The sequence below is a fragment of the Gobio gobio genome, assembly GCF_949357685.1.
Source record: "Gobio gobio genome assembly, chromosome: 15".
Lineage (NCBI taxonomy): Eukaryota > Metazoa > Chordata > Actinopteri > Cypriniformes > Gobionidae > Gobio > Gobio gobio.
The window spans coordinates 47815642-47877292 of NC_137108.1; the positions used below are offsets into that span (position 1 = coordinate 47815642).

At 37.5% G+C, this 61651-nt stretch overlaps 1 protein-coding gene across 1 annotated transcript; it reads left to right on the forward strand.

Annotated features, from left to right (window-relative positions):
- Positions 1-30254: 30254 nt before the first annotated feature.
- Positions 30255-60511, forward strand: fam110d (family with sequence similarity 110 member D). The gene is made up of 2 exons (XM_079837791.1): positions 30255-30362; positions 54745-60511. The coding sequence occupies exon 2, from the start codon at positions 55390-55392 to the stop codon at positions 56665-56667; it is 1278 nt and encodes a 425-aa protein (XP_079693917.1). The 5' UTR covers positions 30255-30362; positions 54745-55389; the 3' UTR covers positions 56668-60511.
- Positions 60512-61651: the final 1140 nt, after the last annotated feature.

Genomic DNA, 61651 nt, shown 5'->3' on the forward strand with positions numbered 1-61651 from the left:
CACATAGAAAACACTTATTTTAAAATGTAAAAATATTTCACAATATTACTAATTTTACTGTATTTTTTATCAAATAAATGCAGTCTTGGTGAGCAGAAGAGACTTCTTTCAAAAACAATCAAAATAGTACAGTTTGCAAACATCTGACTGGTAGTGTATATACACAGTGTTTATAGTAGCAGTCAAAAGTTTGGAAACATCACTATTTTTTTTATGTTCTTGAAAGAAGTCTCTAGACCAAGACTGCATTTATTTGATCAAAAATACAGTAAAAGCAGTAATATTGTGAAATATTGTTACAATTTAAAATAATGGTTTTCTATTTTAATATACTTTAAAATGTAATGTATTCCTGTGATCAAAGCTGAATCGTCATCATTACTCTAGTCTTCAGTGTCACAAGATCCTTCAGAAATCATTCTAATATGATGATTTATAATCAATGTTGGAAACAGTTGTGTTGCTTAATATATTTTTTATAACCTATGATAGTTTTTTTCAGGATTCTTTGATGAATAAAAAGTTTGAAAGTACAGCATTTATTCAAAATAGAAATCTTTTCTAACAATATAAATTGTTACTATCAGTTTTTATCAATTTAAATCATCCTTGCTGAATAAAAGCATTAATTTCTTAAAAATAAAATATATATATATTACTGACCTCAAATTTCAAAAAGATTTCTATTCAGATTTCTTTTTATTCATCAAAGAATCCTGAAAAAAGTATCATAGGTTATAAAAACTATTAAGCAGCACAACGGTTTCCAACATTATGATTTATTTTAACATAATAAATCCTAATGATTTCTGAAGGATCATGTGACACTGAAGACTGGAGTAATGATGCTGAAAATTCAGCTTTGATCACAGGAATAAATTACATTTTAAAGTATATTAAAACAGAAAACCATTATTTTATATTGCAATAATATTTCAAAATGTTCTGTATTTTTGATCAAATAAATGTAGCCTTGATGAGCATAAAAGACTTATTTCAAAAACATTGAAAATAGTAATGCTTCCAAACTTTTGACCGTTACTGTATCTATATCAATTCAATGAAATAAAATATATATAAAAATTACATTAAAAATATTTTCACTCAAAAATTGCACACATGAAATGCAAGTAACATATTGAGTCCTTTTGAAGTAGAAAGATATAATATTATTAATATTATTTTCTTGTCAAACCCCCCAGCCAGCACAGTCATGTGGGGCCCATATGGGCGTCACCTGGGCTGTCTAACTGGGGCCCAGCCAGTTTTGTCCTCAGTTTCCATGTAGGCCCCACATGGGCTAGCCCAGATGAACTGAACACTGCTCAGTGTGCACACTACAGGCTGTTAAATGTAACTGAATCAGTGTTGGAGTTAATGAGATAATTAAGTGATTAATGAGTAATGAGTGAATATTACTGAAGACTCCTGATGATAACAAGCAGAATCACTGAAGGACAGAGAAAAACACAAAAGACTTCAGACACAACTTCACAAACAGCATTATCAGCTTCCCTTTTTACCTATTAGATTGACTTTCTGTTATCTTAGTTTTTATTGATAATTCCCACTGAGCAAAGGTGTACGTTGAAAAGACGTCCACTGAGGAGCCAGAATGAAAGTTTTTATGACGTCTGTTTTTGACGTGTTCTGCACGTCCGATATAGACATTCATGGAACCTCAAGGTTAAAAACTAGTTTGAATGTGCTCATTGTGGACATATTTCCCATTTGTAATTGCAAAGCAACTCACAGACAGTGTGTGTTTGTCCAGAAATCATGAAAATAAAAGAAACTTAGCTCACACCTTTGGACACTTTAGACAATTTAGCATCTGTAATTCACACATCTTTGGATCGTGAGAGAATCGTGGGATTCAATCCAGATCTTCTTGCTGTGATGAGACAGTGTTTCCCACTGAGACACTGGAGCTGCCCTTAATCACAGACATAAAACACACTTTGACTATTACTGTCAGACGTCTACAGAAGCTCTTACTGAGAATTAACAGAGGTTTAGATGTTGATATTTATGGTGAATTTGAAGTCACCATTGTGGGGGGAAGCATTTGCTTTAGTTGGGCTCTTGGTCCCTGTACTTGAGTTAGCTTTTCTTTGGATGTTGTAACTGTGTGTGTGAAACACAATACTTATGGCTGAGAAAGCAAAGATAAAGTGACTTCAGGTGTTGTCAGCGCCTTGTTGATGACTGAATCATCAGAAGTCTAGAATCTGATGTTGTGCTTTTGAGTTTTAGGTTCTTGTTCGGCAAATAATAATTTGTTTATATACTATAACCTTGTGAATCTGCTGTATTGACACCAATAGCAATAAACAAATCACTCATCCTGAAAGATGATAAAACAGCAGGTGCACATTGTTTTGAGAAAATATTTCACATAGTCACACGCAGACATCAAGATTTTGCATATGATTCACAACAACGGTGACAATCAAGCATGAGTTTTGTACTTTGAAGCTACCCATCATGCATTGCAGCATGAAGTTTTTTTGTTATGATTGTCACCGTTGTTGTGAATCATAAGCAAAATCTTGATGTCTGCGTGTGACTATGTGAAATATTTTCTCAAAACAATGTGCACATGCTGTTTTACAGTGGATTCACAAGGTTATAGTATGTAAACACATTATTATTTGCCAAACAAGAACACAAAACTCAAAAGCATAACATCAGATTCTAGACTTCTGATGATTTAGTCATCAACAAGGAGCTGACAACACCTGACGTCACTTTATCTTTGCTTTCTCAGCCACAACTATTGTGTTTCTCACACACACAGTTACAGCAGCCAAAGAAAAGCTAACTCAAGTACAGGGACCAAGAGCCCAACTAAAGCAAATGCTTCCCCCCACAATGGTGACTTCAAATGAAACATAAACATCAACATCTAAACCTCTGTTAATTCTCAGTAAGAGCTTCTGTAGACGTCTGACAGAAATAGTCAAAGTGTGTTTTATGTCTGTGATTAAGGGCAGCTCCAGTGTCTCAGTGGGAAACACTGTCTCATCACAGCAAGAAGATCTGGATTGAATCCCACGATTCTCTCACGATCCAAAGATGTGTGAATTACAGATGATACGTTTTCTAAAGTGTCTAAAGGTGTGAGCTAAGTTTCTTTTATTTTCCAGATTTCTGGACAAACACACACTCTCTATGAGTTGCTTTGCAATTACAAATGGAAAATATGTCCACAATTTGAACTAGTTTTTAACCTTGAGGTTCCATGAATGTCTATATCGGACGTGCAGAACACGTCAAAAACAGACGTCATAAAAACTTTCATTCTGGCTCCTCAGTGGACGTCTTTTCAACGTACACCTTTGCTCAGTGGGAATTATCAATAAAAACTAAGATAACAGAAAGTCAATCTAATAGGTAAAAAGGGAAGCTGATAATGCTTTTGTGAAGTTGTGTCTGAAGTCTTTTGTGTTTCTTTGTCCTTCAGTGATTCTGCTTGTTATCATCAGGAGTCTTCAGTAATATTCAGTCTTTACTCTATTAATCACTTAATTATCTCATTAACTCCAACACTGATTCAGTTACATTTAACAGCCTGTAGTGTGCACACTGAGCAGTGTTCAGTTCATCTGGGCTAGCCCATGTGGGGCCTACATGGAAACTGAGGACAAAACTAGCTGGGCCCGAGTTAGACAGCCCAGGTGACGCCCATATGGGCCCCACATGACTGTGCTGGCTGGGCCCCCCCCCCCAAAAAAAATCATTATATACATTCTTATTATTATTTTATGTATTTATTTTTAATGATTAACTAATCGGTTTGATGTAACACTGAAAAAGTCAAATGTAAAAAGCATTGCCTCTATACAAATCATTTGTTTTTGCAAATAAAAATATTATATATAAAACAAATGAGCATTGGTCTTGAGACAACCAATCTGGCATACTTTAATTCAAAGCTATGGCAGAGTTTTCGGTCAAAAAGGTGCACGAGTCATAACTATTTTATGGTGGTTCTTGTCCTTTTTGCAGCAAGCACCTCAAAACACAAGCTCAGAGTCTGCAGTGGAGTCAGTGCCTCAGTGGGAGTCGTCGCTCCAGACCTATAAAAGCTAACAGGAGGTAAAACTCCTCACTCAGCAGCCCACAGCTCCGTGTCTGAGGCTCCGACTCCTTCCTGCTCCAGGAGGAACCACCGGAGACCCTCACGCCAGCGCATTAGAGGCAAAGCCCTCAGGGACTGGAGCAGAGAGAGGAGAGGAAGGGACAGTCCAACACAAACAAACTCTTAGCATTTCCTTTCCCCTCCACCTTATCTTCCCTTCATCCCTGGTTTATTGTTCCTCCCCTATTATTCTGCTTGTGCTGATGCAGCTGTGAATCCAGGCCTGGACTCTAACACACTCCATGTGTGAGGGCGACAGGCTCAATCCGCTCAGCCAAGCACTTTTTCTCCAGCTAGTCTGCACATTTTTTGTGTTACAAGAACATGAAAACTCACAGATGGGATTATCATGTCATTGTTCTTAAAGGAATAGTTACGAATAGACGAAAAGGCTAAAATAGATACAGATAGATGATATTAAATGCTGTATGCTATTTCTTTTATAATTATTATCCATGACCACATTAATTAGGTGATTAAATGGAATGTTTGTATGATAATATATACAACTATATATATATTATTTTTTAATTTGAAAAGTAATTTAAATAATAATAATATTTAAATATCCATATTTATTATTACCATATTTTCTGGAAAATAAGTTGAACATGACTGTCACACAGAGGGAAAATTGCATTGTTGAGAGAAAATAAAAAACAGCAACAAAAAGTTGCATTGGCGTCACAAAGTCACATTTTACTATTACATTTAAATATAATGTAAATTGAAGATTTTTGCGCGCGTTTATCGTCAACGTTTAACGCTTCGTGACTAAACAAAGAGCGCCAATGTGAGTGTGCACACCGATGCGAAAAACGGCAGACGAAAAAGCATCATTTTAAACGCCTTGGGTTCGTTTATTTGTTTTGACGCGTAAAAAAATGGTCGACCAATGAGATCGGCGCTTTTGTTCACGTGCCTGGAGGTGCTGAAGGCACTCAAGCACAAAACGAGCACACATTGATAGGACGGAGAAGAAGTAGGTAGACAAAGAAGATGCTTGCCAGTTAGCAAAAAAGTGTGGCAGAATCCGAAATCGCCCCCATAATTGAGGCACTATTTGAGGGGACAGCCATTTGTAGTGGAGTCCGAAACCGTAGTGGACATTTATTGAGTGCACTCATTCAATCTCACATTGCACCGCAATAACGAGTGTACAGCCGATGTACACAACAGCTGTCCGACTTCACGCACTCGTTTTCATTCACTCCTTCAAGCGAACTATATTAGTGGACTAATGTAGGGAATAGTGAATTTCGGGTTCAGCCGGTGTTAATGGTTTTGGCAAGCACGTAAATACTGTCTCTCTTCTTCTTCTTCTGTGTGACAAGCGAGTGTCAGAAGCCTAAAGTGCCGCAGCACCACCTTGTGTACCGGGATCGCCATCTACTGAATTTGCACGTTTGAAAATCGTCTCGAAAAACGCTGGCGATAAGCGCGCGCGATATTCGTCCCGGTGTGCACAGGCCTTAAAGCTGCAAGCAGTGATGAAAGGGCCCTCGCACCCGTGCCAACGCCACCCGGTGGCTTTAGGAAAACAGAGCACGGTGGACAATATGCATTTAAGTATAGAAAAATAGGAGGACTACGTCAATCATTTGTATTTGCCACACTTCCTGCTACCATGCTGGAGGCGCTAACAACATTTTGGTGTGTAGATGTTTTTAGGTCAGGACTCTTATCAAACATGTGAAGTTTGGGGCAGATCGGACATTGTATGCCTGACTTACAACAGCTTCCAGTTTCATGTCGAAACATTGAATTTTGTGAGGCCGCCACAGACTCAGCAAAAACTCAAGATCTTCACAATTTAAAGGGGGGGGGGGGGGGGGGGACACTCAGTTTCTGTCAGTCTCATGTCAATCTTGAGTACCTATAGAGTGGCATTGCATCCTGCATATCTCCGAAAAGTCTTTATTTTTATTATAATTATAAAAGGAAGATGCGCTGTTCCGAGTCTTTCCGAAAAAAGCCGTGCGGCTGGGGGCGTATCGTGTGGGCGGAGCTAAAGAATGTCGAGCGCGCGCCGCTGTTACTGTGTTGAGTGCGTCTGAAAGCTTCGTCATCCCTAAAAGCGGGGAAAAACTTTATTCAACATAAAAAATGGCTTTTAATCAGATACAGCCATACATCTATGATCCGGAATCAGACCCAGAGGCTGAAGTTGAACAGGAGCAGCAGCAAAAACGACTAGAGCAGGACATCTCTATGTGGTATAAGTTACACTAACTATATAATATGTTTAGCGGCTTGTGTTATTTAGAACACCATGTCAAGCGCGAGTGTTACAATGTGTGTGTGTGTGTGTGTGTGTGTATTTACGCGTGGTTTGTGTAGACATGATTTGTAGTAAGCGGACTGGTTTTGCGCGTCAGGCTAGTGTTTACATAGAAAGACATGGAATAGTAGCGCATTTGAATGAAGAAGCGCGCTTATTTAGTTCAACATATTTCCCCAGTCTTTGTGTATTGTTGTTTGGAGTGCTTTTACAATACACAAACATACACATATAGTGGCCAGCTAAACAAATGTACACACTATACATCGCATGCTCCATTGATCAATACGTGGTCATGTTTGGGCTACTTGATGGGCATAGGCAAAAACAGACATTTGAAGCAGTCAAACCTGCGGTTCCAACGTTGGGACCTTTATCGTTGGGACCGCTCCATCCTTCAGTATTAGGCGATCTGAAAATCCGTCGTCGAACTGGGCCTTGTTTATAAAACAATCGGCACCGAAATGCAGGGAACAGACATAAATATTTGCGCAACTCAGTTGCTGATCCGGAAAAGCTAATTCCATCTGTACGAGCCAGCGCTTTGATGGGCGTAGCCTATTGCTTTCACGCTCTCTCTCTCTCTCACGCGCGCTCTTCCGGTAGAATTGTCCGTACGGCCCATACAAGGAAATTCCGCCCTGTTGACGTCAAGCGGACCCACGATCGAAAAAAACGTTCCGAAACTTATGACTAACAGGAAGTACTAATTTTGGCAAAGAAATACTCCCATCAAACGTCCACCTTAGCTTTTGAAACTGTGTCCATGTTTAGCATGGGAATCCAAGTCTTTAACAGTGCAAAAAGATCAGTATGCATGAAACAGCATTTCACCCCCCCTTTAACATCGCAAAGGCCTTAAGATTAGACTGTGCAAATATGATGCTGATATGATTAAATCGCTAGGAGTTTGTAAAAGTACAAGGTAAAGTACAAAACAATTTTCACAGAAAATTTTAAATATCTGACTTCCTGTTGGTTTTCAGATTTCATACCAGGAGAATTTTTTTTGTTATTGGGCTGTTACATGTGTGTACTGAATTTCATACTCGTACGTGAAACGTAGCTCGAACGGCGCTTAATTGAAATTTTGTAGGTGGCGCTATTGAGTCATTTTGCCACGCCTAATTCTGAAACCCATATCAGACGTAAATCTTCACCACTTCTGACCTGTGTGCAAAGTTTCATGAGTTTTCGAGCATGTTTAGGCCCTCAAAAATGCGATTTTACTTCGGAGAAGAAGAATGATCGACTGAGAAATTACAATAGGGTCCTCACACCATCGGTGCTCCCTATATATCAGTAAATGACACATTACAAACACTATAGCCATGTGTTTTAGTTCCCTCACTCAACAACAAATCCGTTAAATTCAATGGTATTCAAAAATATAAAGGATAAAACACAATTATAGTGGCAATCATTATAAACAACATTTATTATAAACCAGCATAAACAGATTTAAAGCAAAACTGAAACTACAGACGTGTGGCAAATGCACTACACAAATAAACATACCTCTCTCATTCAGATCAAATCCAAATGTGGATCGGCACAGCAGGACCAAGTGAACCGGCAAATTTACATCTGGGGTCCACAAAAGGAGAATGAATAGAGACAGGTGATGTTGAGAATCGAAAATGATACAATAACACAACAAAAGTATCATAAAAACAGTCCATGTGACGTGTGCACTATATATTCAGGGCTTGACATTCACCTTTTTGCTCACTAGCCGCTGTGGCTACTGGTTTTCCAAAGTTACAAGCCACTAGTGTTGTAGACAAGACCACCTGATCCAAGACCAGCACTCCTTAAATTCATAGAGATCCACATTACCACCTGAGAAATGACTTATAACTTATAATAAATTACTTATAATAAATATAATTAGAATAAGACACTATATAGAGAGCTTTTACCAATCAAATGAAATCATGAACAACTAAATTCATCTTTGCGCTACAGAGGTGATAAAGAAGATGCATCTGAATTGGTAAATTACAAATGCACAAATAATGTTGAGGATAATGTTTTAAAAGAAATATTGAATGTTTGTTAAAGCAATATCATGTTTGCAGTCAAGCTCAAGTTTGTGTAAACAGTTCTCTTGCTCTTGTGATATTGCTTAATTATATCATGTTAAAAATCAAGATTTCATTCAAGAACTTTTAGCAACAATATCAATTTTGTGAGCATTTGTATACATTTTTTGGTGACATTTGACACAATCCCTTATTCATTTCTGAATCGGCACAATAAATAAGTAGAAATAAGTTATTGATTGCATCTGAAGCGGTAATTTTTACATCCGATCACATTAATGATGTCAATTAATAAATCAGGCAATGCACTGGCAATTTAGTAATATCCCAATATGATCAGTCTTGAAACAAAATCCAGAGTCCTCTTAGTCTGAGACCAAGACAAGGCCGAGTACAAATGTGGTCGAGACCGAGACAAGACCAAGACCGTCAAAAAATGGTCATAAGACTGGTCTCGAGTACTACAACACTACTAGCCACTCAGCATTTTCACCAGCCACAATTTTGACATCGATACCATGGGCGGAAACTGCCATATAGATATTTTTAATATTCATAATTTGAAAGCAGGTTTATTAGGCTGCTGTCACTTTAAGACCTGATGCACGGATCCATTATACTGTTACACATGCGTTTACTTTCTTAACTTTTTACGTTCACTTAAAACAGAACTGACTGTGTTCACATGAATACCTGCCAATACTGGCATTTTGACATTATTTTGTGTGTTTGACTGTCCCTTCCTCACACTTTTTATAACAAATCCTTCCCTCGTGGGTCAAAATGACCCAAACCCTAAAATTATACTTTTTTATTTGGTCCAGAAAACTTTTCATTTACCTTTAAATGACCAGATTTTACCAGTAATTTCTTCATTCTTTTGACTTCAATTCAAAATAACTCACAATTTCATGCATAACCTTTTTATTCAGCTCAAAATATCTTTCATGGGCTGTATTTGATGACCTCTTGTGGGAAAAAGATAATATAACATGATATTTCATGACTCTCACACTAGATGGCCTTATATCTCTGTATGGAGTGAATGAGCTGTTCCTCTGGGTCCTAAAGTCAGTTTCTCTTCAGTATGCATTCAGTTATACATGTAGACATTATATATACATATTTTTTTGGTAAAGTTTTAGCATTTCTAATTTGAATTTTGAGTACTTTTATGTTTTTCTATGTGTACTGAAGCATTCCACTCATTCCAAAGAGGGTCAAATTGACCCGTGAGGGGAGGGTTTGTTACTTTTTTAAACTTCAACCACATAAACTCCTCAAATCCAGTACAATTTTTGTGTGTATTTGTGGTTCAAGTGCAACAAAAGTCCTAGGGTCTTGGACCACTCCAATGAACTCTCAATTTAAAAACGAGTTTTGGGTCAAAATGCCCCGAGGGAAGGATAAGGGTTAAAAAAAAGAACTCAATTTAGTGCTGAGAGACGGCTTTATGTGTGCGCACTTTGGGTGTGAGCACAAAATTTGTGGGAATGAGGAAAATTATGCGCAATACACGCAATCACGTGCCGAAATTCAAGCCCTAAACACCAACAATATTCATCCGGAGCAAATGAAACGAGTGAGTGAGAGGAGGCGGGTTTGTTTCGGAGAGATGAAAGAGAGAAAGAGCAGCTGGTATCTGAATCTATTCTGCGGAAAATGAGAATTGGAAGCGCTTTGGATATACAGATGCCATTTTAAAAGACATTTGAATTTTTTTTAATATATGTTATATATTTTAACCCGCCAAAGTGGCTTGTAGGAGTGACTGCGTTACACGCCACTGCTGAAATACACCCGCATTTGGGGGGTTGGCGTGTGTTAATGTCAAGCCCCAGCTATATTCCAAGTCTTTTGATTTCATGATAGCTTTGTGCAAGAAAACAAACAAAATCATCTTCTGCAGAAAAAAAATAACAGCATATGGTTTTGACATATAACATGAGGGTGAGTAAATAATTTTGTTCCTTTAAGAAATTCCCAGAGACTAGTCAGATGTTTTGTCCGGTTCTGCTTTCAATAAATGAATCAGTGTTATTGTTCTGTGTGGTGACAGACTCAGGGAACTGAATAAAAGTCTGATACCAGTAAATTCTAATCTTACTTGGGCCAAACAGGAAGTGAGCTCATAAAGGACAGGATGTGTGCCGTTATTTCCCCTCATGGGTTGGTTCCAGAACCGGATGCGTTCTATTTATTCAACCTTATGCTGTCCTGTTCTTTTAGGGTCAGATTCAAATGCAGAACTGCAGATGGCGATTGGACGAGAGGATTACACCAATCACACAGCGACGGAAAGTTTCAGATATGAGACGTTTGAGTGTTGGTATCTTTATCACGCATCTTTGACTAGTATGGCGGTAACATAACTTGCTTATCAAGATGTGCGTTCTCTGTTGTGTCATTCTGCTCTCCTTCCCACAGTTGTCTTCCTGACAATTATCCTGTTTTCCTTGTCGTCTCTACAATAAGTATTGACATCTGATGCCCCCCAAAATGTCAATACCTATTGTATGTATTTAGATGTACATAATATGTAGAATATTTACATAAACAAATTAAAAGGCAAAAAAGTAAGCAATATATATTCTTCAAAAGAATAAATCTTCTTTGTCTGATAGACAGATAGACAGACAGACAGACAGACAGGCAAAATTAATGACAGACGGACAAAATTAATGACAGACAGACGGAATAAATGATAGACAGACAGACAGACAGACAGACTGAATGATAGACAGACAGACAGACAGACAGACAGACAGACAGAATGAATGATAGACAGACAGACAGACAGACAGACGGAATGAAAGACAGACAGGCAGACAGACAGACAGACAGACAGAATGAATGAATGAATGAATGAATGAATGATAGACAGACAGACAGACAGACAGACAGACAGACAGAATGAATGACAGACGGAATGACAGACGGAATGAAAGACAGACAGGCAGACAGACAGACAGACAGACAGAATGAATGATAGACAGACAGACAGACGGAATAAAAGACAGACAGGCAGACAGACAGACAGACAGAATGAATGATAGACAGACAGACAGACAGACAGACGGAATGAAAGATAGACAGACAGACAGACAGACAGACAGAATGAATGATAGAAAGACAGACAGACAGACAGACAGACAGAATGAATGACAGACGGAATGACAGACGGAATGAAAGACAGACAGGCAGACAGACAGACAGACAGACAGAATGAATGAATGACAGACAGACAGACGGAATGATAGACAGACAGAATGAATGATAGACAGACAGACAGACAGAATGAATGATAGACAGAGAGACAGACAGAATGAATGAATGATAGACAGACAGACAGAATGAATAATAGACAGACAGACGGAATGAATGACAAACAGACAGACAGACAGAATGAATAATAGACAGACAGACAGACAGAATGAATGACAGACAGATAGACAGAAAGAAAGAATGACAGACAGACAGATGGAATGAATGATAGACAGACAGACAGGCGGAATGAATGATAGACAGACAGACGGAATTAATGATAGAAAGACAGACAGATGGAATGAATGATAGACAGACAGACAGATGTAATGAATGATACATGGAAGGATTGACGGATCATTGGACTGAAACAGAAAAATAGATTCTGGTCACTCTAAAATCATTTTGAAACTACAAGGGCCACTGTTTTATTCCCTTAAGCGTGTTGCAGCCCAATAGAGTTAATCCATAGCATGACGGACACGCTGTCACGCACCATTACCCCCGCAGGCCGGTCAATCCCTGTGACCTGTTGGCTTAATACGGCCCTAAAGGTCCATCAAAGAATCCCATTATGTCAACTGTCCAACACAGACGTTGACCAACAGGCCTTGTAATGAACACATAAAGGGCACCAGTGTGGAGGGCCGCGGTGTCAAAATTGACCCCTCCTGCAGGGTAACAGTGGTCGCAAAGCCTAACCAGCGTGTCACAGCGAGCCCTGAGGTTATGCAAGAATGGTGCCAGAGTGCCGGCCCGCTTCAGACGACCACTTCACCCCCAGCCGCAGGTCAATCTGTGCCACAAAACCCAGTCCACACTCACATGACTGAGACCATTAAAACCTCTGACGAGAGCAACTGCACTTCAAAGTCAGCAGCGGCTTTCTGACCCCAATGACGGCTGCAATACTGCGTGGTTTCAATCAGAGACCCTACAGGGCAAAAAGAAAAGAGATGTTTCATATGATCATAATTAAGAGTTAAAAAGGTCTGGGAATGGAATAAATGTGTCTGTGAAAAGCAAAACAAAAGAATTAAAAGTGTTGTAACACTTTGACGTGAGCATGACGAACAGGTCATGAGTTACAGCAGTCATTCACAAACTGAACCTTGAATGTTGTTTGTATAGATGGATGGATACAGACAGACGGAATGAACGACAGACAGATAGACAGATAGATAGATAGATAGATAGATAGATAGATAGATAGATAGATAGATAGATAGATAGATAGATAGATGATAGATAGATAGATAGATAGATAGATAGATAGATAGATAGATAGATAGATAGATAGATAGATAGATAGATAGATAGATAGATAGATAGATAGATAGATAGATAGATAGATAGATAGATAGATAGATAGATAGATAGATAGATAGATAGAAGACAGAGAGACAGACAGACAGACAGACAGACAGACAGACAGACAGACAGATAGATAGATAGATAGATAGATAGATAGATAGATAGATAGATAGATAGATAGATAGATAGATAGATAGATAGATAGATAGATAGATGGACAGATGGACAGAAGACAGACAGACAGACAGACAGACAGACAGACAGACAGACAGACAGACAGACAGACAGACAGACAGACAGACAGACAGACAGACAGACAGACAGACAGACAGACAGACAGACAGACAGATAGATAGATAGATAGATAGATAGATAGATAGATAGATAGATAGATAGATAGATAGATAGATAGATAGATAGATAGATAGATAGATAGATAGATAGATAGATAGATAGATAGATAGATAGATAGATAGATAGATAGATGGACAGAAGACAGACAGACAGACAGACAGACAGACAGTCAGATAGATAGATAGATAGATAGATAGACAGACAGACAGACAGACAGACAGACAGACAGACAGACAGACAGACAGACAGATAGACAGACAGATAGATAGATAGATAGATAGATAGATAGATAGATAGATAGATAGATAGATAGATAGATAGATAGATAGATAGATAGATAGATAGATAGATAGATAGATAGATAGATAGATAGATAGATAGATAGATAGATAGATAGATAGATAGATAGATAGATAGATAGATAGATAGATAGATAGATAGATTTTTTTGTATGCACCCAAAAGCAAATGGTTGAAAAAGCCGTTTTCACTCAGATATATGTCAGAATAGGGAAAAAAGATTAACACAATTTACAGTTCATGCTAACTTTAAATTAATCTTCAACAATTTACGCTATTAAAAAAACATCACGATAAACCTCAAAAACCATCGGAGACAGAGACTAGAGAGCCACGCAACCCTAAAATAACACTCAGCATTACTGTGTTTGTGTCCTCGTCATCCAGTCCCAAACGTTGATGAAGCCGGCGGGAGCTTGTCATGCACCAGTGAAAGAAAAGGAGAAACTGGAGACAAATTCACAAGAACAAGTGACAATCTCCTGATCTCTTGTCCTTACAAGCCCGCTCCACTTAGCAACATGTTTTGGAAATGCAACAGGTGGTGAGGTTTCTCCGAGGGGTTTCACCTGACCACAGCCACATCTAAACATCAGCCTGAATGGAAGAAAGGAAGCCGAGGATGTGTTTCCTGACCGGCACAAAGACCACGAGAGGCCACCGGAGAAAGACAAGACAATGGGACATGTCAGACAGACCACCAACGGGGGTTCACTAAAAACTATTGATTCTATGCTGCAAACGAATGGCAATTGCATCATTTAAATGAACTACAGCGTACGTAACTCTTGATTAAACCGTGTTTTGTTCTGAAAAACTGCACGCTAAGACATCAGAACCGTGCAACTGACCTTTAACAGGGACTTCTCTGGACTGAAAACAGAGACGACTCTGTGGCCTTAAACTTCCCTTAATGGCCATTATTGAGACAATTTAGGCATGACACAGTGAAACCACATTCTTAATGCACATCATGTAGTCTAGCTTTAGCACATTAGTTACAGTATACAAAGTGACGATTCATAGACATCTACAGATTTCATAAAAAGCCTGTTTGACATTGTGCTCCTGTGGTAGTAATATGTTACGGTATTCTCATAAGACAGAGAAAGAAAACGAAATCTCTGATAAAGACACTTTTGATGGCTGTTTTATGTGTTGCCAAGCTTGCTCGGTTTATCAAATTTTACACCTTAGATGTAGACTTTGAGTTGGCAAAGCTGCAGCAATCCTTTTAGAAAACACTCCAAATATGTGCCCTATAAAAAAAGTAGAGAAGAGCGATAATAAATCAACCTAAACAAATATATTTGGTTTTAATAAAACATATATAATGTATTTTAGTCCATTCTAAAAGAGTTTTGTGACTACACAGAAATTGAGTTTAAAAATAAACCTACACTGAGAAACAATTACTGAAGTAAAAGTGTGACAAATGGGCCTGTTCACTATTTTTGTTTGAAAGAAATTGATACTTTTATTCAGCAAGGACACATTAAATTGATAAAAAGTGACAGCAAAGACATTTAAAATGTAATAAATGCGGTTCTGAACTTAATATATTTATCAAAAAATTCTTGGGGCCAAAATTATCGCAGTTTCCACAAAAAAATATGAAGCAGCACAACCGTTTTCAACATTGATAATAATCATAAATGTTTCTTGAGCAGCAAATCCTCATATTAGAATGATTTCTGAAGGATCATGTGACACTGAAGACTGGAGTAATGATGCTGGAAATTCAGCTTTGATCAAAGGAATAAATTACAGTTTAAAGTATATTAAAATAGAAGACTTACATTTTTATAAGAAAACATTTAATTGTAATAATATTTCACAATATTACAGTTTGTACTGTATTTTTGATCAAATAAATGCAGCCTTGGTGACCATAAGAAACTTCTTTCAAAAACATAAAAATATAGATCAGGTGAAGTGTAGACAATTGCAAGATATTTACATTTAATCATTTAGCAGATGCTATTATCCAAAGCGACTTACAAATGAGGAGCAATACAAGGGATCAAACCAACAATAGTGCATTAATATGCAAGTGCTGTGACTAATCCCAGTTATTCTAGCACAGTACACGAAGCAAAGTGTTGTTGTTGTTTTTTTTTAGATATATACTATAGGATAGTAAGTGACAGTATTAATGGGTTAAGTGTTGATAACCCACTTGATATTCTGCATATGCTTGTTCATTCTGATTTAAGAAGGCATAACACAGTTTCTGCTAGTCTCATGTTAATCTTGAGTACCTATAGAGTAGTATTAGTTTTATCAGATTTATAAAAGACAGATACGCTGTACCGATTCTTTCCGAAAACAGCCAAACTCATGGAGGCGTGCAGTGGGTGGAGCTAAAGAGACACGAGCACACACACACACACACACACACACACACACACACACACACACACACACACACACACACACACACACACACACACACACACACACACACACACACACACACACTACATCATGGCATTATGCCTGGATAACTTTCGATTCACTATACATTGGTGTTGTTCACATTACGCATCGAAACACACAAAACACACACATTTGATGCAGTTTCACTCGTGACCGGGAAAAAAACAAACAACTTGCAGAACTCCAGAAAAACAAACTGCATCTACGGTTTCCTTATCGCTGGGTTATCTGGAAGAAGCTGAACAAGGTTATCTTTCCCTCACAACCAGAAACACACTTCTTTAGTGACATTGTTGATTTCGTGGCCTAAAAACAAAATTACTGGGCCATCCTCTGAAAAAGAAACTTCCAAAACTTATACGAATCCCTTATACGAGTGTATTTGGCATAGAAATACTCCGTCAAACTTCCAACTTGTTTTTGAAACTTTGGCCATGTTTAGAATGAGAATCAACTCTTTAACAGAGTAAATAAGTCAGAATGCATGAAATAGCATTAGACCCCCCCCCCCTTAAATTCGTCCTCTAAATCTTTATAGACCTCACTCTTTATTCCTTCAAGAGAGAGGGATGTTTTAGTGATGCCCCAATGCCTTTAAAACCAGTCAGCCTCAGTCTTACAACATTAAATAAATCAAGAAGATTTCAGATGTCGTCTGTCACAGTGCTCTTGACAGAGTTAAGGGATGTTCTTAGTCACAATGTGAATCAGAATGGCCTAAACCCTCTTAACTGTGAAAAAAATACTGATTTTATAAATTGGCAGCAAAAGCAATATGATAAAAGACTCCAATGTTCAATTTAGATGACAGACAGACAGACAGACAGACAGACAGACAGACAGACAGACAGACAGATAGATAGATAGACAGACAGACAGAGAGACAGACAGAGAGACAGATAGCTAGACAACAGATCGATAGACAGACAGACAGACAGACAGACAGACATACGGACGGACATGGAAGAAGGATTGTCTCCTGGTTGCGTGTCTCCTTTGAGAGATTACGAGCACTAAACAAAACAACGTGAGGGCATGGAGCTCCAGACCAGATGTAGACTCTAAACAAAAGAGTCACGATGGGGTCGGTAGGGAGTGTGGGAGGTCAAAGGTCAGGGCAAAGGGAAAGGTTAAAGAGTCCAGAGTCCAACCAGTAAATATTATAAATGTTATAGTACTGTCGAGGTAAATCTCACGACACTTGTCAAAACTTACCTTAAAATCAAAAGAACAAAATGAATGTAAGTGGAGAAAATGTGTTGAAGGCAAAAATGCACAATGCTTAATTTTCTTTATACAACATAATTTGGGGAGTGAAATGTGACCTGGTTTCCGCTCATTTCCTCATCTAAAACACACTGAATCTGACAGAATGCATTTTCATGCTCTCTCTTGGAGAACTTTGCTGTTAGAAAGAAAAAGTCATTAATTTTTCAAGTTAACTGGCACCTTTCCAAACCAAATCTATAAAGCACAGATCCGGAGCAACGGGTACATGCTCAGGTAAGACAGTCTGTTTCACTGATTAAAAGGCTGTTTAGCAAAAGTAAATGAACCCCATCCGGACATCATCAATCGGTCTGTGTGATTACATGCTTGATCCTCTAATAGCCAGCGTATGCTTCAAACGTATGGGGCCTCAGATGCAAAGATGCAAATGGCCCCAGCGCTCAGACAGGAAGCTGGGTTTACTGTGACTTCCTACCCTCAAGGTGTGTCATTAATCTTGACCTGAACCGAGTGTGTGCATGCGTGCACGTTCACAACAGAAATACACACAAGTGTAAATTATTCATTTTCTTGTCTTATTGAGTGACAGACTGATATATTAATCACACGTTTGGCCATTTTGAGATCATTCAATTCCAAACAGCCAATTAGCCAAGATCTAGCAAAGAATATCAACCAACAACCTTAATAGATTAGTCAATAGATTACAAAATTTTAAGTAAACATATTGGAAATTAGGCTTTCTATTCAGCAAATTTCTCATCATTAACTTGTATTATGTAGGGCTCCACTGAAGTTCTTGGATCATCTCAAATGAAGAACAACAGGTTTTGTTCAATGCTGCTGCAATTCAAAACAAGTCAAGTCAACTTTATTTATATAGCGCTTTTTACAATGCAGATTGTTTCAAAGCAGCTTCACAGTGTTAAACAGGAAAATAATGCAACAGAATTTGATTCAGCCGTACAGCCGCTCCGGAGAAAACGGTGATGTCATCAGTTCATTTCGATTATCAAACACTGACAATGTGGGCAGATCAGTAATTTAGTTGATGTATTTAATTTAGTTTAGTAATTCAATTTATTTGGATATTTAGTTGAAAAATTTAGTCTCCCCAACTGAGCACGCCAAGCCAGAGGCGACAGTAGCAAGGAAACTAAAACCCCATCAGGTGACCTAATGGAGAAAAATAAACCTTGGGAGAAACCAGACTCAGTCGGGTGCCAGTTCTCCTCTGGCCGATTAACAAACAGCATATGATTATTATTCTGGCAACTTTACAGGTCAGAGGTCATATTAGATCGAAATATTCGAAAGATCGGAGTCATCACGCCGACGATGGGTTTATTGAGGATGACGTATAGATTAAACAATTATTAAATAGGAATATTCTAAAGATCGGAGTCATCACGCCGGAGACGGGTTTATTGAGGATGCCGTGTCGATGAGGCAATTTCAGGGGGAGTCTAATTGACACAGTCTCTGCAGACACTTCAGGGTCATGCGTTGGTCATGTCTGGGCGCAGGTCCACCATCTGATCTGGATACGGCCGGGATCCGGCTGACTGCAGTAAACCTCGGAATAAACAGACATACTAACATTAGCGTAGATGCCATTCATTTTATGATGTAACGAGTACATCAGATGTTATGCGAAGTGTTCCCGGTTCCGGCTGACTTAGTTAATGCAGCCTAACAATCATTTAATAAAAAAAACAAAACAAAAAAAAACAGACACAAACATACAAAAAGACATTCTAAAATTCATGTTCATTTCACTGTCACTCAAATTATTATGCTGATACTATCCAACATTTCTTTGCTATATGTGGAAGTAAGCAATTTTCTAAGGAAGCTTGTTACCGCCATATAATAAAACATTTTAAAAGATAATTGCGACTTTTTATCACGCAATTCTGACTTTCTGAGGGGGAAAATTACTGACTTTTTTCTCAGGATTACGAGTTTATATTTCACTATTCTGACTATATCTCGCAGCTGCGTGTTATAAAGTCAGAATTGTGAGATAAAAAGGTCGCAATTACCTTTTTTATTTTTATTCTGTGGTGGAAACAAGCTTCCATAATTTTCTTTTGAAAGAACTAGAAGAATAACGAAGTGCACTAAACCATTTTAATCGATTCTCATTTTTACGAACTGATATCGATTCTTAAATCCCAAGAATCGATAAGTCTATCCTGTTTTAACTTTTCAGTTGATGAATGAACGGAAGATTGTAGAGCCCCTCACATCCAATACATGGCAATAAACTTTGTGCTTTGTTACTTTTGATATGAAATAAATAGTCAGTTATTCAAGAAATAATTACTGTTTTGGCGCTGTTTAATGTGGCGTGACAGATCGCTGTAGTGCCTCAGTTCAAGAGAGCGGCACGTGAACTGATCATCTCCTCTGCTTTAATACCAGTTACAGTGTGAAATAAACATGAACGAAGGTATGATCTGAAGGTATGTTGAAAGATACAGCACAACTTCCCGAAATCCCTATCATGTCTCATGTAATCGCTCAATGAGTGTTTCAACCACGGAAAGACGTCAATAAATCAGATTGTAAACAATGTCACGTGACGGCACTTACCTCAGAAAAAAATTACTTAGTGACCATAAACTCGAAAAATCAACTCTAGAGAGGAGCATTTTGCTAAATATATGCACCATATTACATAGGTATTCAGGTACTTTATTGTCATTGTGTAACAACGAAATGACTCCCAAAGGTGCATTTAAAAATTCAAGAGAATAAAACAACACAAGTAGTTAACAATACATATACTAAAATACAATAGTTAGATAAATACATAAAGCATTAGATGCGGAAAACTAGTAAGAAAATTTGCCATGTACTGTACCTGATATATAGCCTATCCAAAATAATAGAATCAAATTGAATCAGAATCGAATTGAATCGCAAGCTTGTGAATCGAAATCGAATCGCTAAATTTGTGTCAATACCGAGCCCTAGGATCAAGATAAATGATCATTTTATACTGCATTCTATCAGAATGTTTTATAGTAAAATAAATGGAAGCGAATGACACCAGAAGCCTCATACATTCAAGTTACGAAGGGCTTGTATGTTAAAAATAAAATACGCAACAAAAAAGTGCATTAAAAATGCAAAATAGAAGCATTTCACTGTATATATTGCAATATAAAATACATAACGGTAATCACCTTGCTCTCAGGCCCTGTTACACCTGGTATTAAGATGCATTTTGGTCAATTGGATCACAAGTGGACGACGCTAAATACAGGTGTAAACAGAGTGTAAAACGTTTTGATCTTGTCCACTTTCGACCACTTCCAGAGGTAGGGCTGCACAATGTATCGAAATTATCGAAATATCGCAAATGTTCATATCGCGATATGCATATCGCAATGGCACGCAATATCTGAATGATTTTAATAGGCTACTTCAACATTGTGAAAAGTGTACATTTTAGGTCGACGCATATAGCAGAGAATAGACTGGGCACACGACTGCTACTTATGTGACTTGCTTGACGTTAAAAAGAGTTATTAAACACAATAACTTGCGAAAAACAACTGTCTGACATACACACCGAAACGTGCGCACAAGCTGCCTCTCTGATAGCATATGATCCCTTCAGTTCTGTTTCAAACCTTGTTACACACTCGAACTGTCAAATACACACACAGTTATGTCAAAATGGCTGTCTTGACGAGTATTCATGTAAACACAGTCGGTTATGCTTTAAGTGAACGATATCAGTTGGGGAAAGAAACCGAATGCATGTCAATAGGATCCGTGCATTAGGGCTGCACGATTATTACAAAAATCATAATTGTTGATTATTCCCTTGTAATTATAATTGCGATTTATTAATTACGATTATCCCAATTTACATTGAGTGATGTTTTGAAAAGCTTGATGCCATTGTTTGAAGCGACTGCACGCCATATTATTATATCAAATTAAACAAGCTGAAAACACTCTTCCTGAAAAACTTTTATTGATTTTCTATAGCATTAAGCCTCAAAAGTCAAATATACATTGGTTTGGTTTCTTTGAATAAAAAAGTAAAAATATGCATGGTATTATAATGTTATACAAAACAATGGGGGAAAACATAAGATAATCTCGAGAAAGAAAAATAAACACATATTACATACAGAGAATAATATAAATTGACTTTTTTTTGTAATTGCGATTACATTTTATTGAACGATTACATAATTGTGGCCTCTGTAAAAATTTGATTAATTGTGCAGCCCTAATTAGGTCTTAAAGAGACAGCCTGCTAATACAGTAGCGATGTTTTCTTTTACCAGAATGTGAAACACATAAATGGTATCATTCTCAGTTTTTAAATATTTTTTTAATATAATTGAAATAGATTTTACACACTTAAAGCAATATCGTATCACATATCGAATATCGCATTATTTAACAAGATATTGCATTTCGCAATTTTCTTCAATATCGCACAGCCCTATCCAGAGGTAGTCGAAAACACATTTGATCGGATTGCTTTCGTAGTGTAGACGTTCACGTGATGAAATATGTTAGAACAGCCACTAAAAGACCTACTCTCCACCTACTGGCCTAAGGCGTAAGCATTATGGGAAGCGTGCTAGCCAGACATGATTTAAACTTTGTCGGCTAGAGACCCAAATTTGGTTTGAAGAGGAAAAACTACAGAGCACAATGTTCTCTCACCATTCCTGATTTCTAACACACACACACAGTGGTTTTGCGGCTGTCAGTGAAAGCTGATGCTCTCCATGTGTTTCTCTGTCATCTCCGATCGCGTTCATATGTAAATTGTGTGGGCTTAATTTGTCCATTAGATCGAAAGATCTGAAAAAAGCCCATGCATTTACCCAAACATAGACCCTCCCCTCAAAGAAATCAGGACAGAAGTGGTTAAAAGAGACGGATTAAAACACCAGGTGTAAACAGGTATGCGTCTCCCTCGTCTACTTGTGATCTGATCCAAAACGCATCTTAATACCAGGCGTAAACGGCCCTAGATATCAGTATCACTATCAGCCATTGAAAATCTCATATTGGTCGACTACTAATCTTATTAAAAACTGCCTATTGGGACATAACAAGAAACCAGAGTGCAGTTACCACTTTATCAGCTAATTGTGTCCCCTCAGGCCATGTCAAACATTATTCTGAAAGGCCTCTCTTACTGAGACTTTAGGACCGGCCCGTCCTCCCTACGTGATCACGACAGAGTCTAAGAGATTAACGCTGCTCGATAATAAGAGACCAAACAGCTGTCTGGCACCACAAATTACGTGAGCATTTCGTCACCCGCGGTGTAAGACTGACGTTAAAGAGATTACTCAATCCCTTAGGGAGGCGACGCCAGTGATGGCGTCAAACAGGTCAGGGCCCTTGGCACCCCACACACATGGTGGCCTACAGGAAGTCTGGTTTCCAGGGTCCCCCGGGTTTAGGCCAAGGGTCAGTGGTATCAGGACCGGGTTAAACGGTGTTGGGTTTCTCCGTCAGATGCACTGAGATGCGGCAGAGAAACTGGACCTCTGAACAACGAGAGGCATATGTGCTTTGACCATCACTACAGTCTACTGTACTGTTATGAGGTATTTGCACACATGCACGAGTGCGTGGAACAGCCTTATTTTAGGCTATGGACACATTTGAAAATGCATCTTTTTCTCTACATTTTGGCCTTCCGTCCAAATTTTGAAAACACATTGTAGTGTGGACTGTTTAAAAATGTAGGTATTTGCAAATGACAAAGCATGTTTAGCCATGTGATGCATATTGTACGGATTTCTATGGCCTTGTCCACACAAGGGTATGTTTACACACCACCGTTTTCAACTGTAAATGGAAAACTTTTAATGCGTTTTGGCTGTTCATTACCACGTCAATGGCGTTTTGGGGGCCTGAAAACACAAGTTTTTGAAAACGATGCATTTCCATGTAAACAACAAAAACGTGATTTTGTGAATACGGTGACGTCATGCGCATGTGTATGACATGTTCACGCATGCGTATTACATGTTCGCGGGGTGTTTCTTAAAGTAACATCGTCAACTACTGGCCTGGCATGCATAATACAGCCTTTTTAGGCATTTTTGCAGATCTGTGTGGGTTGTTGTCTGTTTTTTGTACATTGTTATCGGGTAAACATACCCTAATGCATTTTTGCGCATCTTTTTCTTTCAGTTTTGGCCTTCCATTCACACTGAGATGGCGTTTTTGTCCTGAAAATGCAGTTTCCGCACTGCAGTGTGGACTGAAAAGAGAGGTATTTGAAAACAATGATGCATGTTTAGTCATGTGACGCATATTGAACTAAAATTAAATTAATGTTTATATCGGTGCCTGTTATATGCTATTCACTTTCACACTGTTGCTAAAGATATGGTCTGGGCTGCGTTTCCCAAAACCATCGTAAGCCTAAGTTGATCGTAGAGACCATTGGTGGCAATTGTTCTACGATCAACTTAAGCTTACGATGGTTTTGGGAACACAGCCCTGGTCTCTCGGTATCACCTCAATGAGCTTTTTTTCATTAAGTTTTTCAATGTTACCTAAAAAAAAAAAAAATTTAATACAAATTTGTGTCACGAAACTCTAGATAGCACAGGCTGATAAGTTCTTTAACTTAATCTGCTTGAAATCACATCATTCTCTATAGGGCACAGCTGATTGGTTCCTGATGTATCAGTAGCCAATGAGCTCGCTGGTATAGCAGTGCAGCACGCATTCTGAAACCCTCCCCCTTCCCCAGCTCCACCTGTATAGATCTGCTACGGGTAATTCATGTACGCTATATTGTACAGCACTCTTACTTGCTCCCAGTCGTGTATGCAAGTCCAGTACTTGCTAGGGGTTGCACAGACTAGTCGACTTTAATGCTCTGCCATGACGCTTTAAGCTTGACGTCGACTAGGCGCTGGTCTATAGAGGGCACAACAGGATAAGCCATTTCTTGACACACAAGCTCCGTTTCCAACAATTAAAATGACAAATAAATGCATACTCAGAGAGCCCTCAACAATACATGTTTGATTATACCATCTGGATGCTCAAAATTTATCATGTGAATGCACGTTTTAAACAGCTTAAATTGCTGTTAAATGCCGTTCTAAACTACTGCGTGCTGCATTGTAACGCACACACACAGTTTGCATATCATGACGCATATCTTGCATATCAAGAATTAAAGGAACACTCCACTTTTTTTGAAAAAAAGGCTCATTTTACAAGTCCCCTAGAGTTAAATAGTTGAGTTTTACCATTTTTGAATCCATTCAGCCGATCTTTGTATCTGGCGGTAGCACTTTTAGCATAGCTTAGCATACATCATTGATTCTAATCAGTCCATTAGCATCTCATTCAAAAAAATGACCAAAGACACTTTCAATATTTTTCCAATTTAAAACTTGACTCTTCTACAGTTACATCATGTGCTAAGACCAACTGAAAATGAAAAGTTGAGATTTTCTACACCTATATGGCTAGGAACTACGTTCTCATTCCTGCGTAATAGTCGCGGATCTTCGCGGCCGTACCATGGCTGCAGTGGCGCAATGATTCGTTGGTATTCTGTGAAACATGGTGGTAGTTACACCTTCGACTTACTATCACAGCCCTTTACAACACCCAGAACCATGGCTAATCACACAGATAAATCCACAACACAATTTGTCGGCTGCAAGCCTGAAACTTTCTCTGCAACTACACGAACTTAGTGCCGGTCACACTGAAAGCTACCTAGCTGGGGGCTACTTTCAGATGCTGTAATATCATTGTGCCGCTGCAGCCATGGTACGGCCGCAAAGATCCGCGACTATTACGCAGGAATGAGAAAGTAGTTCCTAGCCATATAGGTGTAGAAAATCGCAACTTTTCATTTTCAGTTGGTCTTTAACTTAGTAACTGTAGAAGAGTCAAGTTTTAAATAGGAAAAATATTGAAAGTGCCTTTGGTCATTTTTTGAATGAGATGCTAATGGACTGATCAGAATCAATGATGTATGCTAAGCTATGCTAAAAGTGCTACCGCCAGATACAAAGATCGGCTGAATGGATTCAAAAATGGTAAAACTCAACTATTTCACTCTAGGGGACTTGTAAAATGAGCCTATTTTCAAAAAAAGGGCTGTACGAACAAAAGCTGTTATGTAGGAGCTGTTATGTCTGCCATAGCTGTGCACAAAAAAACCTCCCTTGAGGTTCAGGCTTATTGGTTCATTATTGCCGTCATAAGCGACTAGTCAGCGTCGACTCGACTTTCCTCACATAAATGTCGACTTTAAAACATCTGAAGTCGTCCCTAGTACTTGCTCTGCAGCAGCAGCAACAACCAACAGAAGCAGCAGCGTAGCAGATCTATTCCACCAAGGCTAAACATATTAACATTATCATATCTATTTCCATGCCAAACACTCCAAGAGTCGTCATGACATTACTACTTTTAACTTGAGCGTGTTTTTAGAACGCTGGATCATGTTCAAAAGACATGAGTGCATGAGTGCAATACTTCCATGGGTTTATTATGTAGAAACCATGGAAACACCAAAGACGCTTTAATATGTGATGTGTTTAATTAGACAGGTGAGGGGACATTCATGGACAGAAAACAAATCATTGTTCTACAGCTCAACACAGTTAGTCTTATTGTTTAAATCTGGTTTTCATGATTTACCGCAAGTACCATGTTTTAACCTGTCTAATCGATCTAGCTCACTCAGTGTGAACAATTGTCTCATAGCAGCCGTTGAGGGAATGCACAGAGTAGCATTATAACATAACTTTCAACACACTCAAATGTGTGTAATATGGTAAAACCGCGGTTCGTTACCCCACACACACATAAGCAGAAGAAGCAGAAACGCTCGTCTGCGGCAGAATAAAAGCTCCACTGCTTTTGAGCCGTGCATCACGCTTGTCTCTCATTAGCAAACGCACCAGCGGCCTCGTTCCGCTCCAACAGCGTTCAGCCCCACCCTGCTTCTAACTACAGTAACGTTAATAAATCTGCAACACATTAGCTCATCCATGAATATGATTTCTGCTCCGAAGTCCCGTCGAATTCTTTTCCCCCAGCTGTAGAGGTGAAGACAACAACTCCCATGATCCCATGAAATCAAGGCGTTATCAAGCTATGCCTTTGTTTTAAATAATGACCTCTAATGGCGAAAATTACATATTGTGCCTTTTAGAGTTTTCCAATGTTTGTGTGGATGGAGAGAGTTTTCTAACAAAAACACAGTTTGCAAATGTATCCAGATTAATGTAAACATAGCTTTAGTAGCATTGAGGTTTTTAGTTTTGTATTTTCCATTTTTTTATATAATATATACATTATTTTATTTCAGTTAATGTTTATTTTATTTCAAGTAACGAAAATGCTTGTATGGTTATAGTAACTATAACCCGTGTATCCTCCATTAGGAACGAATTATGGAATTAGAAATGCTAGTAAAAGCTGTTTCTCTGAGACTCTGTCCTCTCCCACATGTCTGTCTCCCACCCCTGATTTCCTGACGATCCCCTGCAGGGTACCTTTATGCAATCCCAACACCAACATTATGTAGCCAAGGTTCACCAAACATTGAAGACTAATCTAATCTTAACGTTGTCTTCATTACTGTGTGAACAACATGCTCAGACGTAGACGGACACCAAGCGCTGAGCTTCTTCTGAGTAATGTTTTCTGGAGGAGGAGCCGTTGCTGATAGCTTATCATGGTTATCCATTTATCTGCAGTTATCTATTCACCATCCAGTTATCCACCACACCATCCAGTGCAAAAAAAAAAAAAATAGTAGTCTATACAGTATTTAGATGATTAATATTGCTGAGTGTAATTGATTATCCTCGTAATATAGAGGATATATGAAGTCTGCTCCCCTCAAGTTCTAGGAGGATGCCTGCATAAAATTACAAAAAAAAACAAAAAAATACCACAAACACAGAGTGGCGGAATACATTTTGCCATCATTTTCAACTCTATATCATTTTCAACTCTATACCTCAATAGTATGGAAGATTGTTTTAGCAGGATTATGAGATATAAAGTCAGAATTGTGTGATATAAAGTCAGAATTGCATTATAAAGTCAGAATTATGAGATATAAAGTCAGAATTGTGAGATATAAAGTCAGAATTATGAGATACAAAGTCAGAATTGCGAGATACAAAGTCAGAATTGAGATATAAAGTCAGAATTGTGTGATATAAGGTAAGAATTGCATTATAAAGTCAGAATTATCATTTATAAAGTCAGAATTGTGAGATACAAAGTCAGAATTATGATAAAAAGTCAGAATTGTGAGTTATAGTCATAATTGTGATATAAAGTCATAATTGTGAGATATAGTCATAATTGTGTGATATAAAGTCAGAGTTGCGAGATATAAAGTCATAATTGTGAGTTATAAAGTCATAATTGTGAGATATAAAGTCATAATTGTGTGATGTAAAGTCAGAGTTGCGAGATATAAAGTCAGAGTTGCGAGATATAAAGTCATAATTGTGTTATAAAGTCATAATTGTGATATAAAGTCATAATTGTGAGTTATAAAGTCATAATTGTGAGATATAAAGTCATAATTGTGAGATATAAAGTCATAATTGTGTGATGTAAAGTCAGAGTTGCGAGATATAAAGTCAGAATTGTGAGTTATAAAGTCAGAATTGTGATATAAAGTCAGAATTGTGAGATATAAAGTCAGAATTGTGAGATATAAAGTCAGAATTGTGAGATATAAAGTCAGAATTGTGAGATATAAAGTGTGAGATATAAAGTCAGAATTGTGAGATATAAAGTCAGAATTGTGATATAAAGTCAGAATTGTGAGATATAAAGTCAGAATTGTGAGATATAAAGTGTGAGATATAAAGTCAGAATTGTGAGATATAAAGTCAGAATTGTGAGATATAAAGTGTGAGATATAAAGTCAGAATTGTGAGATATAAAGTCAGAATTGCAAGATATAAAGTGAGAATTGTGAGATATAAAGTCAGAATTGTGAGATATAAAGTCAGAATTGTGAGATATAAAGTCAGAATTGTGAGATATAAAGTGTGAGATATAAAGTCAGAATTGTGAGATATAAAGTCAGAATTGTGAGATATAAAGTCAGAATTGTGAGTTATAAAGTCATAATTGTGAGATATAAAGTCATAATTGTGAGATATAAAGTCATAATTGTGTGATGTAAAGTCAGAGTTGCGAGATATAAAGTCAGAATTGTGAGTTATAAAGTCAGAATTGTGATATAAAGTCAGAATTGTGATATAAAGTCAGAATTGTGAGATATAAAGTCAGAATTGTGAGATATAAAGTCAGAATTGTGAGATATAAAGTGTGAGATATAAAGTCAGAATTGTGAGATATAAAGTCAGAATTGTGATATAAAGTCAGAATTGTGAGATATAAAGTCAGAATTGTGAGATATAAAGTGTGAGATATAAAGTCAGAATTGTGAGATATAAAGTCAGAATTGCAAGATATAAAGTGAGAATTGTGAGATATAAAGTCAGAATTGTGAGATATAAAGTCAGAATTGTGAGATATAAAGTGTGAGATATAAAGTCAGAATTGTGAGATATAAAGTCAGAATTGTGAGATATAAAGTGTGAGATATAAAGTGTGAGATATAAAGTCAGAATTGTGAGATATAAAGTCAGAATTGTGAGATATAAAGTGTGAGATATAAAGTCAGAATTGTGAGTTATAAAGTCATAATTGTGAGATATAAAGTCATAATTGTGAGATATAAAGTCATAATTGTGTGATGTAAAGTCAGAGTTGCGAGATATAAAGTCAGAATTGTGAGTTATAAAGTCAGAATTGTGATATAAAGTCAGAATTGTGAGATATAAAGTCAGAATTGTGAGATATAAAGTCAGAATTGTGAGATATAAAGTGTGAGATATAAAGTCAGAATTGTGAGATATAAAGTGTGAGATACACTCTAAAAAAAAAAAGGTTCTATATTGCACCAAAAATAGTTCTTGGCTCGTAATCATAGGGGAACCTTTTTTAGTGCTATATAGCACCATTTTTGGTGCTTCAGCGGTTCTTCAGCGGTTCTTCAGAGTTTCTTCACCGGTTCTTCAGAGGTTCTTCACCGGTTCTTTGACTAAGGTGCTATATAGACCTCTGAAGAACCACTGAAGCACCAAAATTGGTGCTATATAGCACTAAAAAAGGTTCCCTTATGATTACGAGACTTTTTTTTTAGTGTTTAAAGTCAGAATTGTGAGATATAAAGTGAGAATTGCGAGATATAAAGTGAGAATTGTGAGATATAAAGTCAGAATTGTGAGATATAAAGTGAGAATTGTGATATATAAAGTGAGAATTGCGAGATGTAAAGTCAGAATTGTGATATAAAGTCAGAATTGTGAGATATAAAGTCAGAATTGTGAGATATAAAGTCAGAATTGCGAGATATAAATGAGAACAGCCTGGTCAGCTTTAAAAAAGGTGTGCAAAACCCCTCTAAAACCAGCCTGGGAGACCAGCTAAAAACCATCCAACCAGCGTAGGTTGGTTTTAGCTGTTTGTTTGTTTTTTCAGCAGGGAAAGGTTCAGAAACACATTTGTAGCTGCGTTTAAGGTTTGTGAACCTCATCCTGAGAAATACTATGAAAACTTGATATTGTGGCTTGATATGTTTTCTATCTAATGCAATGGCAATGCTTGTCGCCAGTATTAAGATATCAATCTATCTATTTAAACACTGATGTCTCAAGCATTTTGTGTGTTTTAGTGCAGGTCAATCCCCCAAACATTCTCCCTCTGCTGTCGTGTTGTGGTGGGGTCAGTTTACACTCATACCTGCCCGCCCACAGTGGGATGATCCCGGTACATCCACGAGCCACAAGCGCTCCTCCGGCATTCAGTTCAGATTCACAAACCAATGAGCCGCACTCGACACCGCTCGTGCTGGACTGTAAACGGAGATTACCAGAGCTTTCACGTGTGGATACGGATCACGACACACGGTAAGCGCAAATCTAGCACTTAGTGTACGAGTAGTGACTGACTAAATATCCGATCAGATAATGTTCATTCAGCATTCATTGCGACTTTAATTCACGGAGTCATTTTGGCATAAATTCGTGTTCGTCATGAGTCTGTGTAAACAAACAGCGGAGTTCGTGTTTATTCAATATAAACGGTCATTGATCTTAAAAAAATATTTTAAGTTCAATTTGAAGTGTGAATTATTATTTTTGTTTTCTATAAATAATTAATGTCACTGCAGCTTTCGTTGAGGTTTATGTGGATAAGAAAGATAAATTAATTAATAGTTCCGTTTTTGTTGTTGTTCATAGCCTAACGTTAAATGAGAAACAGCCATACAGAAACTATTTAGTATCTGCATGAATTTAATAATATTGACAGAAAACGAAATGTTTTGGTGCTTTAATGTAGCCTAATTTGCATATGTATAAAGTAGAACGTACATTATAATTACATTGTAATGACTGATTTTTATTTAGTCTACAAATGAATGAATATTATTGTCTGTAATAGCTTCATTAGTCTGGTTGATCATTTACTCAATACAATTTTATTTATGTAAACGTGTTCAAGATTATTATTTTTTTCTTAAAGGGATAGTTCACCCTAAAAGGAAAAATCTGTCATTATTTACTCTCCCTGGCCTAAAGAATGAAATTAATACAGGTTTGAAACAACTTGAGGGTGAGTAAATAATGATTTTTGGGTGAACTACCCCTTTAAAGCTATGCAATTCCTGTGCCTCTAGCGGTACCAAACCGAATTGCAATAATAATGATTAGCTTCCCAGATAGCAATGAGTCGGCGGACCACCGGCGGTGATCCGGCGGCTGTAGAAGCGTCAGAATTGCGTAATCGCAAACACGTTTGACGGCGCACCGCCGGCGGCAGCCGCTTTTTAAAAGCGGCAGCCGGCTTCCTACCGCCTTCGTACCGCCGCCGGCCCGCAGGCAAACCGCCGTTCCGCCGCCTTTATACCAAAAGGCGGCCCGTCGGAGGCAAACGCTATTTTCGAGCGATCTGCCTCCGCTTATTGTGTAATAAATAATATATATATTTATTTATTATTCATATATTTGTAACATGCAGTTTATGATGGATAATAATTGAACAAACCAGATAAATTCCCATTTGGCATTTTTATTCCACATTTCAAAGTACATTAACTGTCAATGATACAAGATAATATAAATGAAATATAACAGACAATAAATAAGCTTAAATAGGCCTATAAATAACAAAACATTTTTACTAAAGAACCTGCATGTTTCCAATTAAATTTTGGTTAAAAAAAAAAAAAAAACAGCCTTACAAGCAAATTATAACACTTACAATATTTGTTAATAACAAATAGGTCAGCTCTGGGATGAAAAGAATTACCATTAAATATTATATCAAATAATGAGGATATTTGGTACCAAAGAATGTGCAGGATACCAAATAAATCGAGGTATAACATCACATTTAACAAGCCATTTCTAACAATAGGATAAATGGTAATAATTTAGAGTAAAGCTCTGGAGAAGAATAGAACAGTAGTAGAACAGACCATTATAACAAGCCTGACTATGGGTTCTCCGGTTTTCCCCGACCTCCAGAATGAGGCAGCGCAAATTGGCTTATCTTCAGTGATTTCTTGTGCGCCTATATAAAGGACAAACAACCTCGCCATCCCATATCCATCCAAGGAGCTGCCTTCAAGGCAGGGTCACAGGGAATAAAAAAAAAGTAATTTCCACAGTGAACAGTGTGGATTGGGTGAGTGTAGCCTGAAACTTCTGGCTTCTTTAGGGGTCTTGATGTTACTGACTGCAGGATAAAGAAAGGGTTCCAGGTGTCAGTAGTCAGCCTAGGTGTAAGAGGTCGGCTGTGGGTCCCTCTCAGCTGTGCGGCGTCTTTTTCCACCTTCACGATCAGATGCTCCTTTCAGGTAACGCATAACGTTAACCTGGACCGCCTCATCAGTGGCATCCTGGGTTGCCGGGTTCTTCCGGATGGCTCCTGTAGAAAATACAGATCTGTCATTCCATTTGAATGGCATAAGGCCACACACATCTACTTAAATATATAACAAATTTATATATATTACTTTGAACAATGGTCTTCAGGAACATGTCTCTAAAACATGCTTTATCCCCTACACCCGTCCAGGTTGTATTAATGGAAAGGTGATTAGAGAAGATACTCTGAAGTATTCGCCACACGGTTGTCTTTAGGTCCCTCCCACATTTGATTGCCAAAAACCGAAGCTGAAAATACAAAAAAGTGTTACAAATTACATCTCTGAAGCTTCTCATACATAAATATAAAAATGTGACAGGCTGTGGATTCAGACTGTAGAATATGCAGTGTACAATCTTAAATTTTACTTTTTAGATTACCCTACAGCATTATAAACAAAATCAGCACACTTACAAATCGTTCCTGGAGATCTTTATCCTGCCTCAAACTGTTGTCAAGCAACGCCAAATGGGTTGTCTAGGGGGAGTAACAGACCCCCTGGCAGGGAGAACTCTCCAACAGACACATTGGCACTGAAATGTTGCCGCATAGTGTCCATTTTGTTGTCCATGCTACGCACAACATCGCCAAACTCTCCAAGACGTCGCAGCATTAGGGTCTGATCTGCACCTACAGGGGTTCACAGAATAAAAGAATAAAGCAGTCAGTCCTGGTCCCTCAACTACTAAACTATGACATTTACAACTAGGTCTACTACATGTGCAGGTGGCCCCAGTGGGAATTAAACCAACAACCACAGGTGTTGTTTGCAAGTTGTACCTGATTGCCCAGTACGAGCAAACGTCATCAACATTGTTTCACTTGCTTCACCTGCTCTTGAAGTGAGCCGCTGTCATCCGAAGCTACAAAATGAAAGGCATTTGGTAATTTTGGACCTACATCACAGTCAAAAAAGTAAAATTTAAGAAAGAGTGCATGTTCTCACCTGCTTGTGCATTGCTTTCCCTCAGGGCTTGGTTCTCATTCTGGAAATCTACATAAAAAATATTTTATTTTAATTATATATATATATATATATATATATATATATATATATATATATATATATATATATATATATATATATATATATATATATATATATATAAAACAACAACTACAGGCACAATTTTCCATACTGTTAAAGTTTCCAACATCTGCAATTTTCTGTTTGTCCATCTCAACTCCTTTCAATATTCTTCTCCTTATAGCCCAGTAACTAGACATTGTGACTAACAATTTATTTACCTTGAAAGCCGAAACGATTGTCCAACAGTAGGTCTCTTGGATGAAGACAACCGATTGTGCTCTGGTCATGGTATCTGCAAGAAAATGTGAACAAAACCGCATTGTTAACGTTATATACAGAATATACAGTAGCTATGCTGTGGGGGGAAAAACTGGTCAGCCAAATGTGGAACAGTAAAATGTATTCATTCAGTGTAGTGATTCAAGTAAACTGCATTGTCATCAAACATAAAAAGTACAGCAGTTCAGAGAAATAACTCATAAATGACCTTAAATGCTAGAAGAACAGTAGCAACACAGCACATGTTAGCTAACACTTGCTAAAACTGACCTAGCAGCATGCTTGTTCGGACTAACACAATCATTTAAATAACCTATATACATCATTCTGTTTTGTTAGAAAACACCAAAAGTTAAACTTAAGTCTTTCTAGATGTAAAGCTTTGGCTAATTTACCTACAGTAGCTAGATACATTTTAACATGTAGAACATGCTTGAACTCAGTGTGTAAAAAAGGCGAAACAGCACGTGTTAGCTAACACTGTGCATTGTGCACTATATCAGCGTGCGTGTCTGAACAAACTAATTAAAACAACCTACCGGTATGATGTATCAAAAATGAACATAATATTGTGTGACACAAAAAGGAAACATGTACTTACTTAAACGCTCGTAGTCGAGGACATTTTCTGATCTCCTCTCTTCAAATACTAAAACCATGTGATGAGTTGCTGGCCGCTGTTGGTAAATCTGTATGTTTTACCGGTTTGTCTTCCGCCTTTTTTACGTATACTGCCCCTCTCGGCCGGTGGAGGTACTTCTCTGTTTTTTTTTATTTTATTTTTATTTAAATTAGTACATGTATAGACAAGTACAATACAAAAAGTACAATGAGAGAAAAATAAAAATAATAAAGCATTGTGGTACAGTTCCGAATATGTAGAACAAAGAATAACAACAAATGTAACACTGTATATAAAATAAATAATAAAAATAAGAATTCTGAGATAGAAAATACTTTATAATATTAAGGCAGTCACATGAAATTGAAAAGCTTTCAGGTTTCTGTTTTTGTAAGCTTTTTGTTTTGCGACCTCATGTTTGAGAGGGTTTCAAATATTGTAAAAATCAGCTTTATAAGAGGTAATATTAGAGGGCTTCTTTTGAGTTATTTTTGTCTTATGAATGTAGAATTTTTCCTAAATAATTAATAATATATTTTTGTTTTTCAGAAAAATATGGGTTTTGAAAACAAAGTAAAATGTCATGAAGTTAGTTCTAATTTTTTGTCATGTCTATTTTAAAGTCAGTCCAAAAAGAAATAGAAAAAAGGGCAATACAAAAATAAGTGTTATCCTAAAATGAACTTTCAAACTTTCTTAACCCTCCTATTAGCCTATGCTAAAAAAAAAAAAAAGTATTACATTCATTATGGGTCAAATTGACCAACACTGTTTAAACACACTCGACATGCAAATAATCAAGTGAAAATTTAAATGTAATTTCCTAAACCTAATCTTATCATGGAATCAAGAGTCAAGAATCTGTTATAAACCCTAATGGCTTTGGAGCAAAAAAAACTAATATTTGATATAATTCACATATAGGCTATTATGATTTTATAATCGCTTCAAATGTGAGAACTAGCTAAAATGCTGTCAGTTCCACTCTATTTCCCAACAAGCCAAACATAGCCAACGTGGCTGGTCGAATTTGAGAGTAGAAATCCTTGTATTTCACAGCGGCTTGCCGCCAGCCGGCCGCGGTCCATTAGGCGGAGGCAACCGCCAGAGAAAATGAAGCCGGCGGCCCGCCGGCTAGTCGGCCGCGGCATCTCGCAAGAAATGGGAGTGACGTATTCGGCGGCAAACGCTTCATCACCGCCAGCGGGACGCACCTATAGCCGACAGCTTAGGGCCGGCGGCAAAAAGAAGCCGTGCCGATATTTTTTGCTATCTGGGTTAGACTAAATTCACATACCTTCATCTACTGCATTGAATGAAGAACGTGTTTCAAGACTGTAGGTTCTGATGTCCTAAATCACTCATTCAGTCAGTTAAGATGTGATTAAATGGCAGCAAGACCGCTCATTAGGTTTTGAAACAGAGCCACTGTTGTTTCTGCACATTAAACAGAGAGAGAGAAAAAGAAAGTATTAATTGAGAAAGTACTATGTTTTGGAAATGCAAGATATTGGCCTAAATGCACCATTTTTAGAGAGGGAATTGTCTGTGCATTCTGGAGTATGACCTCTGCTCTCATCTAGACTAACTGGAAAATGATGTACGTTTTTTGCCTGAAGTTTACACAGAGCAAGAGAGTTATGAGGATGAGTTGGTGTTGTAGGAGAAGCTTTAAACAAAAGAATACACTAACTCCAGGTAGAGGAAAGTTGAGGTGACCACGTGTTTTTTTTTTAAACGGCAGAAACAAATAAAATTGACACAAATCCCATTTTCCTAGTAATTAAGAGGCTTTAATGCATTGTGTTACGTGTCAATGGGATAATGTTCGTAACCCTCCCCCACCAAAGGGTTTAACTTAGGTTAGGTGCGCAGACCATGCACTAACTTTCCGCAAGGTCAGCAGTATTAACCACTCAGAACCAGTCTAAACACTCGAACGAAGTAGACCAAACGCAGGGATTTCACCTGTCCTTGAACCATAAGTGAGGTCTCTTCATACTGGTGTATTGTCTTCCAAAGCCCAAAATAGGATCAACACGTGTCTTTGGCAGTGTCATCTCTGTGATGAGCAGATGCATGTAAAATGTAAACATCAGCATGATGCTGAGGGCCACGACGCTCCTCTGCAGATGTTTTGAGATGGTGTAGTGTGCATTGACGTAGGGCAAACTACAGTAAACTCTCTGCAGTGTCGCTGAATGCATTCGATCCAAACTATGCCCAGAAGTGCACTGAAAGCATGCTTTTTATGATCAGAGACGGGCCTCAGGCATCACCATAGACCTCAGTGCTTAAATCCGAACTTAACTTTTATCACAGTACTTCTGTGATCATTTGAATTACTGTAACAGAAATAATGATCCTCTGTGGTTGAAAAGACTGTGAAGCTGTTTCATGACAATGGCTCTCTCTTATGAAAGACTTTTTCCTCGCAATTCTGACTTTATAACTCGCAATTCTAACTTTATAACGCAATTCTGACTTTATAACGCAATTCTGACTTTTTCACGCAATTCTGACTTTCTCGCAATTCTGGCTTTATATCACAAATCTTACTTTATATCTCACAATTCTGACTTTTTATCACACAATTCTGACTTTATATCTCACAATTCTGACTTTTTATCACACAATTCTGATTTTATAACTCGCAATTCTGACTTTTCTAGCAATTCTGACTTTATATCACACAAATCTTAGTTTATATCACACAATTCTGACTTTATGATTCATAATTCTGACTTTGTCACACAATTCTGATTTTATAACTCGCAATTCTGCGAGTTATAAATCTTAGTTTATATCACAATATCACAAATATATCATATTATATCGGTTTATATTATATCACAAATCTTAGTTTATATCACACAATTCTGACTTTATTATTCATAATTCTGACTTTGTCACACAATTCTGATTTTATAACTCACAATTCTGACTTTATAACTTGCAATTCTGACTTTATATCTCACAATTCTGACTTTTTCTCGCAATTCTGACTTTATATCTCACAATTAAAAAATTTTATCGCAATTCTGACTTTATAACGCAATTCTGACTTTATAACTTGCAATTCTGACTTTATAGCGCAGTTCTGACTTTTTCTCGCAATTCTGACTTTATAACGCAATTCTGACTTTATAACTCACAATTCTGACTTTTTAACACAGTTCTGACTTTTTCTCGCAATTCTAACTTTGTAACTCGCAATTCTAACTTTATCGCAATTCGAACTTCATATCTCACAATTCTGACTTTTTCTTGCAATTCTGACTTTATAACGCAATTCTGACTTTTTCTCGCAATTCTGACTTTTTTAACTTGCAATTCTAACTTTATATTCACAATTTTGACATTTTATTGCAATTCTGACTTTATAACGCAGTTCTGACTTTTTATCACAATTCTGACTTTTTCTTGCAATTCTGACTTTATAACGCAATTCTGACTTTTTCTTGCAATTCTGACTTTTTAACTCGCAATTCTAACTTTCTCGCAATTCTTACTTTCTCGTAATTCTGACTTTATATCTCGCAATTCTAACTTTCTCGCAATTCGGACTTTATTCCATACTCTATGGCTTAGCGGCAGCACCAACGCAGATCTTAATGTTCGCTGTTATCGCTCTTTTTTATATATATATTTATGTAGGCTACATTTTTTTTATATTTTTTTAATATATATAGTAGCAGATCTGAGCTGGCTGCATCTCATCTGAGGTGCTGACAACCACTTTGAGATGAATAAATGTGAAAGGACTTCCATTGGGGGGGACGCTCAAAGCACAGAAGAGAAGCCCAAGGGCTGCGTGCAATGACCTTTGTCAGACTGTAAGCGAGTGCTGAGCCACTCCGGCTGAAGTGGTAAACCCCTACTTACTGGAAGTGAACCTTATGTAGAGAACACACTTCTGACCATTTGTTTTCCTGGCCTTTTCCTTCTCCGAGATTCCACAACACAAAAAAAACACATAATCATACCGGTGTGACCACATCAGTCTCAACTCCTGTGATACTGTATCCCGCAAATGTCTTTTATGGGTCCAGGACGGAAAGGCAGCAGCTGTTTTGTTTTATGTTTTTAACTCCATAAAGCCAAATGTTGCCCTTCTTTCAGCCGTTCGAGTGCAATCACGTAAACAGTCATTTCCCCTAAAGGAAACTTTGCATTTGTAGCGCTAATGTGTGGCTGCGTGTTAACAGCGTGAAGCTCAGGTTACTAATTAGAGGCTGAAGGTCCTGCAGATTCTTTAAAGTGACATTAACTTATTTGTATATGGAAGCTTGTTTGCTCCACAGAATTAAAACAAAAAGGTTATATCTCATAAATCAGACTTTTATAAATTATGAATAGGGATGCACGATATATCGGCCACCATATCGGTACCGGCCGATATATGTTCACTTTTAATGTCATTGTTATCGTCCTGATAAGAACATTTGGCCGATATATTAAAGCCAATAAATATTAAAGCCAATAAATAATGGATTATTTCCTTCAGCTGAGACACTTCCGATGCGCTCTGTTCACCATGATGGTTTTGAATTGCTTGAAATATGATTGAGATCACTTCAAAAAGGAAAATATAGTTCAGTGTAACATGCGCAGCGCAAGTCTGTCATATAGGCTACATAAAATTATAATAAAAATATTATAATTGTGTGCTTGGGACATGGCTTTTAATGGAGAGACTTTTGTTTTTGTAATCAAAAATATGTACAAATTTGGATTTAGATTTATCGGCCAATATATCGGTTATCAGCTTTCAAATATAAAGAATTATCTGCCAAAATTCTCATATCGGTGCATTCCTAGTAGTTATAAACTCATAATTGCAAGTTTACATCTCGCAAATCTGACTTTTTTCCTCCGAATTCTGTTTATAATTCTCAATTTTTTTTCTGTTTCTTTCACTGAATTTTAAAAAAGGTAATTGCAACTTTTTGTCTCGTTTATATCTCACATATCCGAGTTTTTTTTCCTCCAAAATATGAACTGTGAGATTTAGTCAAATTACTTTTTAAATGTTTTATTCCATATTCTAAATATATGGAAGCTTGTTTCCGCCACAGAATAAAAAAATACAATTCTGACTTTTTTTTTTCTCAGAATTGCGTGATATAAACTCGCAATTGCGAATTATAAAGTCAGAATTGTAAGATGTAAGTCAAAATTCTGAGAAAAAAGTCAGCTCCGAATTGGACTTTAAGGCCTGTACACACCGGGGCGAATATCGCACGCGCTTATCGCCTGCGTTTTTCGTGACGTTTTTCAGCGCATCTTGAGTGTTCACACCCAAGCGATTTTCACTGGCGATGCACCGAGTGAATGTGCACATTCAGTAGATGCGCTCCCGGTACACAAGGTGGAGCTGCGGCACTTTAAACTTCTGACACTCGCTTGTCACACAGAAAAAGAAGAGAGACAGTATTTATGTGCTTGCCAAAACCACAGACATATTATGTCTATGGCCAAAACCATTCACACACTTTTTGCTAACTGGCAAGCAGCATTAGCAGCCCATCTTCTTCTTTGTCTACTTACTACTTCTTCTTCGTATCAATGTGTGCTCAGCAAGACTGTTTTGTGCTTGAGCGCCACCAAGTCGTGTTTTACTGTCACTTCAGCAGCTCCAGGCACGTGAACAAAAGCGCTGATCTCATTGGTCGGCCAGTTTTTAACGCGCCGCGTCAAAATAAAAAAACCAACCCAAGGCGTTTTTTTTTTTAAATGACGCTTTTACGCCTGCCGTTTTACGCGTCGGTGTGCACACTCACATTGGCGCCCTTTGTTTAGTCACGAGGCGTTAAACGTCGGCGATAAACGCGCGCGAAAATCGTCCCGGTTTGTACAGGCCTTTATAACTCGCAATTGCAAGTTTATATCTTGCAATTCTGAGAGAAAAAGTCTGAATTGTGAGAGAAAAAGTCGCAATTCTCTTTTAAAATGTTTTATTCTATAGTGGAAACAAGCTTCCATAGAAATAAGCTTCCATATTTATGTGTGTGTGTGTGTTTAATGGGCTGACTGATGCATTTCACTCCCTATAGTCATCAAGTCTTTTTTTCCCTTCATGATTTATTTACTTCCTTTAGTATTAATATTAAATGGACGAATCCCGATGCTCACGGGACGTCCCCTCCGGTCCGACTGACAGCTGTGTGAGCGGGTCGCTCATAGTCACACATCTCGTTAATTGTCCTCGGCTCGGCTAGGTCGCACGGCCGTCCTGCCAGGTCCAATCAGACCTAGTGCTGCTGCCCGGATCCTTCATCGCACATGAAGGGGCTTGTATCCTTTGTCACGCTCACAAGACATTGTTCTGACAGGGCCGGTAACCAATGATCTTTCCCTCAACTCAACGCTGGCTTTGCTGATGTGGTGGGGGGGCTTGAGGGGAGATTAGGGGCTATTTCTGTGGCACTTTGGGCCTGTTTGCGACCAACGAGCCAGACTAGCGGCTAATGAGAGAGGACAGCTGACAGGTTCGGTGGAGGTTATGAAGCAAGAAGAATGGCAGTGAATCACGTGGCCTTTGAGAGTGATTGAGAGCCTGGATTTCACTTTATTTTTAGTAGAGGAAAAATTCATCCCAAACTTAAAACTCATTACTTCATGAAGTGTCAAAGTCTTCTGAGGTATGAAAGAGCATAGGACGATAGAATTGCTTTTATTTGAATATTAACTCGCTCAACTGTTAGTGGTGTTATAACAAAGTGGAAGCAATTGGGAACAACAGCACCTCAGCCACGAAGTGATAAGCCACGTAAAGTCACAGAGCGGGGTCAGCGCATGCTGAGGGTCACAGTGTGCAGAAGTCACCAACTTTCTGCAGAGTCAATAGCTACAGACCTCCAAACTTCGTGTGGCCTTCAGATGAGCTCAAGAACAGTGTGTAGAGCTTCATGGAATGGGTTTCCATGGCCGAGCAGCTCATCCAAGTCTTACATCACCAAGTGCAATGCAAAGCGTGGGATGCAGTGGGGTAAAGCACGCCACCACTGGACTCTAGAGCAGTGGAGACGTGTTCTCTGGAGTGACCAATCACGCTTCTCTGACTCGCAATCCCATGGACGAGTCTGGGTTTGGCGGTTGCAAGGAGAACAAAACTTGTGTCAAGTGTAAAGTTTGGTGGAGGCGGGATTATGGTGTGGGGGTTGTTTTTCAAGGGTTGGGCTTGGACCCATAGCCCCTAAACCTTGTGGAAAGCCTTCCCAGAAGAGCTGAAGCTGTTAGAGCTGCAAAGGGTGGGCCAACTCCATATTAAACCCTACAGATTAAGAATGGGATGTCATTAAAGGTCATGTGCATGTAAAGGCAGGCGTCCCAAAACCTTTGGCGATATAGCGTATTTGTTGATTTGTTTAGTGTTTTTATAGGTTAGATTCAGGTCACGCTCATAAACACAATGGGTAATCAATGCAATATCACTGGTCATGTTTTGTGTTTGCTGTCATTGAGCGATAATAGGGTTCAGGATTGTTGTGTCCCATTTAATGGCATGATGTTAAGACAGGAGGACTGGATCCCTCCCCCATCAGCCCATCACCCTCTGACCCCGTCAAAAGTCACGTTTGTTTGAACCTTTGCTGTTAACACTTGGGTCTGCAGTGACTTTAACATGTGTCTGGCAAGCGCTGTGAAAACACAGCCACTTTATCTGAGAAAACAAGGCTCTGGAGGAATAAACTGAACAGCTTTTATCACTTTTATCCCACGAGAGCAGTTTTTTCTGGATCATGGCAATCAAGTTAAGACTTATCCGTATATGTAATCTGATCAGCTGAAAAACTGCATTTAAATATCTCCTTTTTCCCCCTTTGCTTCACTGACAGTCTGTAAAAGGCTGCATGTAGATCAAATGACTTCACCTTTACATGCCCAGAATGTATTAAATTAGTATTTCACGTCAGACGCTTTTTATTAGAGAACTTTTCCGTACGGGAAACCTTTGTTATGGGCCACAGTTAGTGGACCAAACTCCCTGTGTAAACTTTATATGCATAGTAAAAGGAGGCAGATTTACAATTCTGCAATGGACATTTGGATTGGATTCAGATATTAATAATTTAGACAATCTCCGGCAGCAGTGCTTTGCAGAGACTCTCTAGTTATAGTTTGCACAATGTCTAGCTTATTCTAGCCACAAAACAATCACTTAGACATGAAAAAAAAGTATGCAGCTATATATCAAATACATATGCATCATTCCTCAGAACCAGAAGCTCTGACCAATATATATCAAAATTTAATTAAATACAGTCAAACCAAAAATTATTCAGACACCAGATATCATCTTTTACTAGTGAGTACAGGACACTATAGTTAGTTTATGTTAGTGAGGATAGCACAATAAAGTAAACTGTGACATATTATACCCAAAAAATGTTATACAGTGACTACCTGAGCCTTTGACCTGAGCATGTTTTGCTGAAGTGTTTTTTCTTTCATTGCTAATGTGACCTTTGACACCACAGACTGTACAAAATGAAACATTGCTTGGTCATTGGTTGAGCTAAATTGGTTTTATCTAATTGTGTACTTAAAGGGTTAGTTCACCCAAAAATGAAAATTCTGTCATTAATTACTTACCCTCATGTCGTTCGACACCCGTCAGACCTCCGTTCATCTTCGGAACAGAAATGAAGATATTTTAGTTGAAATCTGATGGCTCTGAAAGGCCTCCATTGGCACAATGGCACGGTTCACTCTCAAGACCCTTAAAAGGTACTAAAGACGTCGTTACAAAGTCCATCTCACTACAGTGGTTCTACAATAACTTTATGAATCGGCGACAATAGTTTTTGTGCGCAAAAAAACCCTAAATAACGACTTATATAGTGATGACGATTTCAAAACAAGGCATCATGAAGCTTCGAAGAGTTATGAATCAGTGAGTCGAATCAGCGCTGAAGTGAAGCGCGTCATTATACACACGTAATGAATAATGATACAGTTTATCATTTTCATAATATGACACATTATTTATAATATTTCATAGATTATGACAAACCAGCAGCGCATTTATTTATTTGCCGGCAAAATAAAAGCTTGACTGTCTAAATTTTGATGTAAATGAAAGAAAATACATTTAGAAAGTAAATTAAGGTATAAATATTAGTATTGCAATTTTACAGTAAAAAAAAAAATTATATATTATGTATTATAAATATATAATACATAATAAATTAAAGAAATTAAAATGTGAAAGTAAATTAAGGTATAAATATTAGTATTGCAATTTTACATTATTTAGTAATATATAAATAATATATTACTAAATAATACATTAAAGAAAGTAAATTTAGAAAATAAATTAAAGGTATAAATATTAGTATTGTAATTTACCATTATTTAGTAATATATAAATAATATATTACTAAATAATAAATTAAATAATTAAAGAAAGTAAATTTAGAAAATAAATTAAAGGTATAAATAAGGTATAATTATACTGTAAATAATTTTACAGTAAAATAAAAAAATATTAATAAATTTTTTATTTTATAGTACAGTAGCATTACAATATATCTCTTATTTAATATACAGTCAAATCCTAATAATTACTGTTCAGTCATACTGAACTGGTTAAAAACTGTGACCTATGAAAACTCAAATGGAAAGAGTTTAAAATTAAAAATTAAAAACTCGGGTTTGAGTTGGTTCTTGCAAAGAGTAAACCCAAGTATGAACAGCCACATTTTTCCCCAAAGCATTCATTAAGTATTTTGTTGCTGGAGAAACGTCTTCTTTTTTGGATCTTATTATGAAAATTATGTTCTACGCAGATGCACTCCCGAACAAAATCATTCAAGAATGTTCTATTATTTCCATTCAGAGCTATTCAAGTCATCCGGTGAACTGTCCTTTTACATATCGCAATATATATCTCAGAAGAACAGAATATCGCAGTCTCTTTAATTTCAATATCGTGCAGCCGCATTAACCTCGCCTTTCCTTTCATTGCACTTTTCTCTCAGGAAAGGCAAGACGTTTCCATGCCTCTTTGTGTTTTTCCCTGGGCTATAATAGACATGCTCAACCTTTAGCAACTCCTTCACTTCCTGCCTTAACTTTCCGGCTCTGAGCCATGGATGGAGTCCAGGTCTCATGCATCTATTGAAGACTCAGAGGAGTTTTTTGTTTTACACTGGGGGAATTTATAGCGCCTTTATCAGGCCTGTGTGGCATTAAAAAACAGACCCAAAGCTGTTTATGACGTAACTAATGGAAAAGCAGGGTAAAGTCCACTGATGTGATGCGTTAGCGCCTGTACACAGAATCTTAACCCTGTAATGCCTGATATAGTTAGAATGGATTGGAACGGTTTATTAAACCTTAAAAATGTAAACAGAAAAGGTTTGCATATGTTTTATGTATCTGATTTTGGCTCATAGTGAGAATATGGAGGGAAAGCACCTCGGTTTTAATTCAGAGGCCTAAATTGTGCAAAACTATGCAATTTGGTGCAGATGCTGATATCTATATGGAAAAAAAGTATGAAGAAATTTTAATAAATAAATGAGATTTTATACAGTATAATAGGGGTGTAACGGTACACAAAACTGATTGTTAGATATGTACCTCGGTTTTGAAGTCGCGGTTCGGTACAGCAGGGGAGAGAAAACTAAATATAAAATAGGGATGTGCGATCCGAAACTCAGTATCGGTATCAGCTCTGATACCGCCATTATTTGCTGGACCGGGTATCGGTCAGACAGGACCGGTCCAAATCCGATCCTGTGCGTATACTATTCTGTGTATTTGTTAAGCCCCAGTGCCCCACAAAAGGCACAAAAACATTATAAAGCATCATCAACGCTTCGTACACTATATTAAGTGTTCTGAAACCATTTCATAGTTTAATGTGAGGCAAGGTTATTATAGTTTTGCATTTTTCATTAGTTTTTATTTTTATTTCTTTTTGACTTTTTGTTTTCAAATCCAGTTTAGTTTTGATTCGTTTTTAAAGTGGGTTTGCTAGTTTTGTTTATTTTGTATTTTTTGAAAATGCTTAGTTTTAGTTTATAGTTTTTATTAGTTTTAGTGTTAGTTTTAGTCTTTTGGGTTATTTGTCAGGGGTAAGATTCAGAAAGGTCAGAAAAAGTATTGTGTAATAATAACTCAACAAAAACATCATACAATTTGAGAAAATATTCATTAAAAAATAAAACCAGAAATGTACATATGGGCACAAATATGTAAACTGTCTCACCAACGCGTGAGTGAGAGACGCAGGGAAAGGAAATGCAGCTGAACGTTATTTGCTCTATGAAAGACATTGACAAAGACCAAAACTAAGGACATTTAATCTATAATTTCATTTTATTTTAGTTAGTTTTGCCAAACACACATTTCAGTTTTGGTTAGTTATCGTTTTTTTTGTAATGCCTCGTTTTTATTTTTATTTCGGTTAACGACAATGTTTTTTCCCACCTAGTTTTTTTCGTTCGTTTTTGTTAACGATTATAACCTTGTTGTGAGGTACCGATAAATATTTAAGTAATTAAATTCAAGTTCAGGTTAATGCTTCTCTCCGCTGTGCCTGTCAGTCAGTCTCCATTCAGCTTTCAAACTGTGTCACACTCGGTTACGGCAGTCAACACGATGAAACTCTCTCCAATTTGATTCAATGTTCCTGTTATTATACTTGATCTGTAGATAACGGTTTATGGTTTGCATAAAATGACTTTATCTTGCTGGACTTTATTTTAAAAAAGTGCGTCCATCAACGAGTTTCGTTCGGGTTAGGGGAGCCGTCGGCTGCGCTGCCATTTTGTTTTTAGACCACAAAATCAACAATGTCTCTAAAGTAGTGTGTTTTTGGTGTGAGGGAAAGATAACCTTGTTCAGCTTCTCCCAAATAACCCAGCGTTAAGGAAACAGTGGATGCAGTTTGTTTTTCCAGAGTTCTGCAAGTGTGTTTGTTTGTTCCCGGTCATGAGTGGAAACCGCAGGAAACTGCATCAAATGTGTGTGTTTTGTTGGCAATCGGCACGTAAGTGCATATAATGTGTACAACACCAACGTATAGTGAATCGAAAGTTATTCAAGGATAATGCCATGATGTATTGTGTGTGTGTGTGTGTGTGTGTGCTTGTGTCTCTTTAGCTCCGGCCACTGCACGCCTCCACGAGTTTGGCTGTTTTCGGAAAGAATTGGTACAGCGTATCTGTCTTTTATAAATCTTTTATAAAACTAAAGATACTCGGAGATATGAAGGATTCAAAACTACTCTAGGTACTCAAGATTGACATGAGACTGGCAGAAACTCTGTGTTTTGCCTCCTTTAAACTGCATTCATGTCATGATATTGCATTTTTTTGCATATATTTCACATAAAGCAGCCTTAAATTTGCAGTAGCAAAACATTGTTTAAATCTAAGAGTCAAAGTGAGAGTGGTAAATGATCATGAGAACCTACATTTGGCTTGTTATGGTTGTTGAATGAGACTCAAGTATGAGGAGAGATGGAAAGTGCTGCATTAACAGTCGACTAATTAAAGCAAGTAAATGTGATAAGACGGATAAGGCGGAAACGTCTGTAGAAGGTGGGCGTGCTGAACAAATGCACCACAGATAACAGGAGCATGTTTTTCCTACACACGTATTTTTACAGTAATGTTTATCTTAAATAGATTTTCCCCAGGTGTGAGTGTCTAAATAGACGATAAGCCTGAGAACTACACACCTTTAATTCATTCACACATTCACATTGAGCTCTGAATCATTACTCAGCTCCGTGTTAATGATTTGGGGATTCGCAGGCAGACATTTTGAGTTAAAAGACCAAAGACACTGTTTTAGCTCCATGGTTAATTTATAGGTCAATAAACCACCTTTTGTCCTTTAGAATACATTTGCATTTTAACTATGGATTTACATTTAATGGGAATATTTTTACAATAATAAAACCTTTGTAGGGAATGGTTTAATTTATGAAAAGTTGAAAAGTATAGGTGCTCAAGTTTAATTTATGATCATTTTAAAATAATTTAAAAATAAAATATTGTGTGCAAAAAGAAATTAAGCATTTTTAGGACCAATAATATTAATAATAATAATAATAAATTATTAGTATTATAGGCTATGGCTTTCGAGATTAAATATATTCCTGATCGCTTTATGATATTCGGCTACCTACTAAAACAAACCATAAAAAAAAAAGAGTTGTTACTTGAAATAAAATAAACTTAATTAAAAATAAAAATTTAAACTTATTTTATTTCAGCTAGTTACCAAAAGGAACATTTATTATTTTTTATCTGTACTAAAATGACTAAAACTGAAATAAAAATGAGTAAAAACAATAGACATATTTGTAATATCATTTTGTGTGTAAAAAAAATTTAAATAATAATATACACACACACACACACACGTACACACACACATACAGTATATATATATATATATATAGATATATATATAGAGAGAGAGAGAGAGAGAGAGAGAGAGAGAGAGAGAGAGAGAGAGAGAGAGAGAGAGATAGATAGATAGATAGATAGATAGATAGATAGATAGATAGATAGATAGATAGATAGATAGATAGATAGATAGATAGATAGATAGATAGACAGACAGACAGACAGACAGACAGACAGACAGACAGACAGACAGACAGACAGACAGACAGACAGACAGACAGATACTGAAATATCATATTTTAAAATATAATAAAAAAATAATTAACATTATAAAAACAAAATTTTTACTAAAATTAAAAATACAAACCAATTATATAAAAAAACTATAATAGTATTTCAATGACACTACAATATTTATATATATTTTTATTAAACATAAACAGTGGTGTTTTTTTCTCTCTTTGGAATAAAATGAATAAAAATAAACTTTAATATTTCTTCCAAAGAAAATGATGAAAAAAATGTCTTCATAATTATAATCTAATAATGTTACACAATTTTCATTATCCAATAATTTTTGAAATATGTTAGAATGATCTAGGGCTGTGCGATGAATCAACTTCTATTTTCAGTTACGCTTATGGCCTGCAACTAAAATAACACAATTTGGGTGATTGGATCACAGGACGTTCCAGAGCCCATTTACACCTGCATTCATCGCGGAGCAATTGTGATCGGATCAGCCGAGACGGGTGTTAATGCCAGGTGTAAACAGTGATCATTTGACAAGCCCATGATAGTCTCCGGCCATCCACCGACTCACATTGTCCACATTTGAATGACAATAGGGTCAGTTAAGTGTCCACCACATCATTTGGAGAGGGTTTAGGGGGGTCTGTTATGTTTTAAAGAGCTCCCTTGTGACCCTCCTGTGGCCCGTATGCCAGTCCATCACCCCACCCATCATACATCAACCACATAATGGCACTCAAGTGCTGTCTATGGTGAGGAGATATATGCTAGCTCTGCCTTTGTGTTGTTAAGAGTGTTTGTGTCTGTTGAGTTTTATTGTCATGTGTTTTCTTTCGCCCTGTTTTTCTTACTAATGAGCCACGGCATTCAGTCCAGCCTCTCATCTCCAGAGCCAGAGGGGTCTATTGTCTACAGCGATAAATAATGCAGGATCTGCTCCGTGATGGACGTCCTGAACCTTTTGTAGTTTTATATCCAACACGGGACGTTTGTGTGTAATTGGGCTGCTCAGACTGGGTGGGACAGACACGTTTGGGGAAGCTTTTGATTACGAGCTTTAAAGTTTTATCAACTGGATGCAATAACTTTCCATTTGAACTCATAGCAGAGGCTCGTTTTACTGTCTGGAACTACATTATTCCCAAAACATTCAAATGTAATTCATACAGACCAATTTACCAATTTTCAGTTCCTGCATTGAATATTTTCTGCTGGACAAGAGAAAAGTCTTATTAAAACGCAAATTGTTTTGCATATTATTATTATTTATATTATTATTAACATTATAGTTAACTAAAACAAACAATTCTTGTTACTTGAAGTAAAATTTTAAATAAAATCTTAAAATTCTTATTTTTTTGATGTATTAAAATAACTAAATTGATGTACAAAAAGATTGTTGTACTAAAATAACTAAAACTGAAACAAAAATTTGTAAAAACTATATAGACATATTAAAAAAACAATAATAAAAATGGCAATTTTTACTGCAATTTTAACATTAAAATGGAAAAATACTAACCAATTGAAAATACATCTCAATATTTAATTTTTTATTATATTACATAAACAGTGAAGAATATATATATATATATATATATATATATATATATATATATATATATATATATATATATATATATATATATATATATATATATATATATATATATATATATATATATATATATATATATATATTTTTTTTTTTTTTTTTTTTTTTATATATTTGTTCCAAAGAAAATAATGGGAAAAAATGTGTCTCTTCATAATTATAATATAATGTTAGACACTTTTCATTATCCAATCATTTTCAGATGAATTTAAAAAAAAATCCTGGCCTAAATTTTCCTATTTGAAACTTCTGAAATATGATGTTAGATAATATTACAGAAGGATAATGGTTCATAATCTAGGGATGTGTGATTCATCGATTTTTATTCTTTAAATTAAGCTTTTGACTGAGATAATTGAGATTAGAATTAGTGCTATCAAATCGATTAATCGTGATTAATCGCATCCAAAATTAAAGTTTGTGTTTACATAATAAATGTGAGTACTGTTCATAATAAATATGTATATATAAACACACATGCATGCATGTATACATTTATGATTTAAAAAAATATATTTATACATATCATATAAATTATATAAATATATACTTTATATTCATGCAAATATTTCATAAATATATACATGCATGTGTGTATTCAAATATACACCATACACACATTTATTATGTAAACACACATTTTTATTTTATTAAATCACAATTAATCGATTTGACAGCACTAATTAGAATTTAACAATATATTCTTATATTATATTAGAATACAAAAATAAACAATTATTGTTGACTTAAATAATGTGAAATAAAAATAAATTATTTAAATGTGTAGATCAATATTATATACATTTTATTTTGTATTATATATTTAATTTATAAATGTGTTTATTTATATGATATATATAAAATATATATTTTATCATATTTGATTTTGTTTACAATAATTTTTTATTTGTTTATTAGTTATATTCATATGAAGGAAAAGTCGATTTTTTAGAAGTTCAGTAAATGCATGTATTTTCCAAAGTCATTGAGTAATCGGGTTAAATAATCATGATTTCAAAATTGACCAAAATAAATGTAATTTTTTTTGCCATAATCAAGCTGCCCTACACAGCTGTTTACACCAAACTGTACCAAACAAACACACATTTCTGGATATTCAAGTAGAAATGAGGCTTTTTATGGTTGTGTTCCTACTCTGCGTGAAGTCTTCAGTAGATCATAGCTTAGATGCAGCTTGACAGAAAACATCTGGTTTCTCTTTGACCTTGTTGGACGGCTGTTATCGCCACCCCTGCAGGCAGACGACCTGCCCACCAGCTTCACTGAGATGCAAGGAAAGCCATTGAGGCTGGATTAGCAGGGGTTAATTACAAGCCATCGCGGGCCGAGCCGCTGCTATTACCAGCGCAGTTCAGCCCTCAAAAGAGAGAGGAGGACAGACGAAGGTTCATGTGACTCATTTGCCTCTTTAGAGAGTAATAGAGGCCATTGAAAAGGAGCAGACGCTCTGGGTGATGGTGTGAACGTGTGAAGCAACTAATGTTTGGACCTTCTGGAGATCAGAAACTTTTCTTTAAATGTTCAAACTCATGCAGCTTAGTCTATTTTCATATTTTCAGTTCGTCTCACACTGTTTTAGGCGAGTATGAGCTTGAGATTCGAATGTCCAGTTCATGAACAAATAGGCTGATTGATGTGATTCTTTTTTAATGAACCGATTGAGTCATCTGTGTGAATCAGTCAGACCTCTCATTTCTTCACCGAATCAGCTCAGATGACTCGCTGAACCGATTACACGTCTGCAAAGTTTTGTTATAATAAATTACATTTTAATTTATTTGATTGTTTGGAAAGTTGTTAGGCCCTAAGTTTGGTGCCTGAAGGAGAATTTCCAAGCGATTTATCCTATCAGTCAGTAAATCTCACAGAGATGTTAGCGTGTTTTAATTTAAGCCTCTGCTCGGCTATTATTAGCACTATTTCTGCCCTAAACACTGTGATCCAGCACTCAAATAGCCGTCACGCTGGTTTGGAAAGATCTATATTACCGATGTAATGCATTAACAAGCCAATAATGGCCTTGAGTGGAGAGTGATGAAGACTCGGCTAATAATAGTGTGTGATAATTATGAAACATACTACTGTGTCGCAGTTTGTGCACCATGTTTCGATTACATTGACCTGATGGGTTATCCTGATGATTAATATTCACAATGTATCTCACACTCTTTTGACCTGTAAGTATGAGTTAGGACCTCCCCCAGTTTCTCTTGAAGCCAATACGGAAGTGACTTAAACTGCAATTCATCGACTGGTCACTAGAGACAGACTCCAGAAGGAGCAGAATCTCATTGAGCCTCATGTTAAAATGCCCAACTTTACAGCAGAAAAAAACATGTTTACAGTCTGGTACAAATTGTGGTTTTGGTCTATACGGCTAATTTTGACGACTGTGAGGGGGGTGAATTTTTTTATAACTCATTCGTTTACATTATATAAAGCCTTAAAGTTCTGCATAATTAAGGGTGTGGCCACTTTGAGTGACAGGTGGATTGCGTTTATCTGCTGTCTGTTAGTCATCACGTCACCTCAGCTCCGCCCACGTCCCGCCTCTTTGCCCATTTTCTGTTATCCGGGAGTGACGCGCTGACAAGATGGCGACGGCCAGCTCGACCCTACTTTACGGACACTAAGTCCATATTTTTTTTTTACAGTCTATGGTTAGGACAGATATTTTAACCTCCTGAGACCCAGAAAAAAAGTGTTTTGAATTTAGTATTTTTTCACGTCGTTAGATTGTTTAGAGCATAAGAAACAAATGGAGAACAAAATATATTTTATTCATATATGCTACGTGGACAGCAGGACTCGGTTGTTTAAAAAAATAAAAACACATGACATATATGGGAAAACCCAATATTGCATAATGTATCACTGTATCTAATTTGCATATTAGTGTGTTCCTGGGGCAACATGTAATGAAAAAATAAGTAATAATGGGAGTAATAATTGGCAACATTTTCATAATAATATCTAATATTTCATATGAATATTGATATATAAGTTCACTTGTTATGCCTGATAAACATGCTGGTTTCCTCTTCTCTCTGTTTTGTAACAGAAATTCACTAAAATATAATGTCCACTACAGTGGACAAACGTCTATTGGGTCCCAGGAGGTGAATACCGTCTCTCATTTAAATTTCAGCTAGAACTATTAGAGTTAGTAAGTTTATTTTGTCCCACTTTATATTAGGTGGCCTCCTTAACTACTATGTACTTGCATCAAAAAATAAGTATAGTGTACTTATTGTGTTCATATTGTAATGAAAAACACTTGCTGAAATTGAGGTGGGATACGGGTAAAGTTAGGGACAGGTGTGGTGGTATGGGTCAGTTTAAGGGTAGGTGTAAGGGAAGTGTCAGCAGTGTAATTATAAATGTAAGTACAGATGTAATTACATGAAGATAATTTAAAAAATGTAAATACAATGTAAAAACATGCATGTACACAATAAGTGCATTGTATCAAATGATTAATTTAAATGTTAGTACATAGTAGTTAATGCCACCTAATATAAAGTGGGTCCATTTAATTAATTTCCATGAATTGGTTAAAACATATCAGTTTTACTGAATAAATTCAAAACTTTAATATGTTCTTAACACTTAAATATATGTTCACGGTTGTCACTGTCTGTGACTTTTTTTTAAAGTATTATAATGTTTTAGGAAAAATATAGGATGGTAAATACTGTTGTTTATTATTATGCATTGGATATAAATGAAAAGTTAGTTTAGATGACGTTTTTGCATTAATTAACATTTTTGCATAACATTTTGAGTCTATTTGACTGATGGTTCATCTAATAAAATCAGTTTTAAGCCATTTCAGAGCAAATATATATTTGAATATCATAAAATCAAAAGGGTGAAAGATATTGAGGCTGTTTTAGCTGTATTGCTCAGCCCAACTGACTAAACAAGTGGCGTTTTTTGAGTTTCGACCCCCTGTTGCTCGCCACTTTCTGAAAGTCCCTAACTCCAGATCCATCTCACGCTCAACACCTGTTCAGAATTCTTTCCCGGAACTTCCCCAAACAATGGCTGCTTTTCCCGGACTGACTGACATCTGGAAAATTTTGCAGTTCCCCTTTTGACTGGATTTATGGTGAAGGGCTACAGATGGGGGGTGTTCGAGGTACATGAGAGGTGCTATATTTATACGGTAGAAAGTCATCTTGAGTGCATGAGGTCTCTTTTATCTTAGGGACTTTTTTTCTACTTCAGATTTTTGTCTTTGTAGTGGATTTCCTTTTTTCCCCACTAAGTCTGAAAAAGATAGAGTTCGCGCACACCTGTTTTTAGTTGCAGTAAATGACTGTTCATCATAGTGAAACTGGCAAACACAAAGAGAGTTCTCCAGTAATTCCCCATTTATTAGGCCACGTTCACTTGAAAATGCTGTTTTTTTTTTTCCTGCAAGGGGGTACAAAAATAGCGCTTTGATGCATCATGTCTTCCCTTTCAAAACCAACCATGCAGTCAAAATAGTTTTAAGCTAGAATTCTTGCTTTGCAATCATATTCTGCTGTTCTATTAGTAAGCAGGAATGCAGAGTTTTTAAGAGATGTAAAAGCCACTGCAGTGTGTTCAAAATTAAATGCAGTAAATGGCCCCACTACGTCTTTAAATGAAATGTTTTTAAGCTGATTTTGGGGTCTCTGAAATATGGACACAGTCATGCATTATTTAGCAAAGCCCTCAAGGAATGCAAATGTGGCATGTGGGTTAAGCTAATGCTGATGGTGAAGGCCATTACCTCTGAAGTCTGTATGCACATGGTCACGGTTTCCATTAATAGTGTTTCTAAATGCATCTGAGGGTAAATGGGTAAAATTCCACTAGCAAAATTATAATGTCAGTGTCATGTATTATGCATATTCATTTAGAGCTAAATGCGCAAAATTTGTGCTGGCAGCACATTTGTACGAGTGAACGGTTATTTAGGACTAGTTCAAGCATTGGGAAGTCAACTCAGTCCATGCATGAGCTAATGGCACTGCCTTTGGCCCCAGACATGCATTTCTGCCAACTGCATCGGATCTCAAAAAGCTACTGGGACTTCTATCCATACTGCCATATGGCCCACGCCTCGGGGGATCAGATCTCCCTTGAGAAATGCTAAAAAGACTAAACTGTGTCTCTACCGTTTTTGTTTTCACAGGGCTCCAGGTATAGAGGGAGAAGCACAGGACCTCCGTCTATCAATCTCTGAAGTGCCCCGGTACCAGCTGTATAGGTCAACCCAACCGTAACATCGCAGGACAATAGGAGCCCAACCCAAAGACCTTAGACGGCTATCAAAAAGCAAATAATCAAGCTCATTAGCTCTCTTCCCCCAAGACGACCTTCTCTGAAAAGATCAACAGAAGAGAGGAAGTTAAAAAGGACGAAACAAGGGGGGGAAACGAAGACTGGCAGCTATTTCTGATACTCTGTGGTGAAGGGAACATCTCATTTGGGATTTGAGATTTTGGATTGCAGAAAAAGGATTTCCCCATGCCCTGCCCGTTTGTGTAAATCCTGCATGGAGATTTGTCCCTTTTCCAAAAGCGCCCAGTAAAGAGACTAATTATAGCGAAGCCAAACAGCCAACTCTGTCGCTTAAATCCCTCAGATTCTTGAAATGCCTAAAAATCTGCATTCATAGGGGTCCTATAAATGGATCAAAATCCTGCTACTATTCTGAGAAACGTCAGATTTTGAAGAAGCATTGAAACGGTAGTTTCCCAGAAGGCTTCCTTCTCTTTGTAGGGCAAAGCGACTGCTTTGTCCTTTCTGTTTGGATGCATTTTTCCAGAACTCTAAAATGAAGCCCTTAACTCCCGTTGGTTCACCTTCTCCGCTCCGGCTCCTAAACAAGGGGCCCGATTACCTTCGCAGGCAGATGGATGCCGGAAGTAGGGGTCGCTCCATTAGTGCTGTAGAGCGACTGGAAGCAGACAAGGCGAAGTACGTCAAGAGTCAACAGGTCATAAACACCAAACAGGAGCCTGTGTTAGTGCCCTGTGCAACCCCTCCACCGGTGCCCCGTCGAAACTTCACAGTGTCCACTCCTTCAACACCCGTCCTCCCACCTCGAAATCAAATGGCGCCTTTCTCTGCACCACAGTTATCGAGGGATGAAAATGAGGATGACTCCAGGAAAGAGAATTGTCAGAATGAAACCGATGTGGAAACCAACAATCGCAACAATGCAAACAAGCCTCCCGTACCTTCTCCAAGAACTCCAACCATTGCTCCATTAGTCGCCCCACGTAGTGCGCCAATAATGCGCAGGAGCAACGGCAAGCGCATGTTACGTCCAGACTCCCTGGTCATTTACAGACAGAAGAAAGAGTGCAAGAGTCCCGGCAGTGGAGGCGAAAACAACACCAACATGGAGGTTAAGGGCTACAGTTTCGTGCGACGGCTCTTCCAGGGATCCATGCGTGAAAAGAACAGTAGGAACGAGGCTCAAAAAATGGTGATTAATGAGGAGAAGGCGTCTTCCTCTCGAGATGGGGATTCGCGAATGTCCTGGTCCAATGACAAAGACACTGTGGACGGTGGAAACGAGACCAGGCGATCGAGCAAATCTGAACGAGAGCACTCAACGCCGGAGACACAAAACAACAACACTGGATTTCAGGAGAAGAACAGCATGATAAACAGCTTACGAAACAGCACGGGGAACTCCAACAATAACGACATGGATCCGTGGAAGCCCGTCGCCCCTCGGATGCGGGCTGATTTGAAACGCTCCAAGTCCGAATTGCGTTTACGTTGCTCGGTAGCCATGTCTGACCAGGAGCGCTTCTTCAACTACTGTGGATTGGACTTGGATATGGTGGAGAGGCTCGGACCGGAGAACTTTCTAAAAGGGGCCAGTTCTATCGACACGCTCTCGCTGCTGCTGAGGAGCGTCGGAGGCGGCTCGGAGCCCAGCGAGTTTTCCCGACACTCCGGGGAGGGGCTTTTCCAGGAGGAACTGGCCGAGCAGATCCCTACAGGTGTCTCAATTATTGAGAGAAATGCACGTGTCATAAAGTGGCTCTACGGTTGTAAGAACGCAGCCCAGGAGGGTCCTAAAGAGTCTACTGTTTGATTACCGAGACGTTTTGGAGCCGTGTTCTAATACGGAAAACTATGCTGTATTTATTTTATGTGAGACATTTGTATTTAAGAGATTTGTTTTGCTTTTCACAGCCAGTATGAGAACATTCATGTTACATTGTGTCAGTCACACACCGAAACTTCTTGTCACGACCTACACTGTGGCTATGTCCGAAATCGTCCTCTTATACCCTCATTCACTATTCCATACCTTAGTTGAAGGACTTGAAGGAATGAATGAAAACAAGTGAACGAATTTAGCTATGGACGCTAACTTCTGGTGACTCTTTTGCATTGCATCTCTGGCCGTTAAGTGTATATTGGTTGTACACTTAGTATTGCCGTGCATTGTGGGGTTGAATGAGTGCACTCAATAGTGTCCACTGTTTCTGATCTTTTAGTGCACTGTATAAGGGTATAGGGGCGATCGTCTCTTGTTCTCTGTATATAGAAAGACATGAGTCCGTCCTGTTACTTCAGTTCAGACAGAATTATTTGTTGAGCGTAACTTAAAGAACATGTCATCTGATGAATAACTTTACATTGAAAACCACTAAGCTTTTCTCTGGGGCTGGGAAACCCAATGCATGAGTGTTAAATGAACCATGTGTACCTCATTTCCCAACTGTCCCAGTTTAGTTTCTGTGTTGCCTTTTTTCCTTAAACGCAGGCGTTGGAGCAAACACACAGAGCAGAGCACCCCTGTGGGGATATTAATGCACTGATTTGGAGAAAGAGAGACGGAGCGAGAGCTATATATACTGTTATGAGACGTATTTTTAACACTGTCTGAGTGTATGCAAATAAATAAGCAGGGCCTTGAAAACAACCTGATTTTGAGTTTCATTAACTTGTGCCAAAGAAATGTGCTGATACTGATGTACGATATGTTCCAAACCCTATCGAGCTGATGAGTTTGACATTAACATGTTGCTAAGCTAATGAGTTAGTAAATAATGGGAGAAATGGCATTTTTTAGTAACGGAACACAATATATTTATATATTTAGATTAGATAACATTTTTCCAGTATTCTCATCCCAAGTAAATAGATTTTTGCCCAAACTTTTACAAAGCATTGGGCCCTATCATACACCCGGCGCAAGTGTTATTTGCTAGTTTCAGACGTCCAGCGCCATGTTGTTTAAAGTCCCAGTAAAGTCAAAACTAAACATGTGTTCTGAGTTTCTCACACCACAGATAAATGTGTTATTAACCACCCAGCCAAATTTGAATCATAAAAAAATCCAGCAACTACATAAAATAGCTTATCAAAAACTTAAAACAAAAACATTCTCTGCTCTCAAATGCTGGGGGTGTGTCCGCTGTCGGCGCCGAAACCACGCCCACTCGCGGGTAAGCTGCCGTAGCACACAAGACAACACTCATGTACTGATCACGACCGTCTATGATCACGACGCACCAGATGTCGGCGGGACGGGACGATGAAGGCCCGGGGCGGGGGATAGTCGGTCCGGCCCCATTCTGCAGGGGATTATCAGTGAATCCCAGTTGTCTCCGGTGAAAGTTTGTAAAACTATCCTGTGTAAAGTCACTGCAGAGGCAGGTGTTGGTTGTGATCCTCAGCTCTCCATCAAGGTGGCTGTTCACAAAATTAATCCACCTCTTCTTGATCATCGTTTTTGTTTTGTAAGCTGTTTTGTAAGTTGTAGGCTGTAGTAACTAACAGTACTGACAGTAACTCGCGATCGAGTGGGCAAACTGATGTGAATGTGCTCTAGTTATGATCGTGTTAGGGGAGGAGCCAGGCTCGTTGGCTCCAGTACGTTATTAACCGTTATGATAGTGTAGGGGCCATATGCTCAGTGGCTCCAGTGCGTCATCGAGCCACCATTTTAGCCCCACCCAGAAAATCCTAAACACAGCAACGGTGAAAAACTGTTTAACGGTCTAACTTCTGAATTCAGTACTACATAGTTCACAGTCTTTTTAATGTGTTTCAGCAATACATTTCTAACATTTATAATGTATTTAGAAACAAATCTCAGAATTGCCTTTACAGGGACTTTAAGTAGCAAATGCACTGGCGCATCTGTTCTGGCTCTGAAAACGAGGTGTGTTCAGGAGCATTGTTGACCCGTTGCTATTTTGAGGAACTGAAAACAACTGCACCATTCATTGACCAACACAAACCTGCTCTAAAGTCAATAGCACAGTATTTTTTGTGTTATTTAAAGGGCACGTTAGTAATATGCGCCTGTAGGCGGTGCACAATGTGCGTACACTCTGCTTATTACACACACAGGGACGCAGCAGCACACACACATTTTTAAATATTAAAATAAAAGGATTCCTCTCAGGAGAAGCGTTCAGTCTTTCCAGTCTCAAATTCCTCCATGTAAATAGCAAATCTGCCATAGTGCAAGCGCAACTAGCTTTTAAAGGGAATGGGAGATGAGACTCCCACACACCCATGACTCATTAAGAGACTAGGTACAACCCTTTTGGACCATGCGCCTGGCGAGCAGACCGTTCTTTTTCCATCGTTAAACTAGCAAAAGTGGATTCAGACACGCTCTTAGTGCACCAGCGCCATGAGCTTCAGACCGTGCGCTCATACCATTAAAATAGAGCCCTTTGTCTCTTTGCTCTAAACTTTGGAAGCTTGTTTCCGCATCAAAATAAAACATTTTAAAAGATAATTGCGACTTTTCATCTCACAACTGTGAGTTTACATCTCGCAAACTGGAGTAATGCTGCTTAAAAATTCAGTTTTGATCACAGAAATAAATTACAATATTGCTGTTTTACTCTATTTGTGATCAAATAAATGCAGCCTTGGTAAGCTACTTTATTCTGTATAGATATAATCTTGCAAACATTCATATTTTATGGAGACTTAGACTTGATCAGGCTTGGATATTTACAACATAACATATTTTGTGTTGTAAAGTCATAATTACGAGATATAAACTTTCAATTCTGACTTTATAACGCGGAAATTCCGACTTTTTTGCAATTGTGAGTTTAAATCTCGCAATTCTGAGATAAAAAAAAGTCTGAAAGTTTTTTTATTCTGTGGCAGAAACAAGCTTCCATACTAAACAGCAAGGTAGCTCCAAATATTCATTATTAAGGAGGACCAAATGCACTGATTTTAAGAATCAGACATTGAAAAACCGTCAATCTCTAGGTAAGCAGCTCACTAGGGTTTGGAACGGCCATTATTTAGCTTCTTACGGTCTTTCACTGAGAACTAAAACATGTAAATTGCTCAATTTCATTCCCATGTTTAGTAATTATTGATGTTACTTTGATTACTGTGATGATAAATCATGGTTGGTTGCACATTAGACTCATTTTTTTCAGTGCAAATGACTAATTGTTCCTGAGGCAAAGCATTCTTTAGTATGCGCCTGGTCATGCTACTTTGGTGTTTAACTCACAAAAGTTCAGTGTTTAGTAAAGAAGAGGAAGACATCGCAGCAAGAGATCAGCCGGGTTGACTTTCACTCCCAGATGTGCTTCTCATATTGACGAAGACCTTTGAACACGCCTCCCCATCTAAACATCAATCACACACTGATTCTGCTTTGAGGTAATGAATCAGTCTCTATGAGACCACTGATAAATGAAGCAAAGGTCCACTGCGGCATGCACAGGTCACACTGCGGCCTGCAGAGAAAGAACTGTGTCCAGAATTCCTCAACTTTTTCATCCCCAACATCCAAGATGCATACGTCTTCCCGAACACCCGGAATCTCTCTTTTGCATGTTTACACTCCATATAAGTTTGTATACGTGTCTATAAAGAAGAATATAGATTTCAACCCAAAGAGTTATCACAGATCAAATCCAAATAAAGTCCTATTTCTGAATGACTGTAGCTGGTTGTGTTTTGTTTTAGGAAATTATGTTATGCTGTATGCAGGATAAATATCTGGGGATTTTAAGATAAGATTTAAGTCTAAAAGTCTACATTAAATATGAATGTTTGTAAGATTTTAAAAATATTTAATACATGCTCACCAAGGCTGCTTTTATTTGATCAAAAATTCAGTAAAACTGTAATATTGTAAAATATTATTATGATTTAAAAGAACTGTGTTCTATTTGAATATGTTTTAAAACATAATTTATTTCTGTGATCATATTTCATCATCATTACTCCGGTCTTCAGTGTCACATGATCCTTCAGAAATCACTCTGATTTGCTGCTCAAGAAACATTTATGATTATTATCAATGTTGAAAATGTATATATTTTTGAACACTGCAATAATTTTTCAGGATTCTCAGATGAATAGAGGATTCAAAAGAACAGCATTTCATAAATATATATATATTTTTGTAATGCGAAATGGGGGGAAAAAGCTTTTTTTATGTACATAATGTGACATTTCCAAGAGATACAGGATTTCAGTGTGAAAAATGTAGGCATTACATATAGGAATGGACATTTTTTATTGTTGCATTTTGATAAATTAAAACAAAAATATTCATTATCAATTAAAATAAAAAAAATAAAAATCCATCTGTCTATCCATCCGTCCGTCCATCCAACCATCCATCTGTCTGTCCGTCTGACTATCTATTGTCTGTCTGTATGTCTGTCTGACTATCTATCTGTCCGTCTGACTATCCATCCGTCCGTCCATCCAACCATCCATCCGTCTGTCTGTCTGTCCGTCTGACTATCTATCGTCTGTCTGTCCGTCTGACTATCTATCTGTCCGTCTGACTATCTATATGTCCGTCTGACTATCTATATGTCCGTCTGACTATCTATCGACTGTCCGTCTGACTATCTATCTGTCCGTCTGACTATCTATCGTCTGTCCGTCTGACTATCTATCTGTCCGTCTGACTATCTATCTGTCCGTCTGACTATCGTCTGTCTGTCCATCTGACTATCTATCGTCTGTCTGTCCGTCTGACTATCTATCATCTGTCCGTCTGACTATCTATCGTCTGTCTGTCCATCTGACGATCTATTGTCTGTCCGTCTGTCTGACTA

Excerpts from the sequence above, each read along its gene's own strand:
- fam110d (XM_079837791.1), top strand. The coding sequence starts at position 55,390 with ATGAAGCCCTTAACTCCCGTTGGTTCACCTTCTCCGCTCCGGCTCCTA.